The following is a 72,089-nucleotide window of genomic DNA, read 5'->3' on the forward strand; positions in this document are numbered from 1 at the left end:
ATGTGAGGCATGCAAAGGCATAAAGTTGCCAACTTTATGCCCTAGGTCGTCTTAATAAGCTTAGATCTGACTTTTGGACGTGAAAGAACCGAGTGTTAAGCACTTAATGGAAAAAGTGCTTAATCTGTTAGTACGCTGGGCGTAACCCAGTGTACACTGCGCGTAGCAGGATGGTACACTAAGCGTACGCACCTATGATGGGATTGGATCTATTTGGGCCTTTGAGCTGTTGGGCCTCAATTGGTTATTGGACCTGGTTGTATTTTGAGAACATTGGGCCATTTTATCTGTTTTGGGCCATTGATGTTATGGTAGGGCCTTATTGGGCCAAGAGGCCCATTAATGATTTTTGGTCTTGGACTTTGGGCCCATTAACAAAGAAATGATATTTGGGCCTTAATAGAAGAACTTGGGGTTTGGATTTCCCTTTGATTATGTGATGTCCTAACATGGGTTAATATTATTGATCAGCACGGGAGGTTACAGACAGTTAGGAGAGCAGTTTCGGATTCTTCGGATGGAGGTGAGTCTTCTCACCATACCCATGGGTCTAAGGCACCAAGGCCGGCCCATTTTATGATATGTGATACACTAGCTGTAGTAGAGTTATGTGGTATGATAGTTAGCTTTGTGCTAAGTTGTATGCTAGTGATTATGTGATGTTTGCATGAAAGACCACGGGGGAGCCCATGACATTTGGATGTAAGACCATGTGGGGGAGCCCATGGCCGTCCGGCAGGGAAAGACCATGGGGGAGCCCATGACACTTAGGTGTAAGACCATGTGGGGGAGCCCATGGCATCCTTATGTAGGGATATATGGTAGAGATAGGTTTACAGCTAATATGATATGTTATGTGATAGATATAGCTTTTTACCTAATGTTATGTGGTAGAGATAGCTTATTAGCTAATATGATATGTGTTATGTGGATTGTGTGTGGGGTATGCTCTGGGGAACTCACTAAGCATTAGCTTATAGTTTGTGAATTTGTTTCAGGTACATCTGAGCCCAAGGGCAAGGGCAAGGCTTGATGGCGCGGCGTGCACTCTCTCACCGATATTTAATGGGACACTCACTCTAATGTTTTTGAATAAAGTTGTAATGAATGTGGATTTGAAAACAATCTGTTTTGGGATTTCATGGTTATTGGAAATATGTTTGACTAATTAAAAATGAAAAATTTCTTTTAAAAATTTGGGTCGTTACAAGTTGGTATCATAGCCTTGATTTGAGGGATTCGGGCACACCCTCAGGTGTGTCAGGACTCAAACTAAGGAAATGGTATAATTGTTTTCAATAATAATAATAATAATAATAATAATAATAATAATAATAATAATAATAATAATAATAACATAAAAGGGTTTTAAAAGAAATGAAAAGATGAGAGTGCAACGCGCGTGATCAGCCAAGCCAAGTAAGTAGTTTCCCAATGTGTTCGCCATGATATATTGATATTTGAGTTTGATGATCGTATGAAAATTTTCTATGTGTATGCTTTTAAAATTGTATACGGTTAGGAGCTTATAGCCTCAGAATGATTGATTTGACCTTATTTCCTGTTCCTTTTATGGTTGTGGTCATAGGGTAGAATCATTTATTCGAAAGTCTATTTGAACCTTTTCTGTATATAATTTGCATGCATAAAGGCAACCAACCTGTCATGATTGGACTGATTGGTATGAGTAGAGTAAATCTTAGGACAGCCTGAGATTGATGTATGCGGTAGTTGTGGAATATGGGTCAGTAACAGAACGAATTGGAGGTATCAGGTAGAGCATTGGGGAAAAGTACAGGTAGGTGTGGAAGGTAGTATTGGGCCCGTACTACTGAAAGCACAAGACCTGTACCCGAACCAATGTTAGATCTGACGACTTCAAGGAGGACCGGTGTGGGAAGGTCCCTTATATGGAAATCCTAACCGTTACAATTTATGCCTTTTCAGTTCAGCATGGTGGTGACACGATTTGGAGCAGGGGGATCAGGATCGGGATCGGGATCTGGATCTGGATCTGGGACAGGGTCAGGCGACACTGCCGATGGGGTTGATGAGAGGTTGCGCGAGCTTATTGCAGCCGAGGTTACCAGGGGCATCCTTAACGCTACCCCAGTCATTTTTGGGACAGTCAAGGTGGGCATGATGGAGATCATGGAGGAGAGACTCAGGGCATTCAAGGCTGAGATTACCGCGGGTCAGGTTGGGGCCCGAACTCCCTCATTCCGGGAGTTCAATGCGTGTGGGGCGCCAGAGTTTTTCGGGGCTAGGGAGCCGACCCTGGGTGGCGGATATCGAGAACGCCCAGCGCACGAGTTCTTGCCCAGATGCGGCTAAGGTGGGATTTGCTTCTTGTATGCTGAGGGACAGGGCCCGAGATTGGTGGGGCGAGGTTACGAGTCAGGTGGGAGCAGTCGGTGTGGCTGAGATGAACTGGGCCGAGTTTGTTTGATGATTTGATTTGGAGTTTGCACCAACCATTGAGGTACAACGACTCGTAAGGGAGTTTCATGACCTTCGACAAACTATCGAGACTGTGGCGGAGATCACCGCCAAGTTTCGGGAATGAACTTTGTTGATTCTGCAGTATGCTACCGACGAGGACATGAGGAGGACGAGGTATCATTCCATGTTGAGGGATGATATCAGGGAGTTTGTGAGCTTCACAGGGTGCAAGACCTTGAACGAGATGGTGGAGAAGGCCCATGAGCGGGAGATGGAGTTAGACTTCCACACCAAGCGGAAGCCCGAGCAGGCACAAACAGCAGTGGGTCAGGCTAAAAAGCCTAAGACCTCGAATTTATCTAGTAGAGGCCAGCAGGTCCAGGGCCGGTGCGCCAAGTGTGGTAAACCGCACAGTGGAGCTTGTCGAGTGACAGGCTCGAGATGCTACGCATGTGGCCAACAGGGCCACTTGAGCAGGGATTGCCCCAAGAAGGGCTTGATTTGTTTTCACTGCAACCAGACCGGCCATAAGCGGGCCGATTGTCCGAGGTTGCAGGTAGGGGGAGGAGCGGCGGCGGCACCCGCGCCCGCCACGATGAGGATTACCGATGGCCGCCCTGTCAAGGCGGAAGCTCCAGCGGTGAAGAGCCGTGCATTTCAGCTGACTACCGAGGAGGCTCGGGCAGCTCCGGACGTCGTGGCTGGTACGTATCTATTATTCTCTGTTCTTATTATTTATATGACATATGTGTACTTTTTGTTTGTATAGGTACCTTCTTGGTCAATGGTATGTCTGCTCATGTCTTGTTTGATTCGGTTGCTACCCGATCGTTCGTGTCACTTGCGCTTAGCAAGAAGTTTTGGGACGCACCGGGAACTTTGGATTCCCCGCTCGAGGTAGAGATTGCAGACGACCGCACTGTGAGTGCTGCGAGGGTGTATCAGGATTACGTCTTGAACGTGTTGGGCGAGAGGTTTCGCGTGGATCTAGTCCCGATACCGTTGCGAGGGCTAAAGGTGATTGTAGGGATGGACTGGTTGGGGGCCAATGGGGCCATAATTGATTGCGAGTGCCAGCTGGTTAGGGTTCGAACCCCAAGTGGGGGAGAACTGGTTATCCATGGTGAGAGAGCCTCGAGGGGGCCGACTCTCTGTTCGGCTGCAAGGGCTAGGAGGTTTCTGCAGCAAGGATGTACGAGATTTATGGCTTATATCTCGGATACGAGGGTGGAGACCACGACATATGTGGGCAGCGTGCCGGTTGTGCAGGACTTTCGGAATGTTTTCCCCGAAGAGTTACCAGGAGTGCCTCTGGATAGGTAGGTGGAGTTTCGTATCGACTTGGTGCCTGGTGTCGCTCCGGTAGCAAAGGCACCATATCGGTTGGCACCACCTGAGATGCAGGAGTTATCTATGCAACTTCAGGAGCTGCTAGACCGGGGGTTCATACGTCCGAGCAGTTCACCATGGGGAGCACCGATCCTTTTCGTGAAAAAGAAGGATGGATCGCACAGGATGTGCATCGATTACAGGGAGCTGAACAAACTAACGGTGAAGAACTGTTATCCGTTGCTAAGGATCGATGATTTGTTTGATCAGCTGCAGGGTGCGTCTTGGTTTTCCAAGATTGATCTTCGGTCGAGATACCATCAGATGAGGATTCGGGATGAGAATATACCGAAGACGGCTTTCAGGACTCGGTATGGGCATTATGAGTTTGTGGTGATGCCCTTTGGGCTCACCAATGCCCCAACAGCGTTCATGGATCCCATGAACAGGGTGTGTAGACCGATGTTGGATCGGTCGGTGATCGTTTTTATTGATGATATCCTTGTCTATTCTAAGACCAGGGAGCAACATCTGAGGGAGGTATTGGAGACCCTGAGGGCAGAGAAGCTTTATGCAAAGTTCTCAAAGTGTGATTTCTGGCTGCGGGAGGTATAGTTTTTGGGGCATATCATCAATCAGAAGGGTATTTCGGTCGATCCAGCCAAGGTCGAGGCTGTGATGAGGTGGGAAGTACCAAAGAACGCATCAGAGATTCGTAGCTTCTTGGGTTTAGCGGGCTACTATTGGAGATTTATCCAGGATTTCTCCAAGATTGTTGTGCCATTGACCCGCTTGACCAAGAAGAATGTGACCTTTCGGTGGGGCACGGATCAACAGACGACTTTTGAGGCCCTGAGGCAGAGGTTATGTGAGGCTCCGATCCTAGTACTACCCGAGAGGTTGGACGATTTGGTGGTGTACTGTGACGCATCGAGTAATCCAAAGAGAAAAGAGAACGATTTCCCCGTAAATTTTATAACGTTAATTCATCTAAGTGAGTCGTTATAACCATACTAGATAATGACAATTTCGCTTGTCATGGCGTTGTTGGACGCCGACGGAATAGAATAAGGTTTTTGTCACCCTAGACTGGCTTAATCTAACTATAGCGAACAACTCAGATGTGGGGTGTCATCCCCGTATAGATCTATACACAAAACCCTGCTCTCCCTCCAAGAGACTCTGGTTATAACTACATGCTATGATTGTACACTCAATAGGTGTCAACCGACACGTCTCACTAGATCCTTAATCGAATTTACGCGAAAATAAACATATGAAGTACATTCCAGGCCCACTAAACATGTAAGTGGACAACTAAGGTCCACTAAGCATGTAAAGTATTTCTTGGCTCAAAAGGAATGAGATTATATATATCCCGGACCCAATATACATGTAAAAGGACAACTAAGGCTCACTAAGCATGTAAAAGGACACTAAGGCCCACTAAACGTGTAAAAGGACACTAAGGCCCACTAAACATGCAAAAGGACACTAAGGCCCACTAAGCATGTAAAAGGACACTAAAGCCCACTAAACATGTATATTATTTCCAGGCCCAATAAGGACATATATATATATATATATATATATATATATATATATATATTATATTAAATACATATAACTTAACATGTCTAGATGTTTTAAAAGTATATATAAGTTATACAAACTTGCATCTAAAACATGTATAAGAGCTTTTAGCATGATAAAAATAATTTCTTGTTTTTGATCTTTCTGTCCCTGTTTTTAGAAAAATTATAGAAAAGTCATCGTAGGTCGAAATTTGGATCCGTAAACTCTGAGAGTTTGTAAAATGAGTCTATTTTGTTCATAATTTTTATTATAATTTTTAATGGCCTCAAACCAGTGTGAAAATGTTCATCTTCACAGACTGGTTCGAAATCATTCCGGAAATGATAGACAGTTTTGTAAAAATCGCCAAAAATTGTAGAAAAATCGTATGAACGAGTGAGGGTAGTCATTTTAAAGGTATAAACCTGAACTTTTTGCATATAAAACAGTTTTGAAAAATATTATAACTAAGGTGGTCAAAACAGTCCGTAATTAGACCAAATCGTGTCTGTTAAAAGCTGATTTTTGAGTTTAGGTTATACATGTTTGAACACAACACTTATTTTTGCTATTTTGAGTGTATAATCCCAGATCTAAAAGTTTATATGAAATATATATGACAACTCATACTTTTCTCATGGTTTTTATGAAGATCTAAGTGATAAACTTCATGTTCAAGTAAAGATCTAAAAGTTAAACACATAACACAATGGTACATGCAAATATCCAACGGTTAAACGAGAGTTGACTTGTATCCTCTCCCCTCCCCCCCCCCCCCCCGAAAACATGAAAAATACGAAAAATATGGGGGTATGAAGCTCACCTTGAGGGTTTTTGGGATGTAGATGAAGAAAAAGAAGAATCTTTGAACCTAGCTTGAGTTCTTGATGAGATTTGTGTTGTTTTGGTGTTCTAAGAGCATAATCACAAAAATGGAGTTGTAAGAGGAAAGATCTTTGTAAAAACTTGAAATAAAACAATGGATTTTATCATGGACTTACTAAGGAGCTTAAGAATCAACCTTTGATGATGAAGAACTCGAAAATGCTTGAGAGGATAAGGAGGAAAATGCTTGAGAGTTTAGTGAGGAAAGTGAGATTTGTGAAGTGTGTGTGTATGTATAGGCCGAGAGAGGAGAAGGAGAGGGGAGGTAGGGGTTGACCTCTTGATAATTTGATGGGACACTTACCTAGTTATTTGGTGGGCAAAGTATTGTTGTATGATGGTTTATATTGAGGTGTCAACCTCTTTATCCATCATATATTTTTTTTATAAAGGCCCAACCAATTCAAGGAGATTCTTTGGCCCAAAGAAAAGCCCAAACGAGATCTTCGGCCCAATAGGGCTCAAGGAAAGGCTTTCGTTTTGGCTTGGCCCATTAAGGGGATTTGGGCCGAGAAAGATTGGACTAAGGCCCAAAATTGAGTAGTCTTAGCTTATTGGTTTAAGTTATTGGGCTTATACGAAGAAGTTTCGACTTGAATGACAATGTACGCAAGTATGAACTTAATATCATTGACTTTTGAATTTCACTAAAGGAAATGTTGTAAGATTACACAAAGGAAATTATATTGCACAAGGATTAACATTTAACCGTAATTTGCTAGTTGTGACACCAAGGTATCAACTTTATACCTCAAATGAGTTAGAAATGCAGCTCAAACTCTGGATCTACTAGCTTCCTCTTGAATCCCCAACCTTCTCCTTCCTTCACAAGCTTCAAAATCATAAAGAATGCACAAAAATGGCTCAAAACTCTCCAAAAGTGGATTAGGGTTTCTTGGCTAGGGTTTGGGACAATGGAGGCTGTAAATGAGGCTAGCCTTTGGAGGTTAAAGTGTTTAAATAGGGTGCTAAACCCTTAAAATTAGGGTTTCATTCTGCCAAGCCTACTCGTCGAGTTGAAGCAGTCAACTCGTCGAGTAGACTTCATCACCCGCGTCCAAAATCCATCTCTACTCAACGAGTTTGGGGCCTCAAACTCGTCGAGTTGCTGTTCAAAAATGAATAACTTATACTTTAAATACATACCAGGAACTGGGTGTTACAGTTTTCATTTCATCCGTCAACACGTCGTATTACAAGAGGCAACACGCCGTGTTGAGCTTAATGAAAGTCGTGTTTCTTCTTATCTAGACACGTCGTGTTGGTTCCTCTGACACACCATGTCTAATCCTCAAAAGGGGATTTATTCCCAAAAATTGTTCCTCAATATCTCAGGTGTTACAACATATCAATGTCACCACCTCCGACACCACAACCTATCACTGCAAACACCTTCCCCTTCCCTTTCCCCGATTTTCTTGTACCTTCGTCTCCCTCTTCTCACCCATTCCCGATAACCATCCAAAACCCCAAATCAGTGTACCAAAATCGGACCCCAAACCACCATCCTTATATTCTTTCTCTCCCTCTGCCTTAAGAACACCAACGACCATCGAAACTACCAATTTCAATCTATATGCTTCTTGGTGAAACCTAATAATCAAATCGATCCATCCACTACTCTAATCGAAAGTTATTTCTCTGAACCATAACCATCACCATCGAAACAATAGTTCAATCTTCGAAACCTTGAAATAACGACGAGATTTAATCAACACAAATGATACCCATAAGCAATCGCAATCATAAGTTCACAACATCTTACTGTAATCGAAGTCTCAACCTATCTTCGTCTTCAATATTGAAACAAGTAACCGATTGAAATCAAGTCCAAGACAAATCCATTGAAAAAAAAATCAAACCTAACTTGACATGAAACTCAAACTCAAAATCAAAACCTACATTAGCTCCAATTTATGGATTTGAGGACGATGAAGAATGAGGAAACTCAAAATCAAAATCGAAATCAAGTATTTCTCTCTCTTATCGTGCTATATCTCACCCATTTCCTCATATCTCCTTTTTCGCTTTCATCGAATATGTCTCTCTGAGACTATTTCTCTCTCGGTATCGTGTTATATCTCCATCTCACTTGGCCTCTATATTGATATCGCATCAGAACACATGTGTCTGTATGTGTTTTGGGTTACTCTTTTATCTCTGATCAATAACAATAACGTGAGGGTTTGAAAGTGAAGGGGGTGGATGGGTTGGAGAAGCTGAGAGTAGGTATTGAAAAAGAATGACGAGAGAGAGGGAAAGAGATCAAACGGAGGAGGTAGTGGTATTTTCCAGTGTAATTGAGAGAGATAGAGATTAGAGAGGGTTGTTTTTTATTTTCTTTTTTAATTGATAAATAATAATAAATAATATTAGATTAATTAAAATAAATAAATATCCAAGGGCATTATCGTCTTTTCAAATGTGGCGCGGACTACATTCACAAGATAAAAGCATATTAGGGACGAAGTGTGCAAGTTTTAAGCAAACGAGGGACGGTCCGAGTTAATTTTTGAAAATAGAGACTAAACATGCCTTTTGGCACCTGCACGAGGGACGATTGGTGTAATTTACCCTCTGTAGAAGTGTTAATAGTTAGTTTTGTTTCAACTTGTTTAGATGATAAAGATGAAGTTGAAGGACTACATGCTAATTTAGGGGCTCTTTTAAAATTAAGCAAAGAACACCCTCAATAGTTACAATGGTTGTTGTTGCAACAAATATGAAGATTAGAGTTAGATTAGGTCTCAAAAAAACATGATCATATAAAAGGGAAGCGGGGGATTTTTTTTTTCTTTTTTTCTTTTTTCTTTTCAGAAGGAAGAAGAATGGGGAAGAAGAGAGAAATAAAATTAAAATAAAAGATAAAAGAGTTAAGGAAAATGGAAAAAGAAATTAAAATGACATATTAGTCATTTTAGGTTTTTAGGTTTAACAGGGACCAAATCCACATAAAGACATGCTCAAAAAGGCCACCGATCCAAAAAAAGTTATGGCTTGGACCAAAACCCGAAAAAAATAAATACCATTGTGTCCTACTTTGTAGTTTTGTCTTAGACAAATCATCATGAGATATTTCAAATGTCCCAAAATTATCGACAAGGTTTTTTTTTTGCAACTTGGGAGCTTCCCACGATGTCTTTTATGCAAATTCTCCCACATGCCTTTGCGGTTTCACCAAAAGTAATTCATTCCATCTCATCATAAGTTAAATGAGAAAAACGAATATCATATGTTTGGCTCCAAAGTGCCCAAAAAAATTATATTATCTTCCTGCCGTGTAATTCAATTTTGTACCTTTTAACTTAAAGACAGTCTAACAAAAGTACGTTGGATCCAATCCCATGCATAACCTCCAAATAGATAGTCTAACAAAAGCTGTCAGATCCAGTGAGTGCATCATCCATCATTGGTTCGTTTTGTTGGTGATTTTCCTTTTCGATGGAATTGCTCTGGCAAAGGCCTTGCTGCTCTTGTCTTCATGCTGAAACCCCTTATGCAAACATATCCTACAAAAATAATTCAAATTTTATAATGTCTTCTACTTTCTACAAACAGTTTCCATGAGTTGCTGCATGTTTCATGATAGACATAATAGGTGCAATGGGTTTCTGTTGACGGATATGGACTTAATGTAGAAAAAACTACTCGAAACAGAGTCCTAACTTGCTACAAATTTGTTAAGACAATTTTTAATTAATACCTTTCCAAAAGCAATCTTGTATTTCCTGAGCCGACAAACCTGTGTCACATAAAGTTATAATCAGCAGTTATTTTTCTGGTTTGGTAAGAGTAATTAATAGATAGGTATCTACCTTCAAATATTGCTGATATAGATGTTCCACAGAATAGCATCTTTTTAGTCAGACCCCATAACAACCTTCGGGGGAAAACAAGTGGTTTTCTACTCGATTCATCATCAGCAAATACCTAAATCAACCATCACAACTAGAAAATCAGGAATCAACATATATATATATATATATATATATATATATATATATATATATATATATATATTTGCTATATGAAAAGGAAGAGTACCTCGTTGATCTGGAAGAATGTCCCATCAAGTGGAAATGACCCTCTAGTTGCTGTCCGACATGGCACCTGTTTGTGTTTGTTTGTACATGTTAGGCTTAAATTGCAAGAAAATAGCAATCTACTTAATTGATGCTCATGGAACAATCTTCACACAGAACAGTTTTGCTCACCAAATATGTTCCAAACACCATCTCTTCTTCTTCCTGTGAATCTGTTGATTTTAGTGAATTGTATTCTTCTTTGAGCATTCCGGAAGGATTCTGGAGGGTTTCTCCTGACAAAAAAATATAATAATGTACAAAAATCGATAATTTACAAAGTTATATACTGTAGCTTTTACAAGGGATAAATGCAAGAAGCAACAATGTACTTTCATTTGTTTTTGTATTATAGCATCCCACTCTCATTTATTTCTATTATCGCATTGTACGTTAAAACTTTTTTTTCCTATCAAGTCATTGTACTTTGAAAATCTACCCAATTATAGCATTTTATATTTGTTCTTATTAGTACGTCATACTTTGACAAACAACCGAATTATATTTGGATGATATTGCTAAAATTTGGGTAAAATTTTAAAATACAACATGCTGTAATAGGACAAAATGGGAGCAGGATGATATAAGAAACAATAAATCAATGAGTGTACCTTACATTTAACCCCTTTTACAATGTCACACCTTCAAGGGCTTAGAACCCCATAATTGCGGGACCATCTTCTGATCCACAAAACCAAGAAAAGAATGCATACACTTCTCTTTCTTTTCATTTATGAATTTCTGAGCATCCCTTTTTTTTTTTCCTAAAATTCATAGAACTACCATCTTCTCGTTCTAAACATACATGTTTCTTCTTGTTGAGAACATGGATTAAATTTTGAATCATTGAGAGTTAAAATGTAAGCAAAAAATTATTGTACCTGGTGGCCATATAGCAAGTAGATAAGGATTCTTGTCATCAAAGTCTCTTTTGTCCAACTGTAACACAACCACCTCAACAGTATAAACAAATATGTATGTGTATCTATATAAGGGTTGAATGCAATAAATATCAACACACTTTCGTTTCCTCCCACTACGCCATTGTACTTTTAAACATCTAGCAATGTTATCCAAATACAAAGCAATTTTGAGTAGATTTTTCTAATAAGAAAAATATTTAAAGTGCAATGCTATAACTAGGTAAATTTTCAAGGTGCAATGCTGTCATAGCAATAAACAAAAGCAAGCTGCTACAATAAACAAATAACTGAAAGTATGCTTCTATTTCTTGCATTTAGCCTATATGAGTATAAGAAACATGCACTGACCACTTGCACAAGAGGATGCGAATCGGGAAGCTCATAGCTGCAATATTGCACATATACATATACATAGATTAGGATATAGGCCTTGTCACACAAGTTGTTGGAGGTTATAATCTAATTGTCAAAAACTACCATTAACTCAAAGGTTACTATTTGTTTCATATATATATATATATATATATATATATATATATATATATATATATATATATAGGGTAAATTGCAGGTAATAGCAAAAAACATACTTCACTCTCGCTACCAATACGGGCAATGTACTTTGATTTTTCCCCATAACAGCGACATACTTACAAATTTTTACAGTAATATCAATATAGTTTATATTCTACCATAATAGCAATGTACTTATATATTTTTTCCCATAATAACAGCGTACTGACATTTCTTTACGAATAATATGGGCAATGTAGTCTAATTGTTACATATTGATATTATCAGTAAACAGTGTAGCTTTTGGTTGGCTGCTATTACCGATAACAAAATGTAAGTACGTTGATATATGCATAAAAAATATATTATGCATGGGTTGCATATTGCTATTGTTGGTAAGGATTACAATGCTATTACGGGTAAAATATAAAATGCATTGCCTATTTTGGTAAAAAGATTAATGCGTGTTTGCTGTTTCCTGCAATTTGGCCTAATATAATAACCAAGATTTGAAAATAATACAGAATTCTTACACTTGGTGTTCTGTCCTCGATCGGCCTACTGCATTTTTCATAAGCTCTTCGGTTTTAACAATCACAGGACCAAGGCAATGATCTTCGATATCTTGTTCGAATCCATTTTTAGTGTTTTTCTTTTGTCCGGAAGATGAAACTGGAACAAATGTCTTTTTCTCTGATGGTTCAGGCCTGCTAATTAGCATCTTTGAGTATGTAGATCAGCCAGGAATTTCATCATTATTACTTGGGTTAAATGTACTTTCATATATTTTTTTATTATAACATCCTACGCTACTTTTATTGTGTCCTATTACAACATTGTACTTTGAAGAATCTGCCCAACTATAGCAATGTCATTCAAATAAGAAGAAATTTGTATTGCTATAACTAGGTAGATTTTTCAAAGTCCAATGCGCTACTATAAGAAATTTTACATTACAATGCTATAATTGGGTGTTAATAAGAAAAAAAAATGAGAAGACAGTGATGTAGTAGTAAAAATATCTTATAGTAGGATGCTATAATAGTTATATAAATAAAAGTACATTGTTCTTTCTTGCATTTAGCCCTTATAAGTTTATCTTGACGTGATTTTTGCTTATAAAACAGGCTGCAATATGTATCACTTGCACTTTATGGCATAGCCAAAAACAAAGTGTTATCAACTATAAAGAAAAGGATAGATCACAAATCACAATGACGGTATGGACACTTGGAATTATTAAAAAAAATAATAATAAATAAAAATAAAAAAATAAAATAAAAATAAAATAAAAAGGCAAAATGTTCAAAACCTTGCATATGCACTGGCAAAATGACTGCAGTCTTTCTTTAATGGACAAGAACTGCAATTTGGTTTCTTCTTCGTGCAAAACACCTGCACAATTTGAAATACGATATACATGACAAATGCATATTAGTAATTAACTATTGCGTTTTCAAGATAATTATATAACTACTTGAAATTTTATGCATTTCCTTACTTGTTTGTCCAAATCTCATTATTTGGATCCTTATTAATCAGAAAATCATACTCGTAATTACTTTACAAAAACTCTAACAACTGTTAGTTCAACTTCAAGTCATAATTATCAGCTTAGACACACATTCAAAGTTTCAAACATTCATCACTACCAGATGCATCTAATTCAAATATCAACTGGGCCAACTTTATGCTTTTTTTCTAGCGCATGAATTGGATTTTCAACCACTATTCTTGTTTTCTTTTGTGCTAAAAAGAAGAAAATTTGAACTTTGGGTTATTTTTTACATTTTCCTAAATACATTTATTGTTTTACGACAAAATGAGAAGTGCAATGGTTTAATGTCTACATTACTTTTTTTTTTTTTTTTTTTTTTCCATCATACCTTTCCAAAAGTGATCATTTGATAATGAAGTTCGTACCTGTGTTAAATAATTTGCAGGTATTTTATTAGAGTAGGTTATATTTATTTATCATGAAAAAACAAAAGATTAAACCCAAGAAATTACAATGTTTCGGCATCAAGGTTGCCAAGCCTGAGTGAGAGATACTCTTGAACAGATTTCATGATAGGGTACCTGATCACAAGGTTGATAGCAAATAGAAAAAAACCCACAAACGGTCAACATGGTCCAATCATATCATAATATTAATAGCAAATAATTCGATGGTAGTTCAATCACTCACTCTTCTAGCTGATGTATGAGAACGTCATCAGGAAGCTTTTTAATTGGGACCCATCCCAAGCGAACCACTATTCTAGCAATATGTCTGTCAACCTTGTACAAAGCATATATGCATATGAAAACCTTCATTTATTATAGTAGAAGTAGATTCATTCAAATTGCTAAATTTTAGAATCTTACAGGGAATGCGCGTTGTCGTAGTGTCAACAGACGCACACATTCCATGCTTTTTATACCCAATCCATATACCCGAGAGAAGAAATCCCTGCACGTTTGTTCTACAAGTCAGGACTCAGTCCTTTTATTATATATTATTATTATTATTATTCCTGGCAGCAGCATATAAAACGGTATACACATATGTAGGCAACATCTACATGGGGAAGCTAAATCACAAGAACAAAGGTTTTTGTAGGCAAGCCTGCACTTATCAAGTTATCATTATCTTTCACATATTAACAAGTTCCCTCATGACAATTTGACAATTTAACCAATTAATTTGGAAAATCTTACATTGCTATTCCAGGTTTAGCATTTCTTAACCACTCAAGATCAAGAAGCCCAGAGTTTTTATCATGTATGCTATCAAGGAACATCTGCACGTACAAGTTAAAATTTCATATTGTTTATCTGCTTTTTATGCATTAATTTTATTAAAAATACTCTTGTTACCTTGATTCGTGCTGCAAGTCTATTGTTCATGCCTCTTTCTTGGATGGCATTAGAGATCTCATCAGCCTGTGCACATCGAACTGCACTCCAGTCCAGCGCGTCTTCAGTGTGATTGTCACTATTATTAATGATATTTTCCTTGGGGTATTTTGCAGCCAGAGACATGAAGGCAGAACTAACAAATATTGTGTAAAATAAATAATATATAGTGATTAGTGAGTGTGAGTGTGAGCGTGAAGGAATACTCATCATGTCTCCAAAAAGTATTGTACCGAGTCACAAAAAAGGCTACACTTACCTTGAATAACTGTCTGCTGTATTTTGTGTTAAGAAAACACCAACTACAGAGTCCACGACAGAACCTTTCCAACCCATGAAAGGCCTATTTCCTGTTAATTTCATATATAAAACAATATCATTATCTTAGAAGGCAATTTTTTGATAGATAATAAAATTGAATTTCTGTTAAAAGCTAGAAATGTGTATGAAAAATATAGACGCCACGTTGCAATGTGCTTTACCTTCTTTCCAAAATAGGCAACATATTTTATTTGTTACCCACAACAGCAACCAACTTGCATTTTTCTACCAATTTAGGCAATGTGTAACCTAGAAATTAACCTATCAGGGATGATGTAGCTTGAATTACAAAACCCGACCCAATGCCCACCGACTGTAGCGACTTCCATCAAGACTAGGCTAGCTCTCTAATGAAATGTTTACCCGTCGATACTTGCTCCTGCTTATTGATTAGGGTGAGTCACTCAACTTCATGTTCCTAAATAAGTTATCTAAAACTCACTCAAATCGAGCTAATTAAGTGGCTCGTTTCAAATAACGTCACACCCCACTCTTAGCCTTAATTGGGTGGTATTTGAACTTGGGTCACTCTTACCATGTCATCCTCCACAACCACAATGTCCAAGATTATGACCACTAATCCAATAATATATATATATATATATATATATATATATATATATATATATATATATATATATAACCTCTAACCTTTCAGATAGGTTACAAAATGGCCTATATTGATATAAAAATGCAAGGTGATTTTAATTTAAGGTAAAAAATAAAGCGCCTTATCTATTTTGGTAAAATGATAAAGTTCGTTGCTATTAGAAGAGGGAAATGAGTGTCGATGTTCTATGAAATAATAGTTTTAAGAATAACCAAACATAAATCATGGATATATATGTTGTTTAAAAGTTCCAAAAACCAAAATCCTTATTTAATTTGAGACAATGTAACAATATATTGTATGCATTTGTATACAAATGGAACTTCCTTTACGGTTGTATAGCCCCATAGGTTTTGGGATGCTGATGGCCTCACAAATTACCTTGAACAAGACGCATGGAGTTGATGAAACACAAAGCCCTTTGTCGGAATAACTCCTGCTCTTTCTTACACCATTCGTCTTCCTCTTTCTCATTGTATTCCAAACCTTTAATGGATAACAAGAAGGATAAATAAAAAGGGCTAAATGCTAATTACTAAATTTACCAAAAAGGGGAAGCCCATATATCACAAAATGACCAGCTCTTAATTAGATGATTATCACAAAAAGACCAAATAATTTTTGTTTTCGTGATATTGTTTTATCAATGGTCCCCCACTAAAAAATCTCCAATAATAATAATAATAATAATAATAATAATAATAATAAATAAATAAATAAATAAATAAACTGGGCAAAAAAGATATTGTTTCTTCACGAAATGACATCATTTATGCGGAAAGAAGATAACTAAAGAAAGTATGTTGTGAAATAGAGGGTCATTTTGTGATAAATGGCAAAATGTGGTGAGGTCAAATGGTGATAGAACCAACCCCATTTTTGTCATTTTTGTGATTAACCCTAAATAAAATGTAGTTCTAATCCAGTCAACCTCGCCTCCCTTTTTAAGACTCCTATGGAAAAACTCCACATGTTGAGTTGGTATTGGATTTGTAAAGACATTCAAGTCTTTTTATCCAATGTTTGAAAAGCAATAGAAAGGTTCAACTTCTTAAGAAATATGCATCTGTTTTACTCCAAATGTTAAATGGGTATTAAAGAAACCATAAGTAAATCATTAGAAAGTGGTGATAGAAAGGTGCGTACTCTTCTGTTGGTCATCTGCGATATACTTTCTCACGTTGCGGGTGAAGCAAAAGCCCCCCTCAGTGTAGACCAGCATCCTTTTTGTTTGGATATATGCAGAATCAAAATCCAAACGTCTTCTGCAAGATGACTTCACATTTGAATCTCCTCTCCGACGACCACCGGAAGAAAGGGAAGGAGTCGCCTTTGTAGTTGGGGAATTGGCCATCACTTTTGGCCTAAACTTGGCCTTCAATTTGCTCGGCGTCTCATGGTTTACGTCAATTTCATGATCCTTGTTTGATGATTTGATTGGCGTACATGGTGCTGAACCCGAAACCCTAGTTACCTTTTTACCACCTAACAGAAAAGAAAAGAACACAACAGAGAGACTCGGTCAGTCGGCTAATCATACCAAATTTATTTATAAAAAAAAACAAGTAAACGCCACGCCTAATGGTTTCAGAGTACATTTGTTGTCTCTCATCTTAGAGCGCAAGCACCTAGAGTTTCATGCAGCATATCGCAAATGTACATAAGCCATTTCAGTTAAAAAGGCTAACGACCAAAGAAATCCAATTACACACACACAAACACTCACGAAATGCACCGGATGTTTTATTTGGCGAAGGAAGAGCGATCATCAGAGGCATGGCAATTGTGGCGTCTTGTAGGCCTGACGGTTGTTTGCGTTTTTTTGTCTTTTTGGTCTCCATATCCTCCTTACAGGCGCAGTACACCACACACACACAGATGGGTGGTACAGTTGTCGATATTGCAACTTGAAGAAACGACGGCCGCCCAACCTCGATTTGGGAGCCTTGAACCACCTGCCAACTGGCAAGTGGTCTGCATTGTTACTGGTAATGATTGCATCGGAACGAGTGCCACTACCACCATAGTTGTTAGCTTCTTTATTATCTTTTATAAAAAAACCGGTTGGTGTGAGGTTTTTGGCAAAGCTTATTAATATCAATAAGTTGCTATTCTTTTAAAATCTTTTCATTAATATCAATAAGCTTTGGAACTAAAAAAGAAATGGATAGAATGGAAAGATTTTAAAAAACCGGATGGGTACGCCAAAGAAATGGATAGAATGGAAAGATTTTATTCACTCCCATCAGTTTAATGTGTAATATCAATAAGTTGCTGGTTTTTGAACAAATAAAGAACAATTTACCCTTTTATTCATACCAACCTCTGTAACAATAAAATTTATTATCCAATTTTTAATGACCTACAAGGCGATTGATTACCACGTTTAATCACAACCAAGGCTTAGGTCTTTAGGATACATGGTTACAAATGATAACTTTAGAAAAAAGAATATTCATCAAAAAAATTCTTTATATTTTGAGACATACGTTTTCTTCTATAAGTAATGCAATAAAAATTAGTACGCACACAGTCTTCTAAATTCTGTTACCCGAACTTTATACTTTATGCTCCACTGAACAAAAAAGTTGTTAGTTTTCATACATTCAAATGTGTATAATTGAATTTGTGTTTTTATTTATTTCAATATAAATAATAAGGGTATTTTGGTCTTTTAGTTAAAAAAATGGAAACATGTGTATTGCTGATTCAGAAATTCCACCTCAGTAGACACTTCAGAACCTTATGCCTGCAGTAACAAAAAAAATAACAGGACGTTGGAGTTTATAAAATATTAATAAAAAGCTTTTTTGCTATCATTCTAATCTACCGGTAAAGTACTTTCATTTATTTCGTATACTTTTCAATTAACCCTTTTAATAGAATACTGTTGAACATAGTTTGTCATTTTTCACTCATCTTACTTGTTGATATAAGTTCAAGAAAGGAGTTAAAAAAGGTAATCCAGTACAGAAAGGAGCAAAAAAAGCTTAAAACTTTTTAGAAAAATTACTAACCTAATAAGAAGCACTTATGTATACTACATAGATGAGCCATATATGTCATATGATAAGGAGATAAAAGATATAATCTTCACAAAAAGAGTGAGATATCCATTGAAGTACAAAATTTTCAAAAATAAAGTTCATTATGATACCAAGCCATTAATGTACAACAACTATGTGTCCACATGGAATGGAATCATTGCATTCCATCGTATGAATGGAATGAGTTTCTTGTATTATATATAATTAATGGCAAATTGTGAATGATATATTAATAGCAATGAGCTTACCAAATCCTTGTATGAAAAAAACACAATATACCCCATATCAATTGTATTTTTGTGACAAAAACACCTGACCATTTTTCAAATAATTAAATAAAACTTAATTTATATCATATAAATAATAATATATGTATATAAAAAAAACTTACGAAGCACGAAAATCTACACCAACAGGTTTTGGGAGTTGTAAGAAGTTTCGTGAATGCAAATCTGTTGCAAATACTGTCTGCATAAAAAAATTACTCTTTAATTTAGTTTTTTTAAAAGAAAAAAATATTTAATATATATGTTAGGGTGGAATATTTCAACATACTGTTAGATACTGGAACAATCCATCTAGCTATTGTGGCTTCATATATCACTACAAGAATAAGCATCTATAGGGACGAGATCTATAGGGACGACATTTGTCGTCCCTATTGGCTACCTACAGGGACGACATGTCGTCGCCATAGGGTTGACGAATTTTGTTGACTTTTGAAGCTACAGCGACAACTTCTCGTCTCAGCATTTTAAGCGGGAAAAAAGTGGATTTGGCGCGTTCTTGAAGTAGCGACGACTTATCGCTCTAACAAATAACGAAAATTAAAAATAACATTTTTTTTAATCACTTCATGGAAATAAAGGGTGGGACGTCGTTTTGGGGATAACTATAGGACGACTTGTCGTCCCCATAGCTTTCTATGCCCAAAATTAGGAGAGCAGCCCCTTCATTTCATTCATGCACGCTCACTCATCAGTCCGTCTCTCTCGATCGATCGACAATTCTCCCCTGGCGACTTCCTCACCTCCTACTCCCGGCAAATCTTCTTCCTCTCTCTCGATCCTCATGCTAGTTGTCGAAGACCACCGGTGATTAGCTTCAACGCCGACGATTCTAACTACCGGCTTCATTTTCACCTCTGGCTCTTTCTCGATCGACCAGAAACTATATCTTAATTCGGATTCAATCAACACAGATCTGATCTACGTGGCTCCGGATAATTGATGGCAGGGGCGGCATCTGCGCTGTTCCTCCTCGACATCAAAGGCCGTGTTTGGTGTGGCACGACTACCGTGGCGACGTGTCTGCAGTTTAGGCCGAACGTTTCTTCATCAAACTGATTGAACAAGGGGTATTTTCATGTTCGTCTTTCTTTCAGATAGCTATTTTATGTTGTTTGTCTTGGTTAGAAACCAAAACACGATAAGTAAAACAATATGTACTCATAAAGTAGGTTGATTAAGCAAAGATGTTTGTATTTCCAGTTAGGTATTGGTAAATCGAGAGGGTTTGAATAAGAATCTGTTCTAGTTGCTTCCAATTGATTTCTTGCACACAGATAAATCTGTTAAGAATCCACAAGTCCATTCAATTTTCTTCTGTTGTAATTTCATGCCTTCATTTAATAAACAATTCTGTAAGAACTAGTGAAGCAGTGAGTTTAGGCATTGGAATTCATTGGTTGAGCGGAAGATTTTAATAATAAGATCAATATGTTTGCAGAATTTATATTGCATAGGGTTTTTGCACTTTTATTTTTAGTTTAAAGCATTGTTGTAATACTAAGCCTTCAAACATATATCGATTATCGAGGTTAAGTTATGTTTATATGAAGCTGTGTGAAATGAGTATGTTTATAACGTGTTACTGTTCTGATGAACTTTAGGGTGATCAAGATTCTCAAGGTCCAGTTGCCTATGATAATGGTGTCACTTATCTAATGATTGCTTGGAGACAGAACTGTAATGTTGTTCATATATTCTAATTCCTTTGATTTCTGAGTAGATTAACATCTCTACAGAAACAATTAACTTTTCTAGTGTAGAATATATATAATTAATTAATTATTGTTGTTTATGATAGGCTGCAAAAATTGTGCCAATGTTTGCTCAGACGTGTTCATGATAGGGGAGGATTTTGGTAGAGCTAGAGCATGTAATCAGCAAGGAAGCACCGACTTAGTTCAACAAGCTATTGATAGCTGGTAAATTTTTTTAAAAATGTTTACATCAAATTTGGATTTACTCCACCATTTGACATTATTCTATTAGGGTTATTTTATCTTTATGCATACATTATAGTAAAAATAAGTTTGAATCTTTGAAAGGCATTTGTGAAAATTATTTTTTTTCTTCAGCCCTATTGATTGCATCCATTGGACTTCTGCTGCACAAGTATCTTTGCTTGAAGATGAAATGTGGAGGGTAGAAAGAGTCGATGTAAGGAACACTCTAAAAGATTTATATTACATCCTCATTTTTTCAATCTTCGTCATCTGAGTTTGATATAAATTTGTAACTACAAATGTATCTATGACTATGAGTAATAATTTATTACTATATCTTAATTCTATTTTTTTCTTTTTAGTTATATAATAATGATATTGCTAACTCTGCCTTTGGTTATTTTGACCAGGTTGCTCTGATGCTTGTAGGGATGGGTTCATCTGCAGATGTTTTTAGATTGGCAAGACTTATTTCTTATAAATTGGTTATTCATGATTAGTTTTTTTTCTTCCATGAACCCTGTTCATCAATTGTCTAAAAAGACGTAAATACCCTCCTTATCTCCATGGTCAATGCTTTCATCTTTATGATGGTTCTGTTTGTTTTGACAGGCAAGCAGTGATGGGAAAAGAGAAAAAACAAAGTTCTGGTAATAAATATTATTTATTTATTAAACACTGAATTCCCATTTCTTGACATTTCATTCTCACTTTTATGTTCTGTTCCATTAATTTCTACTTTTATTAACATAATCAATCTAATAACCCCTGATCACATTTTAGGAGGACTGATTGAGGAGCTGGATGCAGCAAGGCAAAGACTTGTTAATGAAGTCAATAATCCTCCAAGAGGCAAAAGTTTAGTTGATGATGAACATTTTTCATGTGGTAATACTTTCTTTTCCATTTTTTCATTTTTTCATTTGTTCTTGGAGTAAAAACACAATTTTTTGTTGTGTGAACATATGGGTGTTTCTCATTTCCGGTTTACTCATTGATCAAGAGTAAAACCACTAAAGATTAGAGCAGAAAGCAGAGGCACCAAAGATGGATATATATATATATATATATATATATATATATATATATATATATATATAATGAAAGTGATTTTTGTTAAATTCAAGTCTTCTTTGTATATGATTACCGTTAATTTCTATGTTGTGTTTAATTTCAGAACAAGAACAGGAGTTACACCCTCTTTAGCAACTAGAGCTACTCATGCTGTATGGCCAACTGACACTGTCCATTCTTCAGCACTTTCAGCTAACACATGTAAATGACCAAGGTATGTGAATGTGTATTAACAACTTTCTACCATCTTTTATTTACTTTCCAGTGTTTTTTACTTAACCATACATTCATTAATGTAAATGACCAAGGTACTACACCTTCTGTTAATGGAAGAGTGGCATCAAAATCTTCAGTTCCTGTTCACAGGACACGTTTCAGTATCCTCTAATAATCAAAATGCAACTCCAATGCAGGTAGATGATCAAGGTATGCATTAAAGGAGATTTGCTCCTGTTTACGTCTACTACCAAGCTCTTGTTTTTGTTCTTTTTGCCATTAAGTGTTGTATGTATAGATATATAACAATAATATAACTTGGTGATGCTGGTAGCAAGTAGACCTTCTGTTAATAGAAATATGTCGTCAAGTTCTTCAGTTCCAGTTTCTGTTCATAGGGAATTTGTTTTTGGAGCCTCAAAGAATCATACCTCTCAAAATGATGCAACTCCAATACAGGTAGACAACCAAGGTATGCAAGTTCTTTTGTTCCTTTTAATTAAAAATAGAAAATCTTGTCCATGTTCTTTTTTTAAACTTTACATGTAATTTCTCAGCTGCACATTGGTAGCTATTTTAGCTTAATTCAGTGCTTAAGCAATCCGTTCAACACTCAATGAGATGGCATCTTCCAGTAGCAACAGTAACTTTGCATTCTGGATGCCATGGATCAAGATCAAGGTTCCTTCTTCCTAATTCCTTCGTCCTTTTCATTTTTTTTTTCAAAAAAAAAAGATTAAAATTGAATTCATGATGATGTTTCAGATAATGAAAGTGGGAAGAGTGCAAGAAGCTTTAGGGAGCAATCCATTGTTGATGGTGTTTTTTTAAACCATGTAGAATGTAGTGTTATGTACACAAATGATAAGGCATGTGATGATTATGAAATTTTCCTCTAAGTTAATAATTTTGTTCTTCATATGAATTATATTTGCAATAATGTAGTGTTTTGAGATTGTATGGAATTTTAATGTGTTGCAATTAAATTTACTAGTATTAGCTATTTTGTAAATTTACTGCTTTAGCAATTTTTTGCTGTGAAAACTGGGAAATTATTGAGAAAAAAAGAGCAGTTGTATGGGCATACCTATAGAGACGACATGTTGTTTCTATAGGTGGATCTATAGAGAGGACATGTCGTCTCTACAGATGCATCTACCACGACGACATGCTGTTGGTAAAGGTAAGACGAGTCGACTCTACATCTCTATCTATGGAGACGACATGGTGTCTTTATAGATACACCTATAGAGACGACATGTCGTCTCTATAGCTTCATCTATGGAGACCGGCACCGTATAGCGAGGAACCAGAAGAGGACGACATGTTGTCTCTAAAGGATACCTATTGCGACGATATTTATAGTGACGACCAAAAAGATCTATTGCGACGGGGCTATGGTGACGAGAGCTATAGGGACGACATGTCGTTCCGGACACCTATAGGGACGACTTTTTTAACCTATAGAGACGACATTTGTCGTCCCTATAGGTCCAGTTTCTTGTAGTGATATACACCTCTAATTATAGAGGAATCCTGCAAATCATATAGCAGCAATATATATTCAAGTAAGGGCAGAATTGTCATTTTCATAAACTTAACAGATAAGCAGAGGGACAAATTTGTAATTTACTCAATTGTTGCAGGAATGCAGAATGTTGTGACCCAATAACACATAAATCTATAGGCACCATTGATCTTTGAGCAGGAAAAATTGAATTCATAATGACAACATATCTGAAAAAATATAAAATCTTTTTGTTAGAAACTGTGATTAAATTATAGATTAGATGAAGTTGATTGATGAATGAAGATAGTCAAATTGATTTAGATTATAAAAATGATTGTAAACAGAATGAAAGATAAATTTACCTGTGTACTGCTTAGATGAAACAGGGGTCATACTTGGTTTTTGTGTAGTGTGTATTATGGTCTATGGATAAGTTCTAAACTGGATAGATTAACTGTTTGGGATGATTTCTTAATAACTGAAACAAATTAAGAAGAATTACAAGGTTATTAGTTCATGAAATACACCAACAAAATGAGTTCCACCTTCCGAGAACTATAATCAAGAGCATATGCCACTGTGAGTCCTGAAATTGATGACATTGCATCATTTGACACTACATTTGGAACCAACAATTCTTTTTCTAAGAGTGGGAAGGAAAGAGTGGTAGTACGTCAGACCGTTTATTCGTTGAGGACTTTTATCAAACAGGTAGCATGCAATATGTATAAGTTAGGGTTTTCGCACAAGAACATCAATTTCTTTGACCATACCTTGTTAACTTTGGAAGGGAATGGCAAAGTAGTATTCAAGTTTAGTGAAAAAATAGTAAATCAGTAGAATTTGGAAAAATATCGACAGTTGAGCATAAATAATATGTAAAAGAGTACCTATGTTGGGTTTTGATGGTTGCTCTGGTAGCGCCGGTGGCGTGGCATATTTAGAAATCCCGACAGAGTAAAACCCCTCTTTTTCGACTGTAAACAAAGTCGACAATCTTTACCCCGCCACATCTCCTTTGTCGGGCGATAACTCCCTCCGATCAGCCTTGTTGCAATACACGACAAAGAAATAGAGGCGGTGGGAATTTTGTAGATGCAGAGACGGTGGAGCAGGAGGGAAGATAACGTGAGCGGTGAATGATCGGGAAGTATAGCAGATAGGAAGATGAGTGGATCCGGGTGATAAGTGGTGGGTTTCGTATACTTCCAAGGAATGAAGTCGGTGGGTTGTATGAGTAGGTAACACGTAGTGACAGCAATTTCATTCTTATTGGCTTACACAGTACACGTTAGCCATCAGTATGGAGATGGAGAGACACCAGGCAGACAGTAGAGAAACACGTGTAATTCACTGACATGTTTTTTAATCCACTATCACTTCTAATATAAAATATTTATTAAGCCAAAAAAGTCAACAAACGAAGAAAAAAAACAAAAAAAAAATTCCAGCCAATTAGATGCAAAAACTGTTCATCTGGCACTTCAAAATTAATATATATATATAATAACATATTTTTTACAATTAAGATTATTTTTAATATAATTCTAATCAGATTTTTTTTTAATTAATAATTTGTGTATAAAATATCTAATCTTTCAACAAAAAATTTAAAATATTAACTTTGTTAATGATAATAATATATTAATCAATAATAATGAGAATACAAAATAGTTTCAAAAACAAATCAAATGCTATTGCGACCATGTGGGTTTAACGTGGCATATATATATATATATATATATATATATATATATATATATATATATATATATATTCTGCGATCATATCTCATACTAGACTCATATGCATACCATGAATACGTTGTGCACTTGATCCTTCTTCATGTGCTTCATTACCGCCTTCAATCTCTACATCACGACGAAGAATGTAAGATTCTTCTTGCGCTCTCTGAAATGTTTCATCACCACCACCACCACTCATTCTAATGTAATTGTGAATCGTCATTAAAGCTAGCACAATATTCACTTGGTTCTCATATTTGAAATTCACATGCATATCTTTGAGTAACTCTCATCGAGCCTTCCACACTCCAAATATCTATTCGATAACATTCGAAGTGACGAGTGATAAAAGTTAAATGTTTTTTTGAAGCCTCTAGGCTGACATGCGACAATAGTCTATCCACGCCAAAAATTTGGTATATGGTAACAAATGTTTCTGCCTTTTTAGCGAGCAAGGTAACCTCTTGTATTTGGATATTCACCATCTACAACATAATATTTATCTAAAGCCAGAAAAATAAAACATGTGATTGTTATTCATTTCAACCTGTTTGACAATATAAACATCTCATTAGTAAATTTTTTAACTAACCACCGACTGGATGTGGAAAATTAAGTTCCCGTCTCTTTAGCGCTTCATTGAAGAATCTCATGTCATGTGTGATCCTTTCCCATTCGGCTCAAGAAAATTTAAAACACATATTAAAATCACACGATGTCATAATATTTTGTATGGCGTATCCTTTTATTCTAATGTATTTGACTTGCTCAGTCTCTCGTACTGATGCCGTCGTGTGAGTTCCATCAATAACACCAATACAATCCTACAAATTCACAAAATATCATAAGTTAGTAATTATTTCAAAAGTTACTACAATCATATAATGAGCAAAATATAAAAAGTACCTTGAAGTATGGAAAATAGTTAAGATTATTTAAATTATTTAAAAAGTTACTACAACTAATGTATTTGACTTCCCCAAAATGGTTAAATGTTTCTTGAACTAACCTATTTCCACATCCATGCGCTAATGTCATCAAAAAGATCCCAACAGACTCATAAATAGATTCATGACATTTTTGTTGTAACCCATAATGTGTAGTAAGATCTCTACATAACATGTTGAAAATTGGAACGTGTAATCTAAATACTTCATAACATTGTCTATGATGACGAGTAAGTACTGTGTTCATAAATATATTTCCTGTACGCGAAGATGTATGGCAAGGTATATGTGTCTTACTCATTTTATGAGTTAATAATAACCCTTTTGACAACGAGACCACATAATAAAAGCCATTGAACCTCCTCATCCTCCAAATTTTCTTCAGATCCATCATATGAATCGTCACTATCCATCCTGTATAAAAATGTGACATTAAAAACTTTGTTACCAATTATGATAATAAAGACATAAATAGATAATTAACCAACTAACATAAATAGATATTGTCGAATACAAACACATACATAATGTCTAACATAAACACATAGATAATGTCTAACACAAACAAGTAAATAAATAATGTCTAACACATAAAACTAGTTATCTTTCTGAATAAGCATCTTTCGAAACTCCATCCTTGTTGCGTGAGTTTTTGGAACCATATAATTTTCACGAGCTGGATTTTTTAGGAAGACATGAAGTGATTGCAAATATCCGAATGACCCTTATTCAAAACTTGGGAAACATGTCACAATGTCTATACAATCTTCTGTTGTTGGTGAGGTGTTGGTTGATTTTAATGTCCGAGTGCTTTTTGTTGATATTGTTTCCAAAACACTGTTTAATTTCTGTTCCAATGATGAAACTGTTGCAGTTTTCCCTTTGGATGCACGACTAGGTGGGGAGTTCTTATGATTCTTTCTCTTAATGGAACTACCTTGCATGAAAAAAGGCTCAACATCATCAAATAAGTTCAATTCCTCACTATCTCCCTTGCCCTCTGTGATATTGTAACATCCATAAAATTCATAAAAATTTAAAACTCTTTCAAACATCCAAAAACCATTATTTATTACAAAATATTTTCAAAATAGTTTCATATCAGAGAATCCCAGAAATCAAAATCATAAAATGCGAGGAGGTGCACGATCAAGCCTTCGCCTTCCCGCGATCATCCGAAGTACCTGAAACAAAATCCACAACTGTAAGCACGAAGCTTAGTGAGTTCCCCCAAAATACTCGTACAACAATAACACACATAAAATAACAAACTTATTATGGGCCCAATCAACCATCGGGTTGGAATGCTCCAGGCCCTCAACCATCGGGTTGGAATGCCAACATATTATGGATCCAATCATCCTCGAGATGGTATACCCTCGGCCCACAACCTTCGGGTTGTAATGCCCACATATTATAAGTCCAATCATCCTCGGGATGGAATACTCTCGGCCTACAACCATCGGGTTGGAATGACCAGGTCTGTTGGCTCACGCATAAAGCAGAAAAGCCTCAACCACCGATCAAACATATGCACATATATCAGATAATCACATAACAGTCTACAAATAGTCAAACCGATCTACAGATTACAAAGCATAGCAACATCCTATCTACCAGGATACCGATCTAACCGATCATAACCACATAGAACATCCTATCTACCAGGATACCGATCTAACAGATCACAACAGAAATAAAGCAGGATAACAATCCAAAGGGTCGGCCTTGGTGCCTTCGACCCTTGAGTATAGTGAGGAAAACTCACCTCACAAGTAGTGCTGAACTGGACTGAAAGTCTCCAACCGTTGTCTCACCGAAAATCCCGAACTATCAAAATAACGAATACTAAGTCAACAGTTGGAATATCAATCTTGACCAAGGGTCCAAACATAGGGTAATAGTTCATTCTATCTTTTCCTTAAGTTGGGCCAAGGCCCAACTCCAATTCCTAAATCCAAAAGCACAATATACAAGGCCTATAATTGGCCTAATTTCCAAATTGGGCCCAAATCCCATATTGGGCCTTACCCACAATTACACAAGCATCAAGGCCCAATAGATGGTCTAATACCCAAAGCCCAAAATAGCTAAGCCCAACAGGCTGAGTACGCGGGGGCGTACTCAGGTGTACACTCGGCGTAAACGCCTTGACCAGAAGACGGGACACTGACCACCTATGCCCGACATACGCCTTGGTACGCCCAGCGTACGCTTTGGCCATGCAAAACTTCATTAAGTTCTTAATACACCTCGTCCAGACGTCCCAAATTAGATCTATACTTCAAAACATGTCCCAAACCATAAAGTTTCCAACTTTATGGTTATGCATGCCCTATAAGTCCATAAACTCAAAACCCTTGTTTGTCTTAACCATTTAAGACCTTTATAACTTGCATGAAACCACTAAATGGGACAAGATACCGTTTTTATGGTCCAAAACACTCTAAATTTTCTGAAAGGACAGATCCTTTGGTCTTAGAGTAGCTTAACTCATCAAGACCAAGAAAAGGTACTCATTTACTCGTAAAACTTCCATGCAAGATCTATGGGGAAATACAAGTAAAGGTAAAGGCTTTTTACATTCTGGAGCTTCCCCAAGGGATGAAGATCATAGATCCAAAGCTTGAATCCACACCAAGGCTCTTCAAGGAGTCTCCTCTTCTTATTCTTCTTCTCAATCCAAAGAACTCACATACACACACAAGGCTAGGGTTTAGAAAACGTCTCAAAGGTATGGAGGCTGAAAGTGTTTGGAGAAATGAGCTATAAGGATACTTATATACCACCCAAACCCTAAATATTAGGGTTTTCACCTGACGTGAGTATGCCCAACGTACACAAGTGTATGACCAGCATACTAGGGCGCACCTAGTACGCTCATCGTACCCTTATGTACGCTCAACGTACTCCTCCTGATCCAAAATTACAATATTAGCCATTAGGGCATCTCATAGCTACACCTTTCCATTCCCAAGGACTAAAAATGACAAAATAATAATAAAGGGGGGATTCGAAAATACCTACAAATTCCGAGATGTTACAACTCTCCCCCACTTGACCTAGACTTCGTCCTTGAAGTCTGCTGCAACAAACAGATCTGTATAATGCTCCCGCATCTTCACCTCCGGCTCCTAGGTCCACTCAGAACCCCTTATATGTTGTCATTGTACCTTCACCAAAGGTACTTCCTTGTTCCTCAAGACCTTCACCTTTATCTCCAATATAGCTATGGGCCTCTCGACATAGTTCAGGCGCTCGTCCACCTGAATGTCATCCAATGACACGACCGCACCCTCGTCCAATACACATTTTCGCAGCTGCGATACATGGAAAGTGCTATGGATCTGACTGAGCTCCTCAGGGAGGTCCAGCCTGTACGCAACCTTGCCCACCCTGGCAATAATACGGAATGGCACGATATATCGGTGACCCAACTTTCCCCTCTTCTTGAAGCAGATCACACCCTTCCAGGGTGAGACCTTCAGCAACACCATATCGCCGACTTGAAACTCCAACTCGGATCGACGTCAGTCGACATAACTCTTCTGCCGACTCTGAGCGGTCTGTAATCGTTTCCTGATCTGCTGGATCATCTCTGTAGTCTGCAGAACCACCTCAGTCCAACCCATGACCCGATGTCCAACCTCACCCCAACAGACTGGGGTACGACATCTCCGTCCATACAACAGCTCATAAGGTGGAGCACCAATGCTGGAATGGAAGCTGTAATTGTAGAACTCTGTAAGGGGTAGGTAGGAGTGTTGGATTAGGTGTCTAATCCCATAACTATAATTGGTATATTTACAAGAAAAGGAGTTTTCATCATACTACACCTAAACAATCAATATAGCTTTGTGAGACACATCTTCAAGTACTTATCTAAGTACCAACAAAAGTCTTGTATTATAACCAGAGTCTCTTGGAGGGAGAGCGTGAAACTTGTGTATAGATCTATACGGGACTGACAATCCCGCACCTAAACTGTTAGCTACAGTTAGACCGGCAGGTGTGACAAATGTCGTACCATTCTGACGCCTGAAGAACGTCGTACAGGTCATCTAGGTCATTAGCATGCTTATAATAACTCACAAGGGGTATTAACAATACGTTTGGTTTACGAATACATACATGTATTCAAATGGTTTTATTTATACAAAACTACATTACACTATTTTCCAGTACAATACAGTTTACATTCTGGAAACATGCATTCAAATGGTTTTATTTATATAAAACTACATTACACTATTTTCCAGTACAATACAGTTTACATTCTGGAAACATGCATTCAAATGGTTTTATAAAGATATAAAACTACATTACACTACTTCAGAGTACAACAATACTATTACATTTCAGTCTTAGGGTATTTAAGACTACATTACATTTAAAAGAAAATAATGGATTTTCTGGAAGAACACTCTATCATCTTCAAGGAACAAAGACATACCTTTCTCATACAAAATGCTTATGAACTCACCAACTTAAATGTTGACACTTTTTCAAAACCACTTGTATTCTCAGGAAATCAGTAGACAGGTACCCATACAGGTTTCGTGAAGACGGAGCATAGCAGTGTTACGTCTTATATTTTTGCCATATGTTTTTGGAGTCAAACAAACAATGATTCGAACTCAATGTAAATATCAAATTATCTATACAATGTTTGTAATGCTTTGATCTCTATTATGCAATTGTTATGATAATGTACATGAAGTCATCCACCCACAGATGTTTTCGCCGTTTTTACTCGGTTTGGGGGTGTGACAGATTGGTATCAGTGCATTTTTTTATAGTGAACTTAGTATATCAAACCATACAAGATATACAAATATAAATACAATGGAGCTAAAACGCTCTGACTAAAAGTATACTTTTAAAATATAAAGTATGTTTATAAAAGTATACGTACATGCATACATAATAAGAACAGTGTCGTAATAAAAACCATATAAAAGTATTTAGATAAGTTGGACGCTGCAGTTAAGCCTAGATAGTTATGTAATCATATTTGGGATAAATATATGTAACGACCCAAAAATCAAGGGTAAAAATTTCATTTTTAAATGTAGCTAAAGCATTGATACCATTTATTTCAAACATTTCAAATCATCATTAAGTAAAATATTTATCAGAGTTTATCCCAAAATCATTCATTGCGGAAATCATAGGTGTGTGCACTGCGATCAATCCGAGCCCTTTTTTTTTCCAAATCGATGATACCTGAAACCATAAACAAAACTGTAAGCACGAAGCTTAGTGAGTTCCCCAGAGCATACCCCACACAATCCATATAACCACATAATCCCTATCATCTATAACAGCTACATAAACTGTAACAATCGCATAAGCATGCATATACACATATAAAGATGCCATGGAAACCCTCCAAGGTCTTATTCACATACTCACGTAAATCATGTCAACTACACAAGCCGTGCATATAAACATATATGGAAGCGCTGGAAACCCTCCAAGGTCTTACACCGGGTGCCCTGGAAACCCTCCAGGGTCTTAGCCCACTGCCATGGAAACCCCCACATGGTCTTCACTAACTACCAATCAAACCATACATACAAACGTATAAGCTAAACATGCAAACACATAAGGATGCCCTGGAAACCCTCCAGGGTCTTACACCGGGTGCCATGGGAACCCCCACATGGTCTTAGCCCAGTGCCATGGGAACCCCCACATGGTCTTAGCCCAATGCCATGGGAACCCCCACATGGTCTTAACTAAGGATGCCATGGAAACCATCCAAGGTCTTACACCTAAGTGCCCCGGGAACCCCCCGAGGTCTTCCATGCAAGTATCACAAAGACCACTAGCATATCACGTACCACATAATCAATTAGCATACCACATAATCACTAGCATACTCCCTATCACATAACCAACTAAAATGCCACATAATACAACTTCAGCTAGTGTATCACATATCATAAAATGGACCGGCATTTGTGCCTTAGACCCATTGGTATGGTGAGGAGACTCACCTGACACTGCTGAAGTCCCGCGAATAAAACTTTGGCTGTTGGTTGACAGATTCCCGAACCGTCAACATCAAACAATACCGAATTAATAATTGGGTTCCAAGCCTAAGGTCCAAATCACACTCCAAAGGCCCAAAAGCCAAGTAATGGGCCAAAGCCCAACATATGGCCCAATTTTCCAAATTGGGCCCAAACCTTTACATGGTCTCATTCAAAGGCCCAACCATTTAGTCCAGTCCAAACATTTGGCATTATTAATGGCCCAATATCTCATAATCATAAATGCCCAATTATGGCCCATCTACGGCCCAATTTTCCAAATTGGGCCCAAACCTTCACACGGGCCTTACCCTAAAGCCCATTAAATTATTATAGTTCATATAATTGTTCTTGGATGGCCCATCAATATCCCAATCACCAAAGCCCAATAAATGGCCCAACTCAAAGCCCAAGTGAAATTAGGGTTTCACATAAAATGACAATTAGGGTCAAGTGTTTCTCACTTAACCCATTAATGACTTAATCCATTAAGTCCATCACTCCTCTAAATAAATCATATGGTGTGTTTGGGCTTAATACACAATTCCATTCCAATGGCCCAAATGTGGGTCCCGATAAGTCCAAATCCAAATATCCAATATTAGGGTTTTCTAAACCCTAATTAGGGTTTCCAACCCAGTCATAGCCCAATAGGCCCAAACCTAAATCTTTAAGCCCATTAGGGTTTCCCTTAGGCCCATTAGGGTTTTAGTCCCTTTGTCCAAACATCCCGACTAATCAAACACAACAAGCACACCGCCACCCAACACGACGGCTGGTGGCGGCAGGAGGCGGCAGCCACCACCCTACGATGGTGGTTTTCAGTTTTCTTTTCATTATTCCAATTTGTAATTTACACTTTACAATGCTAAATCTCAAAATAAACACACACTAACAAAATAAACACAAACTAACAAAATAAACACACACAACCACCTTATGGTGGTTGGTGGTGGTAGATGGTGGCAGCTACCATGGCTGGCGGCCATGGTGGATATCTATTCCGTCTTCTGGCCATCAACGCCATCTACAACCCATATACACGATTCTGATTTGTTCAAAGGGATTCGCCACCCACCTGGTGGCTTACGGCAATGGCAGCCACCACCTCACGGTGGTGGCGGTGGTTAGTCCTTACGGTTCACGAAATCTCCGGTGGCAGCGGGCCTGTGACGACGCAACAGGAACGAGGGAGGTGGTGGCGGCACCTTCACGATTCAGTTACGCCTCCGGCGACTACGCCGCGAAGGCACTCGTCATCAAGGCAGCAGGCGGCGGCCTTGTCGTCGTCGGAGGGCAGCAGCAGCAGCGCACGCATGGCGGTGGTTACGGCTTCCATTGGTGGTTGATGAAGTAGCAGCGTCTGGAGGCTGCCCAACGGTGCTAGGTGGTCGGAGAACGAACCTAATGAATGGTGCGTCGCCCATTCAACTCCCACAGCCCCGTCATCCAAACCCTCAACTTGTTGAACTCATCCGCCGACCGCAAACACGATGGGAGTCTGGTGGTCACGGTGGTTGCTTGCTAATCGGAGATGGGATGGTAGCGGCGCCGGCAGGGAGGTAAAAGGGTGGCATCAGTGTCGGAGACGAAGAGGGAGGTATAAGGAGAAGAGGTGTGGCGACTGAATATTGGTAATTAGGTTTAGGGTTTGCGAAATCTTAAATACCCGTCTCCATCTCATAAGTTTTCCATAATGACAACAACAGTCCCTCCCTACCCTTCTTCTTTCAAAATGAACCCATAAATTACCATTTGAACCCTGCCTCTTAAAACCTTTACAAATTAAGTCCAACTTTTACCAAGTAGCCCTTCTCTCAACATTTATTTTCAAATGAAGTCCAAAATTTACTATTTAGCCCCTTCTTCCATAATTCCTTCTGTATTAGGTCCAAATTATACCAAACACCCCCTGTCTTCTAAGAATCTTTACAAAGTAACTCCCGAAACTTACTCCTTGCTATGCAATTATTGATTTTAGGGCTATTATACAATCATTAATTTATTTATTTATTTATTAAATAAACAGGGTGTTACAATATAGCTTGATCAACTATATTTATGCGAGATATGACTAACATGTGTTTGGGAATGATCGTGGTGAACAACGAGTCTAAAACTTACCAACCCTATATACTAAGAAACATTAAGAATCAAACATCAAGTTTAAAATACTATAGGAGTATTTTATGATACTATAAGACTACACAATTAGGCCATTTATGTGTCTTTCCTACCGTTATTCTTGTTGGATTTGTGTCTAAGCCCATAACTATAATTGGTATGTACTTGACCCGAGAGTAGCATGGTCCATTTGGGTTGCATATCATCAGGACAATTTGTTAGGATGGACTTTTAAGAAGAAGTTATTTATGGTTTATTAATATATTCTAAGTTCTAATATATTAATATGAAATCATATGATTTAATTAGTATTGATCAAGAATTAGTTTGGAATTAATTTAGTGATCAAAAGAGACTAATTAAATCAATGGGGACTAATTGTGTAAATTAGTTATATTTATATGTTGGGCTTATGATCCATGTTGGACTAATTTTATGTATGGATACATAAAGAGTTGGGTCACATGAACCATGGATCATAAACCCATGGGTATGGATTAGGGTTAACCCATGACCCTTGGAATTCTACATATAAATATGTTGCTCCATGACCAAAATCGTGTGCATCTATTCTTAGAGAACTATGAACCGATTTTGTGTGAAAGGAATACTCTCTCAAATGTCATCCTTTGTCCTAGATGTCTTGTGATTCCATTTGAGGCATTCACACTATTGGTGCTAAGTTCGTAAAGGCCAAATACATCAAGGATAGCAAGCTACAACAAAAGGTATGTTATCTAACTTGTTTTATTACCTAAGTATCAAAGTTTTGTATGCTAGTTAGGGTAATACCTTGGAAAAATAAAGTTTGCATGTAGAATAGAGAAAACATAGATCCAAGGTATTTAGGGTTGCATGTACACCTTAGGAGTGTTAGAATGCTCAAAACCCTTCGGTGGTATCAGAGCCTAGGGTTGTTTTCAATTATACTTGATGCTACTTGTTGTTTAAGCTTGAAAAATAGATTTTCTGCTGTTCTGGACAGTGGACTCGCCGAGTCCACTGGGGGACTCGCCGAGTCCCAACACAATTCTGACCAACTCGCCGAGTTTGTTCTTGCACTCGACGAGTTGGTGCTCCAGAATGCAAATTTTCGATGTTTTTGGCTAGAATTGGACTAGGATCATTACCCTAAGCTGTTTTTGAACTTATAAACCTGTTTTTGATGTGGTAATGATCATGCTTATCCAATTTATAAGATAATTGTCAAAGTTTCATGTTTTGTATTAGTTTATACGGTTATGCTAATTACATGAAATTTGTTTGATATGAATTATCTTGTTCATATGAGTTTAATCTAGATCATGGACATTATTTGACATGCTTGTTAGTTTATTTGATGATCTTTATGACCTTTAATGTACTCCATAACTTGTCCTCAAGTTATGGAAAATGAAAAGTTTTCCTTTTAAAAAACTTAATTAAACTCATAGGTTATGGTCTTGAAGAGTTTTTTCCTTAAATTTTTTTATGAACTCCATAACTTGTCCTCAATTTATGGATTTCCAAGAGTCTTTTCATTAAAGCCTATATTAAACTCATATGTCATGGATTCCAAAGGTTTTTGAATAGTTCAAAACTTGCCCTCAAGTTTTGGAATTTGTAAATGTAGAGTCTTCTTTTGACACATTTAGTTCCAAACCCTAGAATTTTAAAATTTTAAAATTCAACCCTTATACTATTATAATATTATAGGTTTAATATTTATATATATGTATAATAGTAAAGTCAGTCTTACCGTTAGTAGGCCTCATTCACGAAGCCGATCTATAAGAGAGAGGGGGGGGTATAAGGTTACTGTCTATAAAATGGCAGTTTAATGGGTGTCCACTCTCACCCACCGCTTCCTTGAATGGTGGAGGGTCGTTAGCCGAACGGGTTTGACAGGACATTAAATTCTCATTAAAAGTATAATGAAATACTAAGTAACTAAACACTTATAAATTCCCAATCTTAGTTACTTAGGAAAATGTGAATTTGGTGCTAATCCATGAAATTGCATTTTGCACCTTGTTATGTCGTGAGTGGAGCGTGTGTGGTTAACCGACACACTAATCTGGGACTGAACGTGCGTGGCAAAGGGTAGCTTGATGTTAATCATAGATCAATGGAGTGTGTGTGGTTAACCGGCACATTGATTAGGTGGTTGTAACATTGAGTGTACCAAGCTAATTTGCATGGTTATTCACACCTTGTTTGTGATCCTCGGCATCCCAGTCACAAACTTGAAGGGCACAATCGAGATTTAAACATGCCTTTGAATTGTTCAATGAATCTCAAAGGATCTAGGAATTTCATTTCACTTAAAACCTAAAGTCCCTTTTCGTTTTTCATGGTGGAAATTGGTAAATCGTCATTTACCTACCTTCAAATATTTTGCAATAGGATTACGACATCCCTCTTCCGAATTGTAAAATATTATGTTGGATCCTAGCCTTAATATTTCATTTGGGTGTTATATTAAGGACTAAAATCAACTAAACTTGAATTTATCCCTCATAAATGTCTATGTTCAGACAACTATGGTCTTCCCGAATCTTTTGAATAAACTTTCCTTATAAAGATGATTTTCCACAAGGCAATCAAGGTGAAAGATTAATCCCTTCGTTGTGCTTTAGTGGAACTTCACTTCCTCCACCTCCTCCAATAATTCTCCCTAACCCACAAGTTCTAGGTCACTCAAAGCCCTATTGGCAAGAAGGAAAGTCTGTATGTGCTCATATCTTGGAGATGAAGTTACATACTGACAAGCTGGGATAGTTGGGTGTCGAAGTCTCATGGAAGTTGGCTGTTGACTGGGTTCTTCAATCGCTTCCTAAGTCATATAGCGGGTTCTTTAAGGACTACTATGTGACAGACCACGACATGACCCTTATCGATCTTACCTATTTGCTTGTTGCTGCTGAATCATAAATGATTTGGTGCACTGGTAAAGAAAATTTGATTGGAAGATCTACTTCCCAAACTTCCATGGACGTTGACAATCGTAACATTGAAAGTCCAGATAAGCTTTCTCTTCCCAATGGAAAGGAATCGGCCATGGTCAAGTCATTTGACCAAATGGTAAAGAGAAAGGCTAAGTCTGAGATAGTCCCATGTACCATTCCAAAGAGTCCATATGTTTCTATTGCCAAGAGAAGGGGCATTGGTTGCGAAGCTGCTGTATCTACCTGAAGGACCACAAGGATGGTAAAGTCAGAGTGTATGACTCTGCTTCAGGTAAGTCCACTATCTAACTCTATTAAGTTCCTATTTGGAGATTCTTAATACATGATGTAATGTAATTACATTTTGATGTTTTAAAGAATCGAAGAAATGAAAGGAAGCTTAAAGGAAGAGTATGTTGAGTCTGATTGCGAAGAGATGGATTTCGATCGCATGGTTCGATGATCAGATTTGTGAGCTGCTGGTTAAGAGTTATGATAGATTGCTTAGGAGTAGATAAAAACATATTTTCACTTGTATTTGCATTGTAAGGGTAAGTTTTTCGCAATTTTTATAAATAAAGAAAATTTTTGACATTTATCTTATTTTTAAAATTTCCTTACAATGGCTTTTGGGAAAAATTGTTGTTTATATGATTCCATTGACAAAAATCTTAGGAAAATGGATTTGATTCTTTCGCTTGTGGTAGTGTCGAGAATTTACCAAATAAGGAAAGATTCTCATCACCCAAGTTTCAGTTGGATAGAAACTTGGAATCATGCAACTTGCATTGTGTGATGAATGAGAACCTTCATCTTTGGAAAATTAAGACTAATTCCTTGTTCACATGTATATGTGAGTCAAGTGAAGGACTAGGGGATCGGGTACACTGGGTGTGCGCTGGTCAGGTCCACCACAGAGAACGATAAGACTATTCGTCATGCTTTACTAAAGTTTAGTAAATATGATTATGCTTACAAGTTTAAGTATAATTCTGAAACATTGGAAAAGTTTCAATGAATGACAGAACGAATGAGAAGAATCAAATTGGACAGAAAGATAAAAGTTTCTCCAATCTGAAAAGATGGGAGAGTACTAGAGTATCGTGTTTTATGATCATCTTAATGATTATGAAAACCATGTCAAAATTGATCCTCTAAGGATATCTTAGTGCATTTTGTATGGCTAAGTGTAACATCCCGTTATTTTCTGTTTGTAAAGTCAAACCTGGGTCAACTAAAGTCTTCCTTATTGTTTTGGTTTTTTATTAAGGTTAAAATAATAACCTTTGTTTATTAAAAATCCTTAAAATAATTGTGGTTGAAATAGGAAGGAAATGCTTAAAAACCGAGAAATTTCGCATCTTATTCCTTTGCTTCGGACCGTAAACACTTCGGGCTGCAAAAGGTTCATGACCGTAAACTCCTCGGACCATGAACCCTCGCAGCCGCAAACTCATCGGATCTTATTGCCTCGGAAACTGAACCTTATCGCATTAGGGCACATCCTCGGTCGTAAACGCCAGCCGACCTCGGACCGTAAACGAGGTTCACGGCCGTGAACCCCTCGGACCGTGAACCCTCGCATATATATTCATTTCAGCCGATTTTTCCTCACTTTTTACACATTCAAACACAAGTCCAAGTTATTTTCTCTCAAGTATCATCCACCAAGAACATCATATCTCCTCAAGAACACACCAAGATCATCCTTGTTCATCTTATTCAAGTGGTAAACACTAGTTCTTCACAAGATCTAACAGGTATCAATTTTTGATCTTGTTATCACTTCAAGAACACCCTTCCATCTTCATATACTAGGCCAAAATCCATTGATTTCACTAGTTTTCACGAAGAATGTCACACCCCAAAACCGGAACGGCGGAAACGTTCGGGGGTGGAGGACGTTAAGTACAGTATCATAACAATGCAAAGTAGTAAATAAGCAACAACATCATCCATTGAATTCATAGTATAATTTCATACAAGTGTGTTCTTTAATAGTAATAAGACACCAAAAATGAATAATCAAAATAAAGGACGAGTCTTGAACATGCTCCGTCTTCTCAAAACCTGGTCATCGGTACCTGTCTACTGGTGACCTGAGAATACAAGTTATTTTGAAAGCGTAGATCAGCATTTAAGCTGGTGAGTTCATAAGTATTTAGTGTCAATGTTTGTATAAGTTTGATGAAAATGTTTGTAGATGTTCAATGTAAATGTTTGTATATGTTTGAAAAACTCCTAGAAAATCCTATATTTTCTACTAGTATTAAAAAGTAGTCTTCTACCAAGACCCGACTGTTTTGTATGTTTGTTTCTCTGTAAAAGTGGAAGCTTTTCCCAAATATGACTATCGTTACCAGAATATAGTTTTATATTACCCTTTATGTGAGAAGATCACAATTTGAATATAATGGGAAAAATGTATGTGTACTGCAGTATTATTTGTATTAACTATTGAAGTAATAACTACCTTAAAACCAATGGTTTAATTAAGGCAAAATGTGATAAGATTGTTACCATACTAAACCGACTATAACACGACGATGAAAGACGTCGGAAGAAATGACATTTGGCACCCGTAGACTTGCAAGTCCCACTGTAGCGAACAACAAGGTGTAGGATAGTCAATCCAGTATAGATCTATACGCAAACTCACGCTCTCCCTCCAGGAGATTCTAGTTACAAAACGTGACATAACGAAATGGTCGATGTGTCATGAAGTAGTATCTCACATTATGTTATCTCTGAATCTTGTTATAGTATACTTGTTATAGTAATAGTATTCTATGTATAGTATTCTCTGTATAGTATCCTTTGTATAGTATTCTCTGTCTAGTATTCTCTGTTATAGTATTCTCTGTTATAGTGTTCTCTGTTATAGTGTTCTCTGTTATAGTATTCTCTGTTATAGTATTCTCTGTTACAGTATTTGTATATGATAGTATTCTCCTAAACTATACCTATTATAGTTTACTAGTAATTTCTGTAGTTTGAATGAAGGAAGGTATGCCTTTGCTACCCAAAGGTACTGAACTGATTGATAGTACTTTTATATCTACATATGTATACATAATATATAACTGATATTTAAACGACATTCAGACAAATAACCGATACTCTCAGGCCACATCCAAACAAGGAAAAAGAAATTAAGCGAGTTATCAGTCCTAAGTCCTTTAAACATTACTTATATAACTATACATATATAGACATGCATTTGACAATATATAAGTTTAAAAAGAAGTTTTGTAAAACATTTGAAGAGTTTAATAATAAATATTGATGACTTGATGTCAATTTATAAAACGATTGAAAAACAGTTTGATTGATAATACAGTTTGAAAGTATAAGAAATCCTTTGTTTGAAACACAGTTTGAAGTATATGAAACCCTTTGTTTGAAACATAGTTATAAATCACATGTGATTGATTATATAACTAACATGTTTTCTACTTGTATTCCCCCCCATAAAAGCATTTAAAATCATTTAAAAGATAGATTAAGGGGTATGAACTCACCTGTAATGAGTGGTTTGGATAAACGAGTGGTATAGGATGCTAAGTGCCAAGTGAAGACTTGAGCACACACACACGGATCCTATTTATCATATAATGATACATATAAGCATATAATTAGTGTTTATACAACTAATCATGAAAGGAAACACCCTAGGACATAGGATACACTTCGATTTAAGTGCTACAATCACATGTGATTGCATACCAAGGGTGTATGGCCACCCTAAGGAGTTTACGGTCCAAGTGGCATGACCATAAGAGTTTACGGTTCAATGGGTTTACGGTATAATGACCTTACGGGCTAATGACCTTACGGTCATGGGTTCACGGTCCCATGTGTTTACGGTCCTATGACCTTACGGTCATAAGGTTTACGGTCTAATGACCTTACGGTCATGGAGTTCACGGTCTAAGGAGATTCAACCGTAAACTCATCAATTCTTGCACAAATGATGGTTTTCAAGGTGATTAACTAGCGATTCTAGTATATAACAAGCTAAGGGTAGTGTACTTACTTATTAGAAGCTTGTAAGCGTGATTAGGATCCAAGAACACTAGTGTGTGTTCTTTGGTGTTCTTGGTGAAATGAAGAACACTTGAAGATCTATCAAATGAAGAGATTTCATGGATGAAATTATGTATAATCACTAGATAAAGAGATGTAACAACAAATCAAAGGAAAGAATTCTTACATTTTTGGAAGATCAAGATGAAGATCTTATGATACTTGAGAGAGTTTTCGAGATTTTTGGCTTGGAAAGGAAAGAAATGATCAAAATGATCATGAATTATGTATATATAGGGAGTTTACGGTCACCATGACCGTAAGCTCTAAGCTTCTTGACCGTAAACTCCTTTTGAGGAGGTTTACAGTTTGCTAGCTGGTTTGGAACCCTAACTGATAAATCCAAACACTGATTCCTTTGATGCACTAGGCTCAGAATGCTCAATTTGACTCTAAACAGTGCTAAAAGTTAGTAGAAACAAGTCTGACTTTGATTGAAGTGAATGGTTGTACAAGATAGAAATTTCGGGTTGTCACAAAGAACGTGAAGAACACGAAGAACAACCACCTGAAAACCTTTGAATCTTCTTAACAAATTGCTTAGAATCATCAAGTGTTCTTCATTCCTCAAGAACTCCTGGCTGTGAACTCCTGGCCGTGAACAACTATCAGCTTCCCTTTTAGCTTCTAACACTCCAATTTGTAAGTTATACTTACAAATTAATCCAATTTCCAATCATTCCTATGATTATTTTAACTAATTGGATGCATATATGTTATACAAATTATTATATAGGACTTGTTTTGTTGCGATATTTCACTCGTGGAACTAAACATCCTATACCGAATCATCATTTGAATCACCCTCCAAAAGGTGAGTTCATACCCCCCTTATTTTCATAGTTTTTACTGTTTTAGGGGGGGGGGGATACAAGTCTAACACAAAGATTTTGTGTTACAAATAAATGGTTTCAAAATATCTTATCAAAATGGATTTCAGTTATCATCAAATCAAATGGTTTCAAAGATTGTATTAAAATGACATCAAGTCACCAAAAGTATTTCAAAATATTAAACTTCTTTTAAATGATTTTATAAACTTATATTTTCCTCAGAAATCATATATATATATATATATATATATATATATATATATATATATATATATATATATATATATATAAATAAGGTTTAAAAGGCTTAGGACTGATAACTCACTTTGGTACCTTTTCCTTGTTTGGATGTGGGCATATAGTATCGGTTATTTGTCTGAATGTCATTTACACTTTACTTATATATATTTGTATATGTATATAAATATAAAAGTTATTTCATTTAGTTCAAATACCCTTTGTAACATGTTGAGCAAGAGGTTGCATTCATGAACAGTTAGTATCAATTCAGAAAGTACATATAAATTATAATAGGTATAATTTATGATTCATAGAACATTAATTCACAATTCAAGTATACTAAAGTACACTGTTTTACAAGAACAAATGTTTGATTCAAAACTAATCAAGAGTATACATCTTTCATATACTAATTCAGGGACATACTATCAATCATTCATTTCAGAATGATTGGGTTTTCATAACTATTATACATGTAACGTCTATATGCTTTTTATGAGTCATTTGGTTCAGGTTGTTTAGTTCATTTAAACAACATAGTTAAAGTCCTGACATTATAACCAGAATCTCCAGTCGGGGATCGAAACAATGTGTGTATAGATATATATTGGGATTGACAACCCCGCACTCAGACTGCTAGTTACAGTTAGGCATACACGCCTACGAGTGACAGTTGTTATCAACAGTTTTTGACGCCTTCAAAGTGTTGGGTCAGGCCATCTAGTCTCAGTATGGTTATAATAACTCATTAAAAAGATATTAACAATACGTTAGTGTATAATTAACTAAACGTAAGTATATTTTCAAAGTACCAGTTTACGATGATACAATTTTTACAGTATTACATCTCATTATTCAATAACAGTTGGTGAAGCCAGTCACACTCTCACTTATACAGTTTATACAAAAGGAATTCAATAACAGAACACTGGTTTACAAATAGAACGGTTTTATGTGATTAAAACTACTTTTCATATACAACAGAAAATATAGGATTTTCTGGAACAGTTTACATATTCAAGAAATAGAAAACATGCTTTCAAACATAAATACTTATGCACTCACTCAACTTTATGTTGATACTCTCTTTTCAAATTACTTGTATTCTCAGGGAATCAGTAGACAGGTACTCCCCGAGCTTTTGAGAATATGGAGCTATTTTGAGTCATGTCTTCTTCTTTTGTATAACTATTTTGGTTTCAATATACAGTGATTGAACTCATGTAAATATTTATACTTTTTAAATACAATGGTTGTTTGTACTTTTATTACTATGATGCATGTGTTGTGATTCTACAAATGAATTCATCCACCCCCGGACGTTTCCGCCGTCTGGTTTGGGGGTGTGACACTAAGAAGAGGAATCATGAATTGTTGAAATGGTTAAATCAAGAAGTTGAGTCATACTTTGTTCCAAAACAAGTCTTAGAGTCATACTCCAACTAAGACCAAAGACCAACTAAGACCAATTGTGTGAAGTGTTTATCTTGATGAGAATCTGTACTAACTCTTGAATATTTGTTTTGTCAAGGAATGGTTCTTGACAGAGAATCTTATATGTCAAGAGGTCAGTGGGAGTCTTAAATATCTTGACAAGTTTCAAGAACTAATCAAGAAGAAAACCTATTATCAAACACTAGCACACGACTTGAGGTTTGTAACCTATCGTGTTGACATATTCTTGTTTTTTTGCTCATTCCAATTAAAAGTTGACTATGCATGTGAGTTCTATGTGTTCTCAGCTGTTTGCATAACAACTTGGAAGCAATGGTAGGCCCTTGTGCTGCCAGGTGGCAAGAAATTAAGATCGAACAATTTCAGTCCATATGAGTTTGGATTTGTCACTAACCTTGTCTTGTGATTATGGTTATGACAAATTCACATGGATAAGAACACATACACCACAACATCTAAGTGTCATAAGGTTTCTCTCCGATTCATGAAAATGATGATGAGGAAACGCTTTCACTAAGTAGATTTTAAGGAGATAGCAGTTATGATATTTGCATTCTCAAATTTGATTATGATTACGACATACCTTTTCATAATTCGAATTGTGAGGAATGGCAAAAAGTCTAAACATTTGAGACTTATTTCTATAAGTTCTTTAATTGTTTAGACACATATGTGAGCTATCTAAGGAAAGGTGTATGAGTTTGAGAAGCCTAGATAAAGTCTTATCAAAGCATCTCGTATCAGAAATCTGAACTTTGGTAATGAAAGTCAATAAGTATTGATTTCTAGAAGTCCAGCTGATTTCTGGGTACATGTCAAAGCTAGTGGGAACGTAAATGTTATGCTAGTAAAAGTAATGATTATTATGCTAGTGGGAGCATAATCAATTAAGGGAGATGAATTCATACTTCATTTCAAATCTAAAAGCTTAGATTGAGATTTTAATCAGATTTAGTCAAATATATATATATATATATATATATATATATATATATATATATATATATATATATATATATATATATGAATGTTATGTTGGAATGGTTCAACATAAGGAAATTCTATATATGGAAATGTTAATTGCATTCTCAAAATTCGACTATAATTACGGCATCCCTTTTCATATTTTGAATTATGAGAACATGGCAAATAGAAATAGAAATATGATAGCAAAAGACTGGTCTAGTATCATGTTTTTATGTGAGACATCATGAATCGTGTCCCATATGCTTCGGATATAGGATCGATTATATGTGTTGTAATATTCATCCGTTCTAAATTTTCCAAATGCCTACGGCATTAAGAGGGAAAATGACTAGAACTGGATATGACTAAAATGATTAAGCAATTGTCGAGGACAATCTGAGGTTTACCAAATATTGGTTGCTCATGGACACTTGGAAGTATGGTGATTAAGCAATTGTCGAGGACAATCTGAGGTTTACCAAAGATTGGTTGCTCATGCACACTTGGAAGTATGGTGTAAATTTTGGAAAGGACCATATTGACATATTCTGAAAAGAGGCAACTCTTGTTTAGAAGTGATAGTCAAAATAGGAATATGGAAATGTTTCCATAAGTGGAAGTCATTCTTTAAATCTGTGTGAGATTAGCAAACTTAATGCAAGAAGGATGTTCAAAGCAATGTACTTTGAATGTGAGACTTTGTTTTCCATGGAATTGCTCTCCATTGGAATACTTTGTAATGTTTGTTGCCAAGTATTTGTGACTTTTGTGCATAGTCATTACAAAAGGATCATTGCATATAAGTTTAGAATCTAACAGATTACAGTAAATGGCAAGAATTTGATATTCTTACATTTACAGTAAGGATTTGGGATTGTGAAATGAGCATCATTGAAATATTGTCAATTGATCTATTTCACAAAGTAAGGACCATAAACAAACATAGTGTGCATGCTTGGAGCATGGCATAACTATTATTTAGACAAACATAGTGCACATGCTTGGAGCATGGAATGACTATTGTTTTAATTCAAGTATTGGGTTGATTATTCGAAACATTATACAATGAATAATGAGCAATCAATATGGCACTCAAAGTTTTGGGGCCATATATGATTAGTATTATTCTTGTGTTTCACTTTGCATGTTTTGACTTCCCGAACAACTAGGTTATTCAAACCATCCACAGTCAATCATACTTTGGAAGTAGGAATTGAGGCAAGACTGTCATGAATGGGTATGTAGTTTGTCTAGGTGTTTTAGACATAGCTGCAGTGTTCATGAGTGCTCCTGGAATAAGATTCGAGTATTGGATTCAACCCACGCTCATTTGAATCACTTCATGGATTTTATCATGTCACACCCCCAAACCAGACGGCGGAAACGTTCGGGGGTGGATGACTTCATTTGTAGTATCACAACACATGCATCATAGTAATCAAAGTACAAACAACCATTGTATTTTAAAAGTATAAATATTTACATGTGTTCAATCATTGTATATTGAAACCAAAACAGTTATACAAAAAGAAGACATGTCTCAAAATAGCTCCATCTTCTTAAAAGCTCGGGGAGTACCTGTCTACTGATTCCCTGAGAATACAAGTAATTTGAAAAGAGAGTATCAACATAAAGTTGAGTGAGTGCATAAGTATTTATGTTTGAAAGTATGTTTTCTGTTTCTTGAATATGTAATCTGTTCCAGAAAATTCTATATTTTCTGCTAGGTAGTTTTAATTACATAAAACAGTTCTATTTGTAAATCAATGTTCTGTTATTGAATTCCTTTTTGTATAAACTGTAATAATGAGAGTGTGCCTGGCTTAACCAACTGTTTATTGAATACTGAGATGTAATACTGTAAAAACTGTATCATAGTAAACTGGTACTTTGAAAATGTACTTTAGTTAATTATACACTAACATATTGTTAATATCTTTTTAATGAGTTATTATAACCATATTGAGACTAGATGATCTGACCCAACGCTTTGAAGGCGTCTAAAAACTGTTGATAACAATTGTCACTCGTAGGCGTGTATGCCTGACTGTAGCTAGCAGTTTGAGTGCGGGGTTGTCAATCCCAATATAGATCTATACACACATTGTTTCGATCCCCGACTGGAGATTCTGGTTATAATGTTAGGACTTTAACTATGTTGTTTAAATGAACTAAACAACCTGAATCAAATGACTCATGAAAAGCATATAGACGTTACATGTATAACAGTTATGAAAAACCCAATCATTCTGAAATGAATAATTGATAGAATATCATTGAATTAGTATTTGAAAAATGTATACTCTTGATTAGATTTGAATTAAACCTTTGTTCTTGTAAAACAGTGTATTTTAGTATACTTGAATCGTGATTTAATGTTCTATGAATCATAAATTATACCTATTATAATTTATATGTACTTTCTGAATTAATATTAACTATTCATGAATGCAACCCCTTGCTCAACATGTTACAAATGGTATTTGAACTGAACGAATTAACTTTTATATATTTATATACAAATACAATTATATAAGTAAAATGTAAATGACATTTGGACAAATAACCATTACTTATAATCCCACATCCAAATAAGGAAAAGGAACCAAAGAGAACTATCATTCCTAAGCCTTTTAAACCTTATATATATATATATATATATATATATATATATATATATATATATATATATATATATATATATATATATATATATATATATATATATACATATGATTTATGGGGAAAAATATAAGTTTATTAAAACCATTTAAAAGAAGTTTAACATTTTGAAATACTTTTGATGACTTAATGTCATTTTAACACAATCTTAGAAACCATTTGTTTGTAACACAAAATCTTTGTGTTAGACTTGTATCCCCCCCCCCCCCCCCCCTTAAAACAGTAAAAACTATGAAAATATGGGGGTATGAACTCACTTGGTAAGAGTGACGATTTGATGAAAAACTGGGATTTACGCGGGCAGCATTTCGACTGGAAAGAGGTTAGCTTTTCAATAATTTCGGGGCTTCGGCCTTTCGTCGGAACTTGGATACGTAACCGGGGCATCGGGATAGTATCGAGAGGCTTAAAAGTAAGAAAATATAGGAGAGAGGATAGAAAATGGCACCTAAAATCGGAGGTCTCGGTTTCTATTAATAGGAGGCTGAGGCATCCCCGTATGTTGGGTGTACGTTGCGTACGCTGGACGTAGCGTACGTGGCCAGCCTAGCCGTTACGCGTCAGAGCTAGTGAGCCTGCATGGCTCGCATGTAGTGAGAGGGTGACGGAGCGTCGACGTGGCTGGCTCCTGGCCTTGTTTCCGAGTACGTTGGGCGTACTCCCTTTTTCCAAACTTCTAAAATTCATATCTTTTGCATACAAGCTTTGTTTTTGACGTTCTTTATATCCATGCGTAGGTGAGAAGACTATGCTCTACAACTTTTGTTTAGACTCTGTCGGCTAATTTTGACTTTATTTTTAAAGTTATATTTTTAACAGGCTGGGACAGGAAAAGTCCGTTAAAAATTCATAACTTCTTCATCTGACGTCCGTTTTCGTATGTCTTTTTATCGTTGTACTACCATTGACGAGATCTTCAATTCTCGTTTAGGTTGTGTCGGCTAAAAATCACTCGATCTTTATTTCGAGTTTTTAGCTGTGTACTGCTATGTTGAATCTTAGAAAAATCATAACTTCTTCATATGAAGTCATATTTTGGTGTTCTTTTTATGGACACTCTCGGTTTAACATATACTATAACTTTCATTTAGATGGTTAAGGTTAAAAAGCATTTTATTGAAAATTCACTTTTTACGTTAAAGAGTGTTTTGCCGGTTTTGTCGTGGATTTTTGATAAGTCATAACTTCTTCGTTATAACTCGGAATTGGGTGTTCTTTATATTTTTGAAATCCTTGACCCAATTTCTACAAATAGACTCCGCCACTTTCCAAGCCACTATAACAGCTGCCGTGTCAGCCGACGTGGCATACTTCAATGCCAACAGCACGAACGAAAATGGAAGTAGTATCGATAAATTCAACCGTAACAACAACCAGGGAAACCAACGAAGAACAACTCGCTAATGCACCCTAAAACCTAAACCTAAGCTCAAGAAACGAAAGTTCGGAAACAAAGAAGGATGTCGTTCGACTCAGAGGCTTACTAAAAGACAACAAACGGGATCAGTCCCTACCCCTACTAACCCTACTCCTCCCACATCGAGACAACCATACCTTGGGAACAATCCACCCTGCAACAAGTGCAAATACCATCATTGGGGAGCCTGCCGGAAATTTAGTTGCAGAAGATGCAACAAGTTGGGACACACCTCTCGCTACTGTAGGGCCCCGGCCCCATGCGTCACCCCAACCCTTAACCTAGAAGTAAGTCCAGTTTGTCACAAGTGCGGTGCAACAGGACATTTTAAGAGAGATTGTGCAACGAGGATGACTAACGAAGGAGTCGAAAACTAGACAGGAAGAGGCGACATGGAACCATACCGCAGTTTTTGGTACGTTCCACGATAAACTTTAGGCATCGAATTATCACAAAAAGTTTTTGTCAATTAAAAATACAATCCAAAAACTATTTTCTCGTTAGAGCAAATCCTGTAAATCACGGGAAGCTAGGGATCCTTATGAATGGACCATGATGGTTCCATATGAACGTTAGTGTCATATATAGTTAGGATTCCACAAACTAAGAGAGTGCGATCCCGCATTATTTTCCTGTTCCCGGTCTGAATGTTGATTAGGACAGAACCCCCACAATCAATTATCTTTTAAAAATCCTAAGTATGTGTGGTTAGGTCACATCCACCTATAGTAGAAAAACCTAGCGGGATTTAGATTTCGAATTCCCTTGCCTTATAGCATTACCCTTGTGACATTAGAACACCTAACAAGCAGGAACAAAATAGACCCAATGGAAACAACTAAAACGAAACTAGCAACGATAAGAACATGAACATAGAACACCCTGTCATTCCTAGCAACCAATACTCCTCAAATCGACGTAACAACAAGGAGTCCAATGTCATCAATTGACACGGACATGCTTGATCCTCACCTTACAAACCTCGAGCTCTGCAAATAGACTTTCGTCTTACTCAACTGAATAACAAAACTCTTTCAGCCGGTACCAACAAATCCCTAACAACCAGACATCTAAGTCCCGGTGTAAGAAATATCACACCCTTCCCTAGCCCCAATAAAGATGGAAAATCAAGAAGCAAAAGGCATCAAGGGAATCCGAAAGGCTTCCAACCTTTCTCCAGAGATTCCCAAGGATCCCTTTGGAAACCTCAACCAAGTGCTAAGCAGAAATAGAATCACCTTGACTCCTGGAACCACCCCAATAACCAAACACCTGATACCACTTAGCACGGTCACAAGAACAGATAGTGTCTGATCACAAGATCGACATAATAGATAAGGAAACATCAGACCCAGTCCCTAACCACAGGAAGCACCTATCTAACTCATAAGGAAGAAAGACGAAACTACCATAGGCACCACCGACTACGAATAAGCCAAACAAACCCATCCTCAAGGATCGGTACTCCCTACCCCGAATCGGAGACATGTTCAACCAACAACGAGGACTGGTAGAGGACGACCTACCATTAGCTCGGGAAAACTATAGGAAGAAAACTCCCAAGATAATCTAAGACTCATAAGGTTAACTACCCCACATGCAAAACTCAACCTCGGTGACCATAGTACCAACTCTTAGGGCTCAGAAAACTCTACTTCCAGGACACCAGGATCCCAATCCCTAGGAGACCATTCAAAAGGCCTCGCCAAGATAGGCCCGATAACTCATAGCCTCCGATTAACCTAAGAACCTAGTTTCAGACATTTTACCATCCATGTGTTCAATACTCATAAGTGTCAAACCATTGAAACTCTAGAAATCCCACATGTCGAGGTCAAGGTAAACAAGAACCCACACCCCAAAGAGGAGCTTGTGTAATGGAAACTGACAAATCTGGGGATACCAAACCGCCTCTAATCGAGTACTCATATAATAACAACTAGCACTCGAGCATGGGAGTTGCACCCCTCGAGGCCCTGTGTGGCCAGAGGTGCATATCATCCTCTGTTGGGCTGAGGTGGGAGATACCCAGCCGACAAGATGACAAACGCCCAATAGTACACTCACTAAACCCGAGATTATTCGAGAAACCACAGAAAGGATATTGCAAACCCGAACACGACCCCAACCATCGTAACGCCGACAAAAGAGCTATGCAAATAGCAGATTTAAAACCCTGGAATCCCAAGTAGGGGATCAGGATATCACTAAGGATCTTCCCTCGAGGAAGGATGACACGATTTGAAAGGAAAGGTAAACTAAATCCCCGATGCATCAGATCATTCGAAATCCTTGCACGAATCGGCCCGACAGCCTACGAACTCCAACTACCCTCTGAGCTTAGTGACGTACACCTGTATTCCATGTGTCGAACCTAGGGAGTGTTTATCGGACAAAACCCTCCCAGTTCCACTAGACAAGACTAAAGTTAACTAGAACCCCCTAATCATTGATCAGCCTATCAAGACAATGAACGGAAAAGTTAAGTACACAAAACAAAGCCACATCCCGATTGTGAAGGTTCAAGAGAACGCTAGACGTGAGCCAGAATTCACTTAGGAACGCGAATACCAGGTAAATCAAAAGTACCTTCACCTATTCTCGCATTCATGACTGTGACAAACCGGAAACTTCAATCTTGTACACTTAGTCAATTCAATCAATATTCAACTTGTTTTGCTGATTTCTGGTGCTATTTAAGGGTTCATTTAAGTGTTCAAAGCTTGTATATAACCAAGGCTGAGTTTAGGAATGAGTCAGAGTGTTGAATAGTGAGAAAATCGGGCCATACACACCTCTTGGAGGAGTGTACGACCGTACACATGGGTGTGCGGCCGCACACCCACTCCCTGGCAGCACACACTGTTTTGGGCAGCACCTTTACCCCTATATAAAGGGTAGCCCCCCTTCCTTTCATTCCTTTAGCACCTTGGCAACACACACCATCATTTCCCTCAAGTTTCTCCAACTTTGAACCTTCCAAAGCTTCAAGAACGTGAGTACTTCTTCCTCTAGCTTACAATCCATGAAAGACCACTCTATCCAAGCTCTATGTGTGCAAAAATGGACATGTTCTTTGTGTTGGAAGTGAGTGCGGCCGCACACCCTCTTAGGGTGGCTGCACACCCTTAAAACACCTTCCAAAGTGAGAGTTTAACTTCCATATTCGATGTAGACATGCCCCTAGCCTTGTTGTACCTTGGATTGGCATTTTTGGACATCTTAGTGAGGGGTGTACGACCGCACACACCTGTGTACAGCCGCACACGCCCTTGTGCGGCAGCACACCCAAGTGTGTGGCAGCACACCCAAGTGTGCGACCACACACTCTTGTGTGTGACCATACACTCATTCTAGGACCCTTATCTTACACCACAATTGAGTATAGACCTTGAACAATTTGTGGATGTGAGTGTGGACCTTGAGAACACTACAAAGACACCTCATTTCATGAGTGTACGGCCGCACACTCATGGCCGCACACACACTCTAGGTGGCCATACACCCCCTACACTCCATCCTACAAGGTCCTATCATTTGGTGCAAATAGTTTCAAGTCCCTAGAGTGGTTTTCCATCACATATAGTGGTGAAATACCTTCATTTGACTCGTTTATGTGTCATTACATGTTATTAGGATCGAATCGTGTTCAAAGCTTCACTTGAACACCCGGCTCTTCGTATCGATCCTTCAATCAAACCACTTACCCGAGGTGAGTTCATACCCCTATTTTCTCCATGTTTTTAATGTTTTCAGGGGGAGGATACAAGCTAAACATAAATGCTTTCAAAACTCATGCAATTCTCATACTTTAACCCTTTTGTACTATGTTGATCATAAGGGTCGTTTTCACTAAAATTGCATAGTTTTCCGGATTCGCTATCCACTACATTATACATTCAAACTATAATCGGTATAGTTTGAGATTTTCTAAATAGGACAAGTACAAGAATTTTCACTACTAAACATATGCACTAAGACATGGATAGTTTACAGTTTACATCACTACGTTATCATTATAAATATCACTATACACGGTATACATACAGATTTTCACTATGGTAGAACGCTATGACACTACATGTAAACTAGATTGTACGATACTGTGAGGCGCTACTTCACTACTGTACCCTTAGGTGTACAGGGATAAATCCTATCATAGTATAACCAGAGTCTCCTGGAGGGAGAGCGTGAGATTTGTGAATAGATCTATTCGGGACTGACAATCCCACACCCGAACTGCTAGCTACAGTTAGGCAGGCATGCCTAGGGTGACAAATGTCATTTAAAGCGACGCCTGAAGAACGTTGGAAAGGTCTCTAGTCATATCAAGCATGGTTATACGACTCACATTATGTATAATTCGCTTTTAGTTTACAATCTGACACTCTTCAACGGTTTTATTTATACTAAATAGAACTAATACACACTACGTATAATGGCTAAAGCCAGGGTTTTCAAACAGAACCGATTATGTAAACAAAGTACCTATACTTCATGATTAGCTTTAGCTAGTCACGTGAAGTAGTATTTTCGTATATCACTACGGTTTTCACTAACGAACATTCATGGTTTACACGGAATCGATAACACTACGTTTCCACTAAAGAAAATATCGGTTTTTCTTGAAACTATACAAACATTTCAGCTAGCTCATTAACAAAGTTTTCATTTCAAAACAACTACTTATGAACTCACCAGCTTTATGCTGATATATTTTAAAACTGCTTGTATTCTCAGGAAATCAGTAGACAGGTACTTGCTGGATTTTTGAGAAGTTGGAGCAATAAGAGTCTTATGTTTATATTTTATATATACTCTCTGATGTAATTCAAACAAGTTTCAAGCTGATGTAAACATTTTATATATGTATACACTGTGATGGTTGTGTTGCTATGGTTGCTATTATACATTGGTTGTGATGCTATACATGACGTCCTCCGCCCCGGAACGTTTCCGCCATCGGTTTCGGGGTGTGACAGATTGGTATCAGAGCCCTTGTTTATAGCGAACTAGTATACCGAACCTTACGTGGTATACAACTATAAACACTAAAGGGGCCTAAGTGCTCTACACTAAAAGTATACTTTCAAAAAATATAAGTATTTTTATAAAAAGTATACGAGCATGCATACATAACAAAATTCGTGTCATTAGTAGAACAACACAAAAAGTATTTGAATGTTGGGGACTGCGGTTTAACCTGGGCAATTATGTAATCATGTTTCGGGTGAATATAGCCTGATCAACTATATTCAGTCAAAACATGACCAACATGTGCTTGGGAGTAACGGTGGTGCTACAGCAGGTCTAAAACTTACCAAAAACAGTCAACATAAAATACTATAGGAGTATTTTGCTAGAGCCAAATTCAGTGAGGAAATTCATTCTTAGTGTTGCTGCCTATTTGTTTCATAGCGATAACTTAGTTACATTAGTAACCTTTCTTGCTTATCGCTTGGTAGAACACTTATTTATCAGGATAAGATATATTTTGTTTCATATATCTTAAGGACTTACCATCCTCTTCTTCCTGATTGTTTCTAGAACAAAATGCCTCCCCGACCAAGACCCATCAGAAGGAACGACACCACTCCGCCACCACCACCACCCCCTCAGTTCAACCCCGTCATGTTTCAGGCCGCAGTTACAGCCGCCGTGACTGCAGCAATGGCTCAAGTGAACTCAGGTGGGGCCGGAGGTGGGACCAACCCTCAAAGGCAAGACGAAACCCAGGGACAACAAAAGGAGTGTTCCTACAAGGACTTCATGACTGCAAAGCCCAAGTCCTTCGACGGAAACGGAGGAGTCATCGCTCTGACTCGATGGTTCGAAAAGATCGAATCCATCTTCGAAATTTGCACCTGTTCCGAAGCAAACAAGGTGAAGTTCGCCACCTGCACCTTCACCGACAGAGCCTTGACCTGGTGGAATGGTCGAGTCAAAACCCTAACCTTGTCAGTGGCTAATGCCATGGGTTGGGAAAGACTGAAGGAACTCATGCTTGCGGAATACTGCCCGAGGGGCGAAGTGCAAAAGTTGGAGCATGAACTCTGGAACTTGAAGATGAAGGGTTCTGACATTGCCACTTACACTGCTAGGTTTTGTGATTTAGCACTCCTCTGTCCGGGAATGGTCACCCCGAAAAGCAAGAAAATCGAGAGGTACATATGGGGACTGACACAACCAACAAAAGGCAATGTCTTGGCTGCTAGACCCACTACATTTGAGAGCGCCAAGGATCTGGCGCAGGTGCTGATCGATAATGGGATCGATCTGGATGAGGTGGCAGCTGTTTCCGAGCCACAGAAGGAAAGTGGTGGGAAGAAGAAGAAATCATGTAATAAGTGGAAGGGTCAGTCTTTGTAGGAGCCCTCCAAGAAACAACAAACAGTGGCAGTTCATGTTGTTACTGCTCCTGCTGCTGCCCCAGCTACTGTTCCGACCACCCAAGCTCCTACCGGTGTTTATGCTGGGAAACTACCTTTGTGCAACAAGTGTAACTTCCATCATCACGGACCCTGCCGTGAGTTGAGTTGCAACAGCTGTGGGAAGAAGGGTCACACAGCTCGATACTGCAAGGTGCCAGCGCAACCAACCAACCAGGCTGCAGGAGCAGGTGCTGGTTAAGCTTGTTATGGATGTGGAGAGGTTGGGCACTTCAGGAGAAACTGCCCCAAGGCAACAACTGCTGGCAATACAGGAAGAGTTTTGGCGATGGGCCAGAATGAAGCAGTCGCTGATCCTACCGTTGTTACGGGTACGTTCCTCCTTGACAACTCTTATGCATGCATTCTTTTCGATTCTGGTGCGAAGAGGAGTTTTGTTAGTCATGCATTCAAGCATCTAATCAAATGTAATTCCCAACCTTTAACCGAAAAGTTCACCGTCGAAATGGCTAACGGAAAGAAAGAAAGCGCTAACGACATATTCATAGGCTGTACTCTTACCCTAGACAATCACTCCTTTCCCATCGATCTTATGTCGGTATCCATCAAGAGCTTTGATGTCATCATCGGCATGGATTGGTTGAGCTCCAATCGTGCTGATATTCTTTGTTACGAGAAAGCTATCCGTCTCAATCTTCCTTCTGGGGAAACCCTCATGATTTACGGAGATAAGCTTAGCTCGAACCTTCGTATCATCTCGTGTATCAAAGCTCAAAAGTATCTACGGAAGGAATGCCATGCATTCCTAGCTCACGTCGTTGACGGGACGCAAAAAGTTAAAGACATCGAGAGCCTTCCCGAAGTCTGCAACTTCCCTGATGTCTTCCCCGAAGACCTCCCAGGAATCCCTCCCGAGCGTCAAGTCGAGTTTTGTATCGATCTAATCCCCGGAGCTACTCCCGTAGCCAAGTCTCCTTATCGTTTAGCGCCGGCAGAAATGCAAGAATTATCCAGCCAACTCAATGAGCTGATCAGCAAGGGGTTCATAAGGCCGAGTTCCTCACCCTGGGGAGCTCCGATCTTATTCGTGAAAAAGAAAGATGGATCCTTTCGGATGTGTATTGATTATCGAGAACTGAACAAGCTGACGATCAAGAACCGCTATCCTTTACCCAGGATCGACGATCTTTTCGACCAACTTCAGGGAGCGAGTTACTTTTCAAAGATAGATCTAAGATCAGGGTACCATCAGTTGCGAGTTCACGAGAATGATGTGTTGGAGATAGTGTCTAAATCCATAACTATATTTGGTATGTACTTGACCCGACCCGGCATGGTCCATTTGGGTTGCACTTCACCCGAATAATTTACGGATAATCTTTTGAGAATAGTATAAGTTATGATTTATTAATATATTATAAGTTCTAATATATTAATATAAAATCATATTATTTAATTAGTGTTGATCTATAATTAATTTAGAATTAATTTAGAGATCAAAAGTATGACTAATTAAATATGGGCTCTTGTATTTATATAGTGTGGGCTAATGCTTATTTGGAATGGGCTAGGCTTGCATGGAAAGTCCATGGATACTCCATGGAGCTTTAACCCATGGATCTCATGGAAATGAAAAGACATGGGTATTAGGGTTTACATGGATGTAACCCTAATCCACCACACTATATAAAGGAGGCTTTGGTTCTTGAAATGACACTAGTTGATGTGTGAAAACTAAGAGGGCCGATTTCAAGAAGTTTGTGACTATTCTCTCAAGTTTCCAAGTTTGTGGTGATTTGTGACTTCCATTTGAGGCATCCACATTATTGGTGCTAGGCTCTCAAACTCCAAGCAATCAACTACTACTACAAGGTAAGTAATTCTACTAGTTTTATTTGATTCAAGTACCCCATGCGATGCTAGTTAGGATAAGAACCTTGGAAAAATAATTATTTGCATGTATCTTAGTCAAACATAGATCCAAGGTTTCTAGGGTTGCATGTACACCATAGGAGTGTTAGAATGCTGAAAACCCATCAGTGGTATCAGAGCCAGGTTTGTTTATTTGATACTTGATGCAAAAAAAAAACTTGAAAATCGAAGTTTTGTTCAAAAGCTCGTATCAAAATTTCAAGTTTTGTATATGTACTTACAATTCTTGAAATTTTTGATATGAACATTCATAAACATATGAGTTTAGAAGATCATAGAAATTATGTGCTAATAATTGATTAGATTAATTCTTGATCTTTATGTGTTTTAATGGAGTCCATAACTAGTTCTTAAGTTATGGATAACCAAAAGTCACATTTATAAATAACCATTAAAAGAACACATAGGCTACAAAAATGAAGAGTCTTCTTTTTTAATAACCATTAACTCATAAGTTATGAGAAATGAAAAGTTTTGAAAGTTTACAAAACTTGCCCTCAAGTTTTGGAACATGTAAAGTCATATTAAAAAACTTTAGTTCCAACCCCTAGAATTTTAAAAGTTAAAATTCAACCCTTATACTTTATAATATTATAAGTTTAATAATATTTATATATGTATAAGATCAAGTCGTCTTACCGCTAGTACGCCTCATTCACGAAGCCGGTCTATAAGGGGGGTATAAGGTTGTTGCCTATAAAATGGCAACTTAATGGGTGTCCACTCTCACCCACCGCTTCCTTGATCGGTGGAGGGTCGTTAGCCGAACGGGTAGGACAAGGACTTATAAATTCTCATTAAAAGTATAATGATAATACTAAAGTAACTAAACTTTATTGAATTCCCAATCTTAGTTATTTTAGGAAAATGTGAATAAGGTGCTAATCCATGAAATTACACTTTACACTTTGTTTAAGTCGTTAGTGGAGCGTGTGTGGTTAACCGGCACACTAACTTGAACTTAACAAGGTAGGTAAAGGGTGACTTAATGTTTATCATAGTATCGATGGAGCGTGTGTGGTTAACCGACACATCGATTGAGGGGTAATACATTAAGGGTACCAAGTAATTTGCATGGTTACTTCACACCTTGTTTTGTGATCCTCGGCATCCCAGTCACAAAACTTGAAGGGCACACTCGAGATTGAAACATGCCATTGAAGAAAGTTCAATGAATCTCAAAGAATCTAGGAGTTTCTAAACCAATTAAAACCTAATTAAATATTTCGTTTTTCATGGTGGAAATTGGTGAATCGTCATTCACCTACCTTCAAATATCTTATAGCTTAGATTACGGCATCCCTCTTCTAAGTTATAAAATATTGTGTTGGGTCCTAGCCTTAATATTACATTTGGGTGTTTTGTTAAGGACTATCTCTATATCTAATCTAATATATTCCCTCTTTTTTTCAGATGTCTTCCAATAACAATGCTTCTGGCTCAAACCCTACTAGCTCCTTCTCTCTCATGAATCTTTGTGGGAGAGTCATCTTTGATGGGTCCAACTTTACAGATTGGATCAGAAACATCAGGATGGTCACTCGGTATGAGAACAAAGAATATGTTCTCGACAAGGAGCTGAAGGTACCCGAGCCAACTGCTACTCCTGAAGAGCTTGCTGAATATGAGGTACATGAAAGAGATGCTACAAAAGTGGCATGCATCATGATGGCCACCATGACAGTCGAGCTCCAAAAGTCCTATGAGGACTATTATCCTTTTGAGATGCACCAGGACTTGATGGACCGCTACCATCAAAGTGCTCGTCAAGAGCGATATGAAATAATCTCCTCCATGATAACAACCCGAATGAAGGATGGTGAACCCATCACGGGCCACATGCAGAAAATGAAAAGGTATGTGGACCGTTTACTGAAGCTGAATGTGAACTTCCCTGAGGAGTTAGCAATAGACATCATTTTGCACTCCTTGCCATCGTGTTATGATCAATTCCGCATGACATATCACATGATCAAGGAAGAAGTCACCCTCAGCAAACTTCAAGGACTCTTGAAGACCGCCGAAAGTGGTCTAAAGGGTAAGTCGGTTGTTACTACTCCTACTCCTACTCCAACTGCGGCCAATGTCTTGGCAATCGGGCATGGCAAAGGGAAGAAGAGAAATAACCCTTCTAAGGGTACCAAGGGTAAGACCCTTGAAGGCTCCTCTTCAAGCAAAACCAAGAAAGGTTTTGTCACTCCTTCTGCTAACCCTAATGAGGCTGAATGCTTCTATTGCCATGAAAAGTCGCACTGGAAGCGAAACTGCCCAAAGTACCAGCAAGATTTGAAGGATGGGAAAGTAAAACCCAACCATGCAGGTATATACACTATATTGTCTAATAACTCACCTCATTCTAAGTCTTGGGTCCTTGATACAGGTTGTGGTATTCACATATGTTGTGATTTGCAGGGACTAAAAAAAGTGAGAATGTGGAGCAGGGAAAGATAAACTTGATCATGGGAAACAGGAAAGCTTCACCTGTCACCAAGATAGGAGTTTATTCCTTAGTGCTAAATAGTGGGTTTACATTAGATTTGAATAAATGTTATTATTCGCCAGAAATGGCAAGAAATGTTATTTCCTTTCATGCATTGTATAAACAAGGTTTTACCTTTTATTTTGATAATAATAATGGTAGTATTGATGCTTTCTTTAATAATGTTCTTTATTTTAAAGCATTACCTTGTGATGGCGTGTATGAAACTGTATCTGTTGTAGATAATCTAGGAAATAATGTATTGTGTATTAACTCTTCCACTAGCTTAGATAAAGCATCCTTATGGCATTGTCGTCTTGGACTTGTAAGCAAGAAACGCATAGGCCAACTCCAAAAGGATGGAGTCTTGGAGTCATTTGACCTAAAGTCAGATGATAGTTGTGAATCATGTTTGCTTGGTAAAATGACAAAGTCACCTTTTACTGGCACTTGTGCTAGGGGTGAAGGTTTGTTGGACCTCATACACACGGATGTGTGTGGACCCTTCAGAACCGCCACAAGAGATGCTAATCGGTTCTATGTGACTTTTACTGATGATTTTAGTAGATATGGATATGTCTACCTAATCAAGCATGAGTCAGAAACCTTTGAGAAATTCAAAGAGTTTAAGCAAGAAGTGGAGAATCAGTTGGGCAGGAACATTAAGATGCTTCGATCCGATCGTGGTGGTGAGTATCTTAGTACTCAGTTCCTTGACTATCTTAAGGAATGTGGGATTGTCTCACAATTGACACCTCCTAGGACACCACAGTTGAATGGTGTAGCTGAGAGGCGCAATCGGACCTTGTTGGACATGGTTCGTTCCATGATGAGTCGAGCTTCGCTACCAATCTCATTTTGGGGGTATGCCTTAGAGACTGCCGCCCATATCCTTAATCTAGTCCCTACAAAGAAGGTTGCCAAAACACCTCACGAGGTGTGGACTGGAAAAGTTCCCAATCTAGACCACATCAAGATTTGGGGTTGTGAGGCTTTCGTGAGACGCGAGACTCACGATAAGCTCGAACCCCGAAGCGAAAGGTGTATTTTCATCGGCTACCCACAGAAATCCTTTGGTTACATCTTCTACAGACCCAGTGATAATGTGGTCTTTGTAGCAAGAAGAGGATTCTTTCGAGAGAGAGAATTCATGAGCCAAGGAGACAGTGGGAGGCAAATTGACCTTGAGGAAATTCAAGAGTCAAGTGGTGAAGGAACCTCAAACCCTTGCCCTCAACCTGAGGAGGAAACTCCTCTTGAGCCGACTGAAGAATCTATACCTCTGAGGCGTTCCACCAGAGTTAGGAATGCACCTGAGCATTATTATGGTTTTCATATTACCGCAGAAGGTGAGACACTTATCAGTGATAACATACTGGTAAATCTGGATGAGCCTAACAGCTATACGGAAGCCATGGCAGGCCCTGAGGCTGCTAAATGGAAAGAGGCTATGGATAGCGAGATACAGTCCATGTATGACAATCAAGTTTGGAACTTGGTTGACAATGTACCTGATCGTAAGATAGTTGGGTGCAAATGGATCTTCAAGAAGAAGACCGACATGGATGGTAATGTACACACTTATAAGGCACGACTGGTTGCAAAGGGTTATTCTCAAACTCCGGGAGTTGATTATGATGAGACCTTTTCACCAGTAGCCAAGATTAAGTCTATTAGGGTTCTGTTAGCCATTGCTGCATTTCATGATTATGAAATATGGCAAATGGATGTCAAAACCGCTTTCCTTAATGGAAAGTTGGCTGAAGATGTTTACATGGTTCAGCCAGAGGGTTTTGTCAGTACAGAGTACCCCAGTAGAGTGTGTAAGCTCGAGAAATCCATTTATGGATTAAAACAGGCACCTCGCAGATGGAATCTTTGCTTTGATGAGAAAGTCAAAGAATTTGGCTTTTCAAGGAGTGAAGATGAATCTTGTGTCTATATCAAGGCTAGTGGGAGTATAGTCAGCTTTTTGGTACTGTATGTGGATGACATACTACTCATAAGAAATGACATCCCAACCCTGCAGGAAGTAAAGTCCTGGCTTGGGAAGTGTTTCGCTATGAAGGACCTTGGAGAAGCTGCCTATATCCTAGGGATAAGGATTTTGAGAAACAGGAGTAAGAGACTAATTGGACTTAGTCAAAGCACCTATGTGGACAAAGTGTTGAAAAGGTTCAACATGCATAACTCCAAGAAATGAGAGTTACCCATCCAGAGTAACGCCAGATTGAGTAAGACACAAAGCCCTAGTACTGAGGCTGAGATAGCAGAAATGAGTCGAATACCTTATGCTTCAGCTGTAGGATCGATCATGTATGCTATGACGTGTACTCGACCTGATGTAGCCTTTGCTTTGAGCATGGTTAGCAGGTATCAGGGGAACCCTAGCAAGGCACACTGGACTGCGGTAAAGAATATCCTCAAGTACCTACGGAGGACTAAGGACTGGGTCCTTACCCTCGGTGGCAGTGAGGACTTGAGAGTTGTAGGGTACAGTGATGCTAGCTTTCAGACTGACAGGGATAATTTCCGCTCTCAGTCGGGCTGGGTCTTTACTCTAAACGGAGGGGCAATTACTTGGAAAAGTTCCAAGCAGGAGACAGTGGCTGATTCCACTTGTGAATCAGAGTATATAGCAGCAAGCGAGGCAGCAAAGGAGGCTATATGGCTAAAGAACTTCATCGGAGACCTTGGAGTTGTACCAGCTATAAAGGAGCCAATGGAGATTTTATGTGACAGCAATAGTGCGGTTGCCTTAGCCAAGGAACCAAGAGATCATGGGAGATCTAGATACATTGACAGAAAATATCACTTCATCAGACATCGAATAGAAGAAGGAATCCTCGTGGCAAAGAGGGTATCATCGGATGAGAACCCAGCAAATCCCCTCACAAAGGGACTGACTCGGGCTAAGCATCTCCAGCATGCTCGGAGCATAGGGCTGAAGGATGATATTAGTTTTAGTAGTTAGATAATCTTGAAATTTGTAAAATGTAATTGACATTTGATGATAAATAAAAGCTGTTATTTATGAGTAAAGTGTTGCTATCTCTTGTCAATCGTATACTATTATTTCTTTTTGCATGTTTTGACTTCCAGAATAATTATGTTATGGTTTATATCATATTATTCAAACTCTCCACAGTCGGTCATATGTTGGAAGTAGATATGAATCAAGACTGTCATGGGTTGGCTTGTAGAGGTCTAAGATGTTAGACAAAGCGGGGCTACAACACTCATGAGTGCTCATAAGTTCTGAGTATTGGATTCAACCCACGCTCACTTGTATCACTTCATGGAATTTATCTTGAGTGATCGTGAGACGGTAATATCATATAAGTCTTCAAACCTAGAGATATGATTTGTTGCCTATGAGTTGGTTATGCATTGATTGCACGAAAACACATTGGTAACTCGATGTTATAAACCGTGCCTTTGTGTGTAGTTCAACAAGTAGTAGAGCAAACATATGAGTCGAAGTTTATCTGTTCCTTCTAGGATTAGAAGCGATATCTGGGCCCCTCGATGATTTTGTTTTGACCTATGTATCGGGCCCGGTCAGAACTAAATTGATGTGTTCAGTTAAGTTCTATGTCAAACAAATCAGAAATCGGGAAACAAATGCTGGACAATAAGCAAGACCATGTTCCATGTATTTGTCCGGCTGATATCTAGAACAGAGGATTATATGATCACTTATCTAAAATGGCGCTTCATATTTCAACAGAGTTTTAAGAGCTACGATTGCTGATCGGTTCCTGAAGTCATACTTGCAACTATAGTTATTAGACTTATCCAAGTGGGAGACTGTTGGAGATAGTGTCTAAGTCCATAACTATATTTGGTATGTACTTGACCCGACCCGGCATGGTCCATTTGGGTTGCACTTCACCCGAACAATTTACGGATAATCTTTTGAGAATAGTATAAGTTATGATTTATTAATATATTATAAGTTCTAATATATTAATATAAAATCATATTATTTAATTAGTGTTGATCTATAATTAATTTAGAATTAATTTAGAGATCAAAAGTATGACTAATTAAATATGGGCTCTTGTATTTATATAGTGTGGGCTAATGCTTATTTGGAATGGGCTAGGCTTGCATGGAAAGTCCATGGATACTCCATGGAGCTTTAACCCATGGATCTCATGGAAATGAAAAGACATGGGTATTAGGGTTTACATGGATGTAACCCTAATCCACCACACTATATAAAGGAGGCTTTGGTTCTTGAAATGGCACTAGTTGATGTGTGAAAACTAAGAGGGCCGATTTCAAGAAGTTTGTGACTATTCTCTCAATTTTCCAAGTTTGTGGTGATTTGTGACTTCCATTTGAGGCATCCACATTATTGGTGCTAGGCTCTCAAACTCCAAGCAATCAACTACTACTACAATGTAAGTAATTCTACTAGTTTTTATTTGATTCAAGTACCCCATTCCATGCTAGTTAGGATAAGAACCTTGGAAAAATAATTATTTGCATGTATCTTAGTCAAACATAGATCCAAGGTTTCTAGGGTTGCATGTACACCATAGGAGTGTTAGAATGCTGAAAACCCATCATGATGTGCCCAAGACAGCATTCCGAACTCGCTATGGACACTACGAGTTTGTAGTGATGCCCTTTGGTCTAACCAACGCACCGGCGGTCTTCATGGACCTGATGAATCGGGTGTGCCGCCCTTTCCTAGACAAGTTCGTGATTGTGTTCATCGATGATATACTCGTCTATTCGCAAAGTGAGGAAGATCATAAACAGCACTTGAGGCAGGTGTTGGAAACATTAAGGGCAGAAAAGCTATACGCGAAATTTTCAAAGTGTGAGTTATGGATCAGGAAGGTAAATTTCCTCGGTCACGTGATCAGCAAGAAAGGAATACACGTGGACCCTTCCAAGATTAAAGCGATTGAAAATTTGTCTGCACCAAAGACACCCACAGAAATCCGGCAATTCTTGGGTCTTGCAGGCTATTATCGTAGGTTCATCCAGAACTTCTCCAGAATCGCTAAGCCTTTAACTACCCTGACACAGAAAGGTGTAACCTTTAGTTGGGCAGCCAAGCAAGACACTGCATTTCAAACATTGAAGCAGGCCCTGTGCAGCGCACCTATCTTGTCCTTGCCCGAAGGGACGGAAGACTTCGTGGTCTATTGTGATGCATCCAATCAAGGCCTAGGCTGTGTGCTCATGCAGCGAGGAAAGGTCATCGCCTATGCCTCGAGGCAGTTGAAAACACACGAGGTCAATTACACAACTCACGACCTAGAGTTGGGAGCAGTGGTCTTTGCATTGAAAATCTGGAGACACTATCTCTATGGAACCAAGTGCACAATCTTCACCGACCATAAGAGCCTGCAGCACATCTTTGATCAGAAGGAGTTAAACATGAGACAACAACGATGGGTAGAGCTACTCAGTGACTACGAATGCGAAATTCGCTACCATCCCGGCAAGGCCAATGTGGTAGCAGATGCCCTAAGCCGAAAGGAGCATTCAGGGCGTAAGGTGAAGGCACTAACAATGACCATCCGTTCCCATCTATCCACGCAAATCAGAGAGGCTCAGCTGGAAGCTTTAAAACCCGAGAACATGGCAGATGAAGCTTTGAGGGGAATGGACAAGAACTTGGAGGTCAAGGGAGACGGAGTGTACTCCTTCATGAACCGGATCTGGACCCTAAAGTTCGGCGGGTACAGAGAGGTTGTTATGAATGAGGCTCACAAGACAAAATACTCCGTTCACCCAAGGTCGGATAAGATGTACTTGGATCTCAAGCAGCTCTATTGGTGGCCAAACATGAAAGCAGAAATTGCAACCTTCGTGGGCAAGTGCTTGACTTGCGCCAAGGTGAAGGTGGAGTATCAGAAGCCCTCAGGTTTACTTCAGCAGCCAGAAATACCTGAGTGGAAGTGGGAAATGATAACAATGGATTTCATCACTAAATTACCTAGATCCCCGAGTGGGCACGACGCCATCTGGGTAATTGTCGATCGATTGACAAAATCCGCCCACTTCCTGCCAATCAAAGAAAACTTCAAAATGGAGAGACTCACACAGATCTACATTCGAGAGATAGTTCGCCTTCACGGGGTACCTGTATCCATTATCTCCGACCGAGATAGTAGGTTCACCTCAAGATTCTGGCAATCGCTTCAGAAGGCACTTGGAACTAAATTGGATATGAGCATGGCTTATCATCCGCAGACTGATGGACAAAGTGAGAGAACAATTCAGACATTGGAAGATATGTTGGGAGCCTGCGTCATCGACTTCGGCGCGTCATGGGACACTCATCTTCCTTTGGTCGAATTTTCCTACAACAACAGCTACCATACCAGCATCAAGGCTGCGCTGTTTGAAGCCCTCTATGGCCGCAAGTGCAGATCCCCTCTGTGCTGGGCTGAAGTGGGTGACACGCAACTAGTCAAGGGTCAAGTCCCCGACAACACTCTCACTGGTCCTGAGATTATCCGAGAGACGACTGAAAAGATCGTGCAAATCCGAGAGCGACTGAAAGCCTCACGAGATAGACAAAAGAGCTACGTCGATAAACGACGAAAACCCTTGGAATTCCAGGTCGGTGACCGCATTCTTCTGAAGGTCTCGCCTTGGAAAGGCATGATACGTTTCGGAAAGCGTGGAAAGCTAAACCCAAGGTACATTGGACCATTTGAGATCCTTGCTAGGATCGGTCCCGTAGCATACAAACTCCAGTTACCGCAAGAGCTCAACAACATCCATCCTATCTTCCACGTGTTAAACCTAAAGAAGTGTCTGTCTGAAGAGACACTTGTGATTCCTCTCGACGAGATCGAATTGAACGAAGGTCTACACTTCGTGGAAGAACCTGTCGAAATCATGGATCGGGAAGTCAAGCGTACAAAACAGAGTCGCATCCCGATAGTGAAGGTCCGCTGGAATGCCAAGCGGGGTCCTGAATTCACTTGGGAGCGCGAGGATTCAATCAAGCAAAAGTATCCTCATCTCTTTCCAAGTTCATGATTTGTACTCTATTTTTGAATTTCGGGACGAAATTCCCTCTAACGGGGGGATGATGTGACAACCCGGAAACTTCAATCTTGTACACTTAGTCAATTCAATCAATATTCAACTTGTTTTGCTGATTTCTGGTGCTATTTAAGGGTTCATTTAAGTCTGCAAAGCTTGTATATAACCAAGGTTGAGTTTAGGAATGAGTCAGAGTGTTGAATAGTGAGAAAATCGGGCCATACACACCTCTTGGAGGAGTGTACGGCCGTACACATGGGTGTGCGGCCGCACACCCACTCCCTGGCAGCACACACTCTTTTGGGCAGCACCTTTACCCCTATATAAAGGGTAGCCCCCCTTCCTTTCATTCCTTTAGCACCTTGGCAGCACACAACATCATTTCCCTCAAGTTTCTCCAACTTTGAACCTTCCAAAGCTTCAAGAACGTGAGTACTTCTTCCTCTAGCTTACAATCCATGAAAGACCACTCTATCCAAGCTCTATGTGTGCAAAAATGGACATGTTCTTTGTGTTGGAAGTGAGTGCGGCCGCACACCCTCTTAGGGTGGCCGCACACCCTTAAAACACTCTCCAAAGTGAGAGTTTAACTTCCATATTCGATGTAGACATGCCCCTAGCCTTGTTGTACCTTGGATTGGCATTTTTGGACATCTTAGTGAGGGGTGTACGACCGCACACACCTGTATACGGCCGCACACGCCCTTGTGCGGCAGCACACTCCAAGTGTGCGGCAGCACACCCAAGTGTGCGACCACACACTCTTGTGTGCGACCATACACTCATTCTAGGACCCTTATCTTACACCACAATTGAGTATAGACCTTGAACACTTCGTGGATGTGAGTGTGGACCTTGAGAACACTACAAAGACACCTCATTTCATGAGTGTACGGCCGCACACCCTTTGGGCCGCACACTCATGGCCGCACACACACTCTAGGTGGCCATACACCCCTACACTCCATCCTACAAGGTCCTATCATTTGGTGCAAATAGTTTCAAGTCCCTAGAGTGGTTTTCCATCACATATAGTGGTGAAATACCTTCATTTGACTCGTTTATGTGTCATTACATGTTATTAGGATCGAATCGTGTTCAAAGCTTCACTTGAACACCCGACTCTTCGTACCGATCCTTCAATCAAACCACTTACCCGAGGTGAGTTCATACCCCTATTTTCTCCGTTTTTTTAATGTTTTCAGGGGGAGGATACAAGCTAAACATAAATGCTTTTAAAAGTCATGCAATTCTCATACTTTAACCCCTTTTGTACTATGTTGAGCATAAGGGTCGTTTTCACTAAAATTGCATAGTTTTCCGGATTCGCTATCCACTACATTATACATGCAAACTATAATCGGTATAGTTTGGGATTTTCTAAATAGGACAAGTACAAGAATTTTCACTACTAAACATATGCACTAAGACATGGATAGTTTACAGTTTACATAACTACGTTATCACTATAAATATCACTATACACGGTATACATACATATTTTCACTATGGTAGAACGCTATGACACTACATGTAAGCTAGATTGTACGATACTGTGAGGCGCTACTTCACTACTGTACCCTTAGGTGTACAGGGATAAATCCTATCATAGTATAACCAGAGTCTCCTGGAGGGAGAGCGTGAGATTTGTGAATAGATCTATTTGGGACTGACAATCCTATCATTTAACGCGACGCCTGAAGAACGTTGGAAAGGTCTCTAGTCATATCAAGCATGGTTATACGACTCACATTATGTATAATTCGCTTTTAGTTTACAATCTGACACTCTTCAACGGTTTTATTTATACTAAATAGAACTAATACACACTACGTATAATGGCTAAAGCCAGGGTTTTCAAACAGAACCGATTATGCAAACAAAGTACCTATACTTCATGATTAGCTTTAGCTAGTCACGTGAAGTAGTATTTTCGTATATCACTACGGTTTTCACTAACGAACATTCATGGTTTACACGGAATCGATAACACTACGTTTCCACTAAAGAAAATATCGGTTTTTCTTGAAAATATACAAACATTTCAGCTAGCTCATTAACAAAGTTTTCATTTCAAAACAACTACTTATGAACTCACCAGCTTTATGCTGATATATTTTAAAACTGCTTGTATTCTCAGGAAATCAGTAGACAGGTACTTGCTGGATTTTTGAGAAGCTGGAGCAATAAGAGTCTTATGTTTATATTTTATATATACTCTCTGATGTAATTCAAACAAGTTTCAAGCTGATGTAAACATTTCATATATGTATACACTGTGATGGTTGTGTTGCTATGGTTGCTATTATACATTGGTTGTGATGCTATACATGACGTCCTCCGCCCCGGAACGTTTCCGCCATCGGTTTCGGGGTGTGACAATGACCCTACCTTTCGAAAGAATTTCGGGACGAAATTCCCTCTAACGGGGGGATGATGTCACAACTAGCATTTTTGGCTAGGAAATTCTGTCCTCAGGTAAGCAAGGACTATTGTGAGACTTGTGCTAACACATTTAAGTGTACAATATGAGTTCCTAATGAGCCATGTAGTGTTAGAATGCAAATCTCTCCAAGTATACCAAATCTCTCCCAATTCTCTCCAAGTAGGTGAAATCTCTCCCAAATCTCTCAAAGTATGTGAAATCTCTCCCAAATCTCCCCAAGTATATGAAATCTCTCCACGTATATCGAATCTCTCCCAAATCTCTCCAAGTATGTGAAATCTCTCCCAAATCTCTCCAAGTATATGAAATCTCTCCAAGTATATCAAATCTCTCCCAAATCTCTCCAAGTATGTGAAATCTCTCCCAAATTTCTCCAAGTATATGAAATCTCTCCAAGTATATCGAATCTCTCCCAAATCTCTCCAAGTATGTGAAATCTCTCCCAAATCTCTCCACGTATCTCAAATCTCTTTCAAATCTCTCTATGTACCTTCCTTAGTCGAAAACAGCTCAAAACCTAAGGAGAGAACCCAAAAGGACCCTCTTGGTCCGGAACCCTCTTGGGCCGGAACCCCTCTCTACTTCGGAGCTTCTGATGGATTCCAGAATGCCTTAGTTGCTTCGGATCTCCTCGCATGATCTAGAAGAGTTAGCTCCAGAAGACCTCGCTTAAAGGCTTGCTTCGGAACTTCTGGCCAACCTCGCACCTCGGTCCGGATCTGATAGCTTCGCATCTGAGGGAAGTGCTCCAGAATTTGAGATATAGCTTCGGAACTTGCCTGTTGACTCCGAATCTTTGAGAATGACTCCAGATTTTTGCTAAGAGGCTCCGGAACTCCTCTAAGTACTTCGGACCCTCGCAGGAACAAGACTCCACTCCGGATTTTTGTCCATTTCGGACTTTTTCGTCATTTTAAGACATTTTGACGTCGGGAATTCCTCTAAACTCGTATTTTTCATATCTTAGACCCCTTAAACTCCCATTTTATGCCAAAATTTATTATTTAAACATATTATATAAAATAATACCCAAGATTTTTAAAGGGATTCTAAGAGATAAGAGAGTTGACTCTATGATGCGACATTTCAACAAATTCCAAGAAAATCGCGGATAAACATGCAATATCCACTAGGTAACCAAGCACACCTTATCACTCCCTTATCCTCTATGGGAGTAAACTCATTCTTTATTCTCCACCAAAAACTCAGTCACGTTCTGTGAACTCCTAAGACGCTCCCAAGAGCATTCAAGCTCCAATCTCATTCCTCCAAAGAAAATTCCCAGACTCTTTTTTGTAAGTGTTTCATCTTCTTTGACTAATGATTCTCCACATTATTCCTAAGATTTCATTATATTTACACATAAAATTATTCTTAGGATATTCTAAAGTTCAAAGAACCTTTCCAAGTGTTGGAACTTGGAAGTTCCTTAACACTTCATCAAATCACCCACAAAACTAACTCAAGGTGAGCTTCATACCCCTACTTTTTCGAGATTTCTATTATTTTTGGGGGAGAATATAAGTCAAAGTCTTGTGTAAATCATGACCTAATTGCTTATTGTGTATGCATGCCATCTTACATGTGCTTAAGTACGAAATTCCTTACAATTAGTCCAAAAACTCGAGATTTTGGTTAAGTCACAAGAGTTTGGATTATTTTTCCACAAATCATGTTTAGAAACAAAAAGTTGTATGTTACCAAGTATAAATCACAAAATTTTTATATCAACTATAAGGATTAGCTTCAAGGTTTACTTAAACAAATTGTGGGGCAAAATATATTTTGAAAATGATTAAATTATGGAAATAATAATATTTTGGAGCATTTTTGGCCAAATATAAATACAAGGGTTATCTTGGAACCTTATGTCCTACTCATGACTTTTTACCAGGTTAACAAACTATTAGCGATTATTTATAAATTATTTAATATAAATAATTTGATCAAGGGAAAATATACGAAAACAGAGTTTTCATGACAAAAATATTTGCATGTCATAAACTGCTGTCGTAAAACTTTCAGGAACACAAGTAATGTTCAATATGTCATATAACAGAAAATGCATGTCATAACCTACAGTCATAAATGTACACAAATTATAACTTGACACTTTCTTTTGACTAATATGTGCCTGAGCCGACAATGTATAGAAAGGAAAGACTATTTTTGCCAACTCCGATAATGTAGGGTCATTTTGATAAACGTTCAAAATGGCTTATTTTTCAATAAACGAAACGGAACGAACACGAGCACCCAGTTAACAAGCACAAATAACGATATGGAACGAGAACGATAATTCTATTCAATGAGTACGATATCATTATTTATCTAACAAATAATGGATCTCGAACAATTGCTCGAAAGGTTGTTAATATTCTAGTCAGACAAATCTCAAAAGTACCTAAATATAAAAATATTAGTGTACGTCTAAAGTCCTGAAAGGAGTTATAGCCAGAGTCTCCTCGAGGGAGAGCGGGAATTTTTGTATCGATCTATACGGGGTTGACACCCCGCACCTTCGTTGTTCGCTACAGCTAGACCGGCCAGTCTAGGGTGACAAATGTCTTTATCAAACCGAGGGCGCCTGAGAAACGCCAAAACATGCTTCCGTCATATTAGTATGGTTATAACGACTCACTAGAATATGTTATATTAACTAGAAATTTATGCAAGGAAAACCTCATAAATAAATTTTGGCACAT

General features: G+C 38.1%; 2 protein-coding genes across 15 annotated transcripts; one reads left to right on the forward strand and one right to left on the reverse strand.

Moving 5' to 3' along the window:
* Positions 1 to 9,403: 9,403 nt before the first annotated feature.
* On the reverse strand, positions 9,404 to 24,923 carry LOC145123690 (DEMETER-like protein 3). Of its 9 annotated transcripts, XM_079058890.1 has the most exons (24): positions 24,546 to 24,909; positions 24,018 to 24,133; positions 23,779 to 23,882; positions 19,017 to 19,093; positions 18,874 to 18,937; positions 17,305 to 18,327; positions 16,725 to 17,063; positions 15,960 to 16,064; positions 14,907 to 14,997; positions 14,609 to 14,783; positions 14,450 to 14,532; positions 14,117 to 14,201; positions 13,938 to 14,029; positions 13,760 to 13,828; positions 13,636 to 13,672; positions 13,062 to 13,144; positions 12,283 to 12,459; positions 11,585 to 11,621; positions 11,195 to 11,252; positions 10,446 to 10,549; positions 10,276 to 10,341; positions 10,047 to 10,161; positions 9,935 to 9,973; positions 9,404 to 9,740 (listed from the first exon to the last, which is right to left on the reverse strand). In XM_079058890.1, the coding sequence occupies exons 6-24, from the start codon at positions 17,417 to 17,419 to the stop codon at positions 9,631 to 9,633; spliced, it is 1,980 nt and encodes a 659-aa protein (XP_078915016.1). In that variant the 5' UTR covers positions 17,420 to 18,327; positions 18,874 to 18,937; positions 19,017 to 19,093; positions 23,779 to 23,882; positions 24,018 to 24,133; positions 24,546 to 24,909; the 3' UTR covers positions 9,404 to 9,630. The 9 variants fall into 9 exon arrangements, 7 of the variants coding, with proteins under 7 accessions (XP_078915016.1, XP_078915015.1, XP_078915019.1 ...); XM_079058889.1 differs by lacking the exon at positions 18,874 to 18,937; XM_079058893.1 differs by lacking the exon at positions 18,874 to 18,937 and having other exon boundaries at positions 12,283 to 12,456; positions 24,546 to 24,907.
* Positions 19,550 to 23,141, forward strand: LOC145123691 (uncharacterized). 6 transcript variants are annotated; one of them, XM_079058898.1, is made up of 12 exons: positions 19,553 to 19,992; positions 20,517 to 20,592; positions 20,714 to 20,834; positions 20,988 to 21,069; positions 21,266 to 21,316; positions 21,468 to 21,505; positions 21,639 to 21,743; positions 22,033 to 22,143; positions 22,238 to 22,355; positions 22,480 to 22,617; positions 22,703 to 22,826; positions 22,911 to 23,141. In XM_079058898.1, the coding sequence occupies exons 2-7, from the start codon at positions 20,571 to 20,573 to the stop codon at positions 21,649 to 21,651; spliced, it is 327 nt and encodes a 108-aa protein (XP_078915024.1). In that variant the 5' UTR covers positions 19,553 to 19,992; positions 20,517 to 20,570; the 3' UTR covers positions 21,652 to 21,743; positions 22,033 to 22,143; positions 22,238 to 22,355; positions 22,480 to 22,617; positions 22,703 to 22,826; positions 22,911 to 23,141. The 6 variants fall into 6 exon arrangements, with proteins under 6 accessions (XP_078915027.1, XP_078915024.1, XP_078915022.1 ...); XM_079058896.1 differs by having other exon boundaries at positions 19,554 to 19,982; XM_079058897.1 differs by having other exon boundaries at positions 19,554 to 19,982; positions 22,544 to 22,617.
* Positions 24,924 to 72,089: the final 47,166 nt, after the last annotated feature.

This window comes from Lactuca virosa, chromosome 7, assembly GCF_052849685.1.
Source record: "Lactuca virosa cultivar CGN04683 chromosome 7, Lactuca_virosa_CGN04683_v6, whole genome shotgun sequence".
Lineage (NCBI taxonomy): Eukaryota > Viridiplantae > Streptophyta > Magnoliopsida > Asterales > Asteraceae > Lactuca > Lactuca virosa.

Coding starts and splice junctions, on each gene's coding strand:
- LOC145123690 (XM_079058891.1), bottom strand. CDS start 17,419: ATGGAGACCAAAAAGACAAAAAAACGCAAACAACCGTCAGGCCTACAA. Junction 13,829..13,937: donor CTCATACATCAGCTAGAAGA/GTGAGTGATTGA, acceptor CCTTGTGATCAG/GTACCCTATCATGAAATCTG. Junction 12,460..13,061: donor TTTGCCAGTGCATATGCAAG/GTTTTGAACATT, acceptor GATGCTAATTAG/CAGGCCTGAACCATCAGAGA.
- LOC145123691 (XM_079058898.1), top strand. CDS start 20,571: ATGATTGCTTGGAGACAGAACT. Junction 20,593..20,713: donor GATTGCTTGGAGACAGAACT/GTAATGTTGTTC, acceptor TGTTTATGATAG/GCTGCAAAAATTGTGCCAAT. Junction 21,317..21,467: donor CTGCAGATGTTTTTAGATTG/GCAAGACTTATT, acceptor TTGTTTTGACAG/GCAAGCAGTGATGGGAAAAG.